This window comes from Hirundo rustica, chromosome 14, assembly GCF_015227805.2.
Source record: "Hirundo rustica isolate bHirRus1 chromosome 14, bHirRus1.pri.v3, whole genome shotgun sequence".
NCBI classification, from domain to species: Eukaryota; Metazoa; Chordata; class Aves; order Passeriformes; family Hirundinidae; genus Hirundo; species Hirundo rustica.
Genome location: NC_053463.1, coordinates 3,833,548 through 3,905,330, shown reverse-complemented (window position 1 = coordinate 3,905,330; position 71,783 = coordinate 3,833,548). Strand labels below are relative to the sequence as shown.

The following is a 71,783-nucleotide window of genomic DNA, read 5'->3' as shown; positions in this document are numbered from 1 at the left end:
GACCGCCTCGCAAACCGCGCCGCTCTGAAGCATTAATTCTACAATTAGCTTCAAAAAGGAAACAGGAACTGCTAAAGTTTCAGATCGTTAGAGCTGCCAGAAGTATTTTTACAGGAAGGGTCTACTACGTTACCGTTGTGAAAATGTTTAACGCTCGGATTTGAAAAGCTACTCTTTTTAACAAAAAAATACCTTGATTTTTTTTTAATAAAGTATGCGGGTTTTTAAGCTCAGGCTTTGAAACGGGGAGATTGCGTCGGGGTTCCCTGTCGCACTAACGTCGTCGTGATTTTGTCAAATAAGGATCACATTAATGAGAGACAAAGTGAAAGTTACAACGCATAAACTTAGACCACAGCAGAGCTAAAAATAAGCCTGCACACAGATACACATCAGAGTTGCACAACAAAACACCGGCAAAGGAAATGCAAAATTATAGACTTTGGGTTTTTTCTTTTTGTTTACTTCATGTCGTTTTGACTCGGTGGTGTTTCATAAGCACTTGAAAACAGCGTTTCTTCTCTTGAACAACTTAAACATTTCCCCACAAAATTTATCTTCCATTTTGCCAGCTGTTACTCACCCAAGCAACCTTCCCGCAAGAAGTCCCAGTGAGTAACAATCACTCATGCACAAACGGACTTTAAAATCAGGCCCCGAAAAATTGGTGTCAAAAATATAAGGCTTCCTCACTTCTATTTAAATAAATCTGCATAAAAAGTTAAATCAAATTCAATTCACTGCTTAACAGCCAATAAAAATTAGTACATTGAGCACATCACAGTCAAGTACGTCCAAAAATTCACCTAAACTTTTCAGCGACGGACTTCATTATTAAAAAAAAATAAGAATAAATAAAAAATAAAAAGGACGGGGCGCGATGTAAAAGTCAAGGCTACAATTCTCATTTGATATACTTTTCCCCCCCAGTAGACGCAGCAGGATAACACAATAAAAGAATTCACAAACAAGCTGGAAAAACACAGAGACAGATTTTGTCCTTAACCATTCCAGAATAAATCCAGATTTATGCTGGTACAAGTGAGGGCAGAATCGTCTCGTGGTGTCAGTTTGCCAGTCAAGCAATCCTGCTTTCAGAACTGGACGAAAAACAATCTTGAAGGAATGAGATCATGGTCATTATATTACTCAGTTATGTCATGGCCTTGATTTTAAAAGAGTAAGAGAAGGAGAGAAATCACCAGCGTGCATCTAAATCCACTTGCTTTCAGATTCCATCTGCCTCACAACACAAAGTATCTCCCTTACAGAAATGAAAGAGAAGGGAAAACTCATTAAAATTAGGGTCTTTTCCAAAACAGAACTAAAATTATTTGGAATGACGTTTACAGCCGTACACACAGGGAGAAAATAAAATCCTGGCCCCACCGAATTCAATAGGCGCTTTGCAATTGACTTCAGATGGGCCAGAATTTCACCCAGAGAGGATTAGGCTTGTATCCACTGTATATCTACAGAGAAAATACTGTGAATTACATTTATTTGGCTTTGAATCCTTAACCCTCAATTACCCGAGGTTTTACCCCTTCCCCAGGCAAAACCGCGACTCATCCCAGGGATGGGTTTATCCCGGACGAGCAGCGCGGAGCTGGTCCCGGGGCGAGGACAGGGAGTTCTTGCTCTGCCTCTCCTCAAACATTTCAGAAGCATCTAATTATTTTATCCAGTCTCCCTCTGCCTTTGATTCACAGCCTGCTTATCGACGTATTCACACAAATTAAATAAATTTATCTCTCCTAATATGTTCATTTTTAATGGTTTTCAAACATTCACATGGAAACAGCTCTAGCGTAAATATCCCAGAACAAATGGCTGTATATTATACAGGAGGGAGCAGTTGGGCTGCCAGACTGGGAATGCACCAGGCCATCTGGCTCAGGCAGTCTCTCCAAAATCCTCAGCTTTGTTTTCACCCTCAGACTCCAAACAACACATTTTCCACTGTGATGAGTTTACATTTTCCCAAACACAGGTCCTGATCATGCATGCAAATTCCAAACTTCTCCATTCCTCTCTGTACAAGAAAATTAAAATCACCTGCGCTTCTGACATCTCACCAAAGGCACAAGAAAGCTGCTAAAATCTGGCTCAATGTAAACTTTCCCCGTCACAGGGGTTAGGTTTTGTTTTATGTTTGTGTGAAATTTCTCTGAGTCTGCTGAGGCTCCTCTGAACTTATTGATAACATTTTTTTTTCCCATGCGTGTAGCTGCCAGAGAAGGGCCATGCCATGCACAGAATAGAGCTGATCAAATATCTGCAGACATCAGAGAATGACAGACAAGTCAACAGAAAAACCATTTGCATCCAGAGTTATAGCTCTGAAAAAAAAAATCCAAATATAAACAGGGTTTAAGTCTGAAGGAAGGATTTTTGACTCATGAGGGCTCTCAGCAATAGACAATAGCCATCGAGCAAAACTTATGATTGTTAAGATGCCTGAGCCATATTAGCATCCGTTATATCTTATGGATGAGAACGGCTGAAGGAAAAATGGGTGGGGAACAAGTATTTCAGATTTATTTCCTCCATCTCTCCTAATAGTGAAATATCTCAACTTTATGAAAATACAGCCAAAGAAATAGAAGGCATCTCTTCTCCATAAACACATTAAAATCCTTTGACTTGCCTAAAAACTCCAGTTTTATTAGAGCAGACATATTTCACGTTTTGCAGGCAATTTCAAAATGCATCATTGTTAGAGGCAGATCTTCTGCGGGAGGAGCTGCTGCTTTATGGAAAGCAACAGCCGTAAAGTTTGGGGTCCTACAGGGTTTTGAGCGCTTTAGGAACGTGATCCCAGCATAAAATGAGGTGCCAATATAACATAAAAGAAAATTTAATTAAGCCAGTATTGACACCGAATGTTGTTGCCTGAACCAGAAAGAACTCTGCCACAGGAATTATTTGAGTGTAGCAGCATTTACAATTTTTAAGTGACGGGGACACGCTTCAGAAGCTCAGCGAGACCCCCAAAAGCCACGTAACTCCCATTTCACCCAGCGCTTCTGCAGGGCCACCACCAAAGGCCAAGCACAATAACCCAAATACAACCCCAAATGATGCACTCTGAGACCAATCCTGACGGAGTTTCCCGTTCGGAAATCCCACAGTCCCCATTCCCAAGGAGCAGCCCGAGCTCCTGTCCGGGGCAGTGCATGCACAGCTCATCCCACAGCCCAGCTCTGCCCCGGGATGCAGCTCCCAACACAACTCTTGGCTCAGTAGTGCCACTCTCCAGCCCCAGTGCCCATCCTGCTCCACAGCTGACAGAGAAACACACACGCACCAGGACACGGAGATCCCTCTGTCCCACCCAGGATACGACCCTTGCTATGAGTTTCTTAGCTGGGCACAGCCACAAAAACAAATCCCTGAGTTAGGCGGAGCAGGAACACTCAGGAGCAGGAACATCTCCTCTTTGGAACATACACAGCCCCCAGCACAGCCAAGCCCTGCCTAGCTACTGCTATAACACGAGCTGCTAGTGGGACATTCGCATTAAACCTCTGAGCAGCAATCCTATGCACAGAAACCCAGGTCTGATTTGCGGAAGGGCTTTTATTTTATCTTACCTAACTCAGTAACCCGCAACCGTACAAAACCTCGCAATTTGTAACTGTGGCACAAAGAGAATATATTTAAATCTGATGTGTCCATATTAAAAAATAATAATAATAAATTAATATTTAAAAAAAAAAAAAAAGTCACAGATACTTTCCTGTATGATCTGGGGAAACCTAACTCACTCAAGCTTTGCTTCTGTGGGATTTTTAATTTGCCACCAGAAACCTCAGAGTAGCTGTAATTTCAGTCTGGGAATTCACAATTATCGAGTGTGTGAATGTGCGTGTGTGAGGACTGAGCAGATACTTGCCAGCTGAAACGTGTACACTTCTGCAACAGTTTCATTTAAAAGTAATCATTTCATTATCCAATTTGTTCTGAGCGTCATGCATTAAAATACTACACCTTCAAGTAGACTGACAATATATATTTAACTTTCATTAAAAATTAAAGAATTTTCAGACAGTCTTTGCAATATTTAATTACAGTTTGATGATTTGAAAGTTACTTGAGAATCTTCTATATAATTCACTGTCATAAAATATAAATGATATATTCAACATTTGGGTGAGCTTCTGTCATGTGTTGTACTTCACTTCCTAATAAGCATTCAGTAACGGACGCGATCCCAACTCTGAAATAATTTCACTTTTGAAAAGAAAGAATTAAAAATGGAGAAGGTGAATTTAGCGTCTGACCCCCCAAAAAATTTGGAGCAGCACATGCCACAGTTTTGACATGACAATGCCCTATTTTTCATAAGCAATTGCAGTCATGCCTAAAGAAACTACAGACATGAAACTAATATGTAAGCAAACATGTTTACGTTTAAAACAGCCTTTTGCTCCCCGTTTTCTAATCTAAGCTCAGAGGGATTTTGTTCTAAAATCCTCGCTTCTCAGCCGCACTGCACTTTTCCCAAAATCTGTAATTCGCACTAACTTTGTTTTTCTAAGATTTCCTGAAATCAGACAGGGTTGGTTTTTGGTTGTTTTGGGGTTTTTTTTCCCTCCTCCTTCTTCATTGTCAACGTGCTTTAAAGCTACACGGTAGGTTTTACAAATAAACTGTATCTGGGGTTTTTTTTTCCCTTTCTCTCCAAAGACCCTCTGATGACTTGATAATAATGAGAGACCAAGAGGTCAAACAGTGCCTTAGGATGAACTCTTCATATGCAAGATGCCTTTGTTAAGAAAATTATTTTGAATCCACTGCTCTCCATGAGTTCAGGGCTCTGTTTTCAACAGGATTATGACCAGAGGCTTCTGCATTTCCGTAAGGATAGGAAAGCTATTTAAAGATAATATTTATTGATAGTCTTTCTCACACGATCTACACTGAAATACACAAGCTTCAAAAGGACTAAAAAGAGTTCATGTATCAGGAAGATTTTGTTACTTCTAACACAAACTAACCAATTTGTGCCTGAAAACCAGGGAATGACATCAAACGCTTTCCAGGATTTTTTATGAAGAAGCACATATTGCTGCTGTTTTAATTCCTACAGGGAATGGGCTCTGTTTGGAAGTGTACACTCTAACAGAGTTCAGATGCACAGAGGATTGTCTAGTAAAATTCACCCAAGTTCCTTTTTTTTTTTTTTTTTTTTTTTTTTTTCTGTGCTGTTGAAAGACAGTCTTCAATAGCAGGAAAAGATGTTTAGGGACCATCAAAGAGAGTTTTGTAAAACAAACTCAGCCCTTAGAGCTTTATGTTTTGCTGTAGAAAAGAAATCCGAATACAAGCCAAGAGTTTTGTCCCTGTAGAAAACATATAAGGACTGACGTTTCCTAGCATACAAAAAAAAAAAAAAAAAAAAAAAAAAAACAAAACAAAACAAAAAAAAACCTTAATGTTTTTCTTAAATAAAATTTAAGAATTATCTTGAACAAGTAAAACAGATTAGGAGGGGAAGAAACATATTTTAAGGATGAAAAGGCTCAAAAGCGATCTCAACTATTTGAAAGAAACATATTCTAAGAGAAAAATATTCTGACAGGAGCAGAAAAAAAAAAAAAGACAGAGGAAAAATTAAAAAAAAAAAAAGAAAAGAGAAAGACTCGATTTGCTTAGACGGTCCCTTTGTAAAAACACCGGTTTTAAACAGAAAAATATTTTTTACAGGTAGGCACGCACGCTATTACTCTGTTCGGGCGGCTAAAGAACAGGCTTTAAATGAGGATTAATCCACTGACAAGCCCTGCTGCCCTCCCCGAGTCCGACACCGAGCCCGCCGCTGCCCGCGCCTCGATTCTGGGCTCTATTCCGACCCGCGAACGTGTCGCGATACAACCGCTCCTCCTTCAGCCAGCGCAGCCGGCGGCAGCGCCGGGAGCGGACGGACAGACGGAGCCCCGCGCCGGGGCAGCGCCTTGTGCCGGCGGCGCCCGGGGGCTGCCGGAGGCCGGAGGCTAATTCTTATTAATTAAGCGACAAAACCATCCGCGGCCCTGACTGGGACGGCCGGAGGGTCGGCCGTATTTCTGTCCCGCAGCCCCGCAGCGGGCAGGGTCCCGCAGCGCGGCCGGTGCCCGCGGGAGGCGGCGGCTCCGTCCCTGCCCCGCCGGGCAGAGCGGCCCCGCCGCGGGGGCGGGTTTGGCCTCCCGGGGCCGCCCCGACGGCTGCCACCCCCATCCCTGCCCGGCGGCCGCCCCGCGGCACCCACCTGCTTGGTCATGGAGTCGATGAGTCGGACGTAGAAATCCTGCTCCGTCCTGATCCCTGAAACAAGGCACAGGCGTGAGGAGCGGAGCGGGGCCGGCCGGCGGCGGAGAGCCGGGGCTCGCCCGAGGGTTCGGGCCTGCCGGGGCCGCCCGGGTCCGGCAGCGAGCGCGGGGAGCGGAGGGGAACCGGGGGAACCCGGGCGCTGCAGGGCTCCGCAGCCGCGGAGGCGGCGGGGCCGACCCCGGGGGCTCCCTGCCCTTACCATTGCTGTAGAGCAGCTGCAGGCGGTAGTGGATCCCGTTGTTGGTCTTTTCGCTGTTGGCTTCCTGAAGTCAAAGACGACACGGGAGGCCGGAGGGAAAAGGAAAACAGTATCAATGAAGCTGCTCCATCACTCGCACGCCGGGTGTCCCCGGGGTTGGATGGGGCAGCTGTCAGCCCTCTTTCCCTGCCCCGGGCTTAGCGAGAGATCAGGGGACACCCCCGCCCCGTCTGCCCTCCGGGACAGAGGAATTCTGAGGCGCCCGGGGGGCTGCCGTGGCTCCCGGGACGAGCCGGTGTCGCGGGGCCGGGGGAGAGGAGCGGGGAGGGGCCCGGAGAGGCGGCCGAGCCCCCACGGGGCTCCAGGGTACTCACCTTCTCCTTCTCCACGAAGCCCACGAAGGCGGTGCGCTCGATCTCCACGGGCTGCCCCTGCCGGTCGTACAGAGCCAGGACGAAGTGGAAAAAGTTGGACTTCCTCAGGTTGGAGGGCGGCTGCTTCTCGAAGTGAGCCCGGGCCAGACCCACTCCGCTGGGACCAGAGACACGCGGGTTAGCGGCAGCTCCGACGACGAGGCCTCACGTCCCCCCCGGCCGCCTCCCCGGCCCGTGCCTTCCCCCGCCGGGACCCGGCTGGGCCCCCCCGGGACAGAGCATCCCTCCCTCCCCCGAGCCGCTCCGGGGCTTTTCCCTCCGGGCACGGAGAAAGAAATACTCGAGCTCCGAACCTCGCGGAACCCCGACCCCAGAGCCCCCAGCAGCGCCCCCAGCCCGGCCCCGGTACCCACCAGCCCTCCCCAGGGACCGTGCCCGCTCGCAGCCGGCTCTGCATGGCGGGGCAGCCGCGCTCAGAGCCGCGTTGCCCCGCGGAGCAGCATCGGTCCTGTCACTTCTCAAACTCGGCTGGGAGCTGTCACAGCAGCGCCCATGTGCCTTATCTGGCGAGCCTTTCCTCCCGCGCCGGAGCGGTGGGTAAACACCGAGCCCAGGAGACAACTTCAAATATTTCAGGGTTGTCCCTGCAGAAACTTTCCCTTCCTTAGAGGGCTCCAAAGGGAGGGGTGCGGGGCGAGGAGGGAGACACCGGGAGATGTCAACGTTAAACTGATGCTGGCTCCCAGGGCTCAAGCTGCGAATCCAGCATCGGGGTTTGGTTCGTGTTTGGGTTTGTTTTTTGGTTTGTTTTGTTGTTGTTGGGGTTTTTTTTGGGTTTTTTTTTTCGCGAGGAAGAGGATGGGAAGAAGGAGGAATAAGAGAGAAAACGAGGCTGGGTGCAGCTTCACCCAACCCATCTTGTATTTGGAGGGATTTCTTTTAAAAAAATCTGAGATAAGTGGCAGTGGTTTTACGAAAGGAGTTCAAATTAAATTCCTCCTGGAGTACGCTTTGCAAACTCCCTACTTATCGGAGGAGAAAAAGGGGAGCTGCTGATTCTGACGAGAATAGGAAAGCGAGGTAGACAAATATATTTTGGATACATCCGTGCACAACTCGCTGCTTTCCGGAGCAGGAAAGTGTCATTTGAAGATCATAAGCCTAAATCAGCAGCAAACGTAGTTTTGAAAACTCCTTCCTCCGAGCGAACACAAGGAGCCAGAGAGATGAAACCTACCTACCCGTACCTAGCGAAACTCGCCACTTCCTTTATTGCTGTTATCATTATTTAATAAAAAGTCATTCCTACGGGACAATAGGGATAAATATTTAACTGGCGACATCTACGCGAAACTCACTGCCGGCAGCAGAGCTCCAGAGCCGGGTTTTTGTTGGCGCGGGGGAAAAGGCGCTGCCGGCGGGGAGCAGCGCTGCGGGCGGGGAGCGCCCCGGGGCGCGGAGCGGGGCGCGGGCGCGGAGCGGGCGCGGAGCCTGCCTACCTCTGAGCGGCCGTGCTGGCGTCCAGGACGCCGGCTCCCTGCATCCACGTCCGCACCGCGTTCATCCCCGCGCCGAGGGGCTCTTCCTTCATGCTGCTCCCACTCCGCTGGATGCTTTCCTGAATCCCAAACATGAATCAGAAACAACAGCGCAAATCTTCCTTCTTTATTCAAAATTTTTTTTAAAAAAAGTGATAAAATCGCCAGACGGACTGTTATATGTGGGGTTTTTTTCTTTCTTTCTTTCTCTTTTTCTCTCTCTCTGCAGCTGATCGCTGGAATCAAAGCAAGTCGGAGAAGGCAAACACAGGCACGCACATTAAAAAAAAAAAAAAAAAAAAAAAAAAAAAATCCAGAGGCAATCAGAGCCCGGTTTTGTTGCTGCTGTTTGCTGCGTGTGCAGTTTGTTTGGGTGCTTGGAGGGGCTGGCGGGGTGCTGGGGGCTGGTTGCAGCGCTCGCAAGCCGGAGGAGTACTTGAAGTCCCTTTTGTATGAAGACACCCCTCGGATGGCAGCAGGAAAAAAAAAAAAAAAAAAAAAAAAAAAAAAAATCTCAGATGGCAGTTTAAGAAACAATAGGACGAACGGGAGCTGCGGCAGGCTCTGCTACATCAAGTGTCATTTTCCAGTGACAAGAGAGGCAAGTCCCCCCCCCTTCTCCCCTCTCTCTTTTCTTTCTTTCTTTTCTCCCTCTTTCTTCTCTCCTCTCCCAGCCGAAGCGCTCTCCGCTGCTCTCCTCTCTCCTCCCTCCTCCAGCCGCGCAGGAAGCCGAGTTGCCGGAGCCGGGCGCACGCCGGGAAGGGAGCGAGAGGGGCGCACCCGCGGCGGCGGCGCGGACGGACGGCCGGAGGGAGACCCTGGGGCTCCCCGTGCCCCCTCCCTCTCCCGCAGCGCCGGGCGGACTCGCCGTCTCTCCCTATGGGAGCCACTTTGACTGTCCCCGCCGCCGAACACGAGCCCCGCAGCCCCGGCGGGCGGGGGGCGGCCCGGCCGCGGCCCCGCCCCCTCATTTGCATCGCGTCACCGCCCCGCCCCCGCGGCGCCGCCGCCAATGGGCGCAGGCAAAGCGCGGCCGAGGGGGCGGGGACGCGCCTCCCTCATTAGCATATCCCCGCCCCCGGCGCTGCCGGCCCGGGGGAAAGTTGCCCCGGAGCGCCCGGGGCGGGCCCGGCGCAGCGCGGCCGCGCCTTTGTTCGGAGCGCCGGCCCCGCACGGGCTGCCCCGATCCCCGCACCGACCGCCCGGAGCCCGGGGCCGGCCCTCGGCAGGAGGGCGCAGCGCTCCCGCGCAGCCCGCAGCCGGCACCGCTGCGTGCGGGGCTGGCCGAGCCCTCCCCGCTGCCCCCGGGATCCGCCGGCCGCGCCGGGCTGCCCACCCCGGCTGCCCAAAGCTGGGGGTGCCCGGTGCCCGAGGCCGGGATTGTCCCTCGCTGGAAACGCGTGTGGGGCAACTCCCCGGCCGCAAATCTCCGCTGCACCCCCGCCGCTCGCCCCGGCTCCTGCCCCGCTCCCCGGCAGCGTGCGCTGCTTTGCGGCACAAGCGAGTTCCGAACAGGACAGTTCGCCGTGAAAGTTTTTGGGTTTTTTCTTTTTTCTTTCTTTTTTTCCTAGAAGTCCGATTTTTGTTTTTCCAGGGAAAATAGGAATTGTAATAAAACTAGCTCCTGTCCTCGCTAGGGAAGAGCCCGGCCGGTTGCGCGGCGGCGGAGCGGGCTCAGTCCCGCATCTCTCCGCGGGCTCGCCGACCCGCCGCTGTCCCCGCATCACCCTCCATCCTTCCCCTGTCCAAATCTCTCCGCGGCCGAGCCGCTCCCGTCTCGTCTCTCGCACGGGCTCCTGCCGCGGAAGGAGCTCTCTGTGCCGGCGGCCTGGGTTATGCCTCCCCAAACACGGGCTTGCCCATCTTCGCACACATAATGAAACAAAACCCTGCGCATCGCTCGGGGCACGCCGGCTCCTCGCCCTCTCCACGGCCGTGTCACACCGCGGAGGCTCCGGCGAGGCAGGGTAACCTCTGAAGTGTCTGCGCTATCTCTGAATTGCTGCTGTGTCCTTCCATGCCCCGGCTCCCCGTTCAGAGGCGTGGGAGATGCCGCCCTGGGAGATGGAGAGACGGGCGGCTGCTGTCCGCTCCTTCCAGGGGTGCAGAGCCCCGCAAAGGGCAGCGGAGCCCACCGGGCTGCATCCCCCGAAGGGCCTGGAGAGCAGCCAGTCCAGTCTCTCAGCGCCACTCTACAGCTCGGGCTCCCACGGCAGCCCGGCAATCACACAGGACCCTCTCCCAACCACCTGTGCATCACTTTGTGTGGCACAGCCGCCTGAACCCACAGCTAAGCCTCGGGAAGAGAGCTCCGACTCCAAAGCAGGCACAGAGCCTCGCTGGCACTGAGAAACCGCCCCCGATGCTTGGCTTTAGGCGAGTCCACACACAAAACATCCACACCCCCAGCATCCTCACGGAGGAACTGTCACAGACAGCAAGTGTTCGCACTCCCTGAAGATGCCATTTGAATCTTGACACGGTGCTACTGTGTCACGTCTCAGGGAGATGTGGAAGAGCACGGACACACAGCCACACATGAATATTTACGCCGAAGGTATGGCACAGGAGCAGTTTGGCTTCTGCAGAGCTCCAGCTTATAGGGCTTCCTCCGGCTGCTGCTCTATCAGCTGTATCATATCCAGCCTAAATGCCTCCATGGTGAGATACATTCTGCAATTAAAAGCTATTTGCACCTGCACTGATTGCTCCTTTCCCAGGGCAGGGATCTGCCCAGGGAGGAATAATGCATTTGAATCAATATACTGAGCAGTTGGCAGATTTCGCCCTTCAAATCTGTTCAGGGGATCAGGGGACCGTTTCCCTGCCTTTTCCAAGATGCTGAAGGGAAAAGCATCCCAGCTGCAGTCTGAGGGCACCTCCACCGGGCAGGGACAGCCAGCCACGACAGTAATACTGACAAGTTTTCCACTGTTTTCTTCTTTATACAAGATTTGTGCCTCCGTGCCCAACACAGGGAGCCGTGGCTGAAGGCTGGGGGGGAGATGCCCCACCTGGGGCTTAGGGGTAGTCTCAAAGCCACTAAATAATTGCTGTAAGGACGAAAGAGTTAAACACTGGCTCGACCCCCACAGGAGGAGTGTGAAAGAAAAGCAGAAGGGAAACAGGGAGGGGGTGAGAAAGTCAGGACTTTGCAAAAAAAAAAAAAAAAAAAAAAAAAAAAAAAGAAAAGAAATGGGGGAAAAAAAAAAAAAAGGCAAGAGAGCTGGCAGCAGGCAAGGAGACTTCTGTGCTCCATCCACCCCACAGAGGCCAACTCTGGAGCACTTTGATTTTAAGGAATTCCCAGCAGCCTTTAGCATTCGCTTTCTGCCCCCTGCCTGGGTCTGCTCTCTGGACCAGCACCACCCGGACTGCAGCAGCACACAGATCACTGCCAGGCCCTCCATGAGGCTGGAGCTTATTCCTGTGGAAAGCTGTGCCCATCCTTCCTTCAGCGCGGCAAACAGAGCTGGAGGACGCTGCCCAGCCGGCCACGGGGGAACCCTCAGTGCTGGGACTCTGCACTTCACTCCTCTGCTGCAGAAGCAAACTGGGGCGTGCTGCAGTGAGGGTTCCCTGCAAGCCCAAGTTAAATGCTCTCCATGTTCTACACAGAATAAAACACACACCGAGAGGTGCAGGCTGTGATTTGCTCCCAGGGTTGAGCCGTGCATTTTGCCCAGCAGCACAAAGCCAGGAGCTGAGGCTTTGCAGCACAGGCAGCTCACAGACAGGACTGGGACGTGGTCACAGTGTCGCTGGTCATGACAGATAGCAGGGATGGAAAAAGCTGGCCCTGGCTTGCTCGTCCTGCATAGGGAAAAACAGGGTTCCTGGGGAATAAATGGTTTTGAGGCAGTTGAGCAAGGGGGCCGTGGAAGGAGACCTCGCTCTGGAGGATAAACATAGCTTCTGTGAGGCAGGAGACAGAGGTTCCAGAGCACAGGAGTTCTTACACAGCGAAAGGCCTCTCCCCTGCCTTGACAACGTTTCCAAGTGGGCACAAGGCCCCTCTTGCCTCTGCCCTGGAGTTTATCCAGGACAACTCCCTCCTCCTGCCTCCAGTCCCTCCTCTCCTGCCCTGGGGCTCCCAGCACAGCGGGGACGGTCAGACCTCGCTTCCCTCTGCCCACAACCCAAGGGAGGGAAGAAGTAGTTGGAAGTGAGAATTTCTGAGAGAAAAGCCTTCTGGTCCCTCGTCCCTGACCTTTGCAGCTGGATGAGCTCCCCCCCAAGGATCCACGCTCCTTCCTGCCCTTCTCGGGAGAAGGCAGAGGAACAACGGGGGGAAAGGGAAAAGCAGCCCCTCCTCTCAAGGAGGGACTGAAAGCAGAGCACTCAGGTGTTGAGCACGTGCCTGCACTTTTCCAAGGGTTTGGAAAGAGTTCACTCATGTCGTCCCCAATGAAAATGCTTTTTATAATTATTTTCCTTACGGGCTCCTGTGTTGATCCAAAGACTTTCCATCCACGGATAAATCCAATGTCTGCCTTGGCTACTTGGGGTGCTTTATTCTTCCTACCTGGCTAGCTCCCAGGGAGAAGGAGAAGAGGAGAAAAAGGCTCAGAGAACTGGGAATTGGGATAAAATACTCTGACTGAATAGAATAGTCCTGTTGAGGAGAGAGCCTGGGTGCCTCTGGGACCAGCAGAGGACCTGATGGTGATGGTGACAGCACCCCACTTTCACCCCTGTTACACAGAAGAAGCAGCAGCAGGTGACCCAGATGGAAAGGTTTCATCCAGGAGCTTTCCTCCTCCTGCCTCCCTTGAGGGACTCCCGGGTTACCCCTGGCTAGGATGGGGTGTCGGGGCTCCCACCCAGGTCGGGGTTCACTCCTGCGGGTGGGAAGCAGCGAGTGCTGAGCAGAGCAACTGCTTCAAGGGCCGAGGAAAGGGGGAACCCTCCTCGGGGTGCCTGAGGCAGTAGCGAGAGGCCGGCCGAGCGAACTGCTCAGAGGGAGGACGGGAGGATGCAGCCCCCCAAACTCAGCGCCCCCCATTGCCACCCAGCACGGGAGCCCCCCCCACGGGGCGAGGGGCGAGCAGAGCTGTGGAACTGCGTCGGGGCCATCACCCCGGGGGGGGAGGGACAGGGAGAGAAGCGCAGCTGCGCTCGCAGGGCCCGGGGAGGGGATCGGGGCGGGTCCGGGCCCCTCCCAGGTCCCTCCCGGGTCCCCCCGTGTCCCTCCCGGGTCCCCCCGGGTCCCTCCCGGGTCCCCCCGTGTCCCCCCGTGTCCCTCCCGTGTCCCCCCGTGTCCCGCCCGGGTCCCCCCGGGTCCCTCCTGGGCCCCTCCCGGGTCCCTCCCGGGTCCCCCCGTGTCCCTCCCGTGTCCCCCCGTGTCCCTCCCGTGTCCCTCCCGGGTCCCCCCGGCGGAACCGAGACCGGGGAGGGGGGCGCGACAGCGCCGCGTGCCCACAGCGCCACCTGGCGGCCGCGCCGGGAACCGCCCCCTCCGGCACAACGGGAACGGGAACGGGAACGGGAATGGGGGATCCCAGGGGACGAGATCCTTCGGGGGCGATTCCTGGGGAGGGGGATCCCAGGGGACGAGATCCTTCGGGGGCGATTCCTGGGGAGGGGGATCCCAGGGGAGGGGGATCCTTGTGGGGCTATCCCGGGAGAGGAGTATCCCATAGGGAGGGGATCCTCAGAGGGAGGATCCTTAGGGGACGGGGATCCGGGAGAAAGGGGATCCTTGGGGGCAGTCCCGGGAGACGGGGATCCCATGGGAAGGTTGGTCCCGATGGCGGGAGATGCCAGGGGAGGGGATCCCGGAGGACGTCGGTCCCGGGGCAAAGGTGATCCCGCGGGGCGATCCCCGAGGTGGGAAGGAGGCGAGATCCCGGGGGACCGACTATCCCGAGGTGAAAGATCCCGGGGACTGGTGGAACATCCCGGGAGGACAGCGATTGTCTGGAGGTGTCCCCAGCGGGGGCAATCCCGAGGAGATCATCCCCGGGGGGAAAAGCGGCTCTCACCACCCGCTCCCCCGGTATCCCGGCACCAGGAGATCGAGATCCCGATCCCGATCCCGTTCCCAGCTCTGACAGCAAACTCCCTTCTGAGCACGGAGGGTGCATCCCCCAGGTTACCCAGGGAAGTTGTGGATGCCAATCCCTGGGAGCGTTCAAGGCCGGGCTGGATGGGGCCCTGAGAAGGATTTTGGTTCCTTGCACTACTCACATAGGTTTGCCATCCATTTAAGTCTGCCCTGTATTTATTTGTTTATGCTGGCAGCCGCTGGACAGATTACGGGTATTTTATCACACAAAACCTCGCTATGATTTTTACACAGTGAGTTCAGCAAAGCATTAAACGTCCAATCAACTGCTATTGGCTTCAGGGAGAGGTAAGTACGTGTCTCCCATTGAAGAGTGAAGGGAGAAATCCAGAGGCAGGCACTCCCTCCCTCTGAGAGGATGAGTTTAAGCATATTACATGGAATGGATTTAAATACCTACTAAAGTTGTCACACGCTTTGCTGAATTAAGGCTGAATATTATCAGAAGCGTTTAAGTGGCTCTGGAATCTATATCTCCTTTTAAACACTTCCATAAACTCGGAGGACTTTGCATCTTGGGATTTCGACTTAAAGGTGCACAAGCTCTTTTGAAGGGTGCCCTCCAAAACCCCAGGAGATTTCCCAGTAGGGGAATTGGATATTCAATATTTGCTGGGTTACAAGCGTGAAGATTTCCATGTCTAGGACTGGATTGTTTGGTATTTGGCTGCTCTTTTTGTGCTGACTGTTTGGAAATCTGTTTCCACTGGCATTCCTGTAAACATCAGAAGGTCCTATGACTTCAGCAGAAGCAGAACTAAGTTCATCATCTGGCTCAGAATTCTCCCTGGAGCCACAGGCATACCTTTGAGCAGTGAGATTTTACCAGCATAGGAGTGCTTTTGGTTGCAATGAAGTTTAAGATACAGAGAGACATTCACATTTACATTGACCTTCCAGAGCTTTGGACAACTTGAACTTCAAGTCTTGGTTTTCTTGATCCAGATCAGGGGACTTCTTTGTTTTCCTCTTTGTCCAGGATCTCTGTCACTCGAGGCAGAAAAAAAACACCCACCTGGTTTTTCCTCATGTCCCTCCTTAGGGCCTTTTGTTAAAAATAACCAACCTGTGTGAAAAAGAAGGATTCTGGTAAAGGGACAGCACTGGTTACACAGGAAGGAAGGGAACTCATTGGGAACTCGGGGTTATTTTGTGTTAGTTAGAAAGTTTGTACCCGTTACCAAATCTGCATTTTAGCAGAGGTAAAGCCCATTTAAACATTCTTACACATGGAAATTTTTTGGAAGATGCGGTTCACTTACTAACCTTCATGTAGGGAGTGAGACATCGTGGTCCTTAGTGAAGCTCAGCTCCTGCTGACTCTGCCCAGGAAAGGGGCAGCCTCTGTGAGCATCTGTGTGCACGAGTGTTTGTTCCATATGCACACACATCCATTATGGATGACACACAAACGCTGCTCCTGCTTCCCGAGCAGGCTCCTGTGGCAGGGCTCACATCCCACCACTTTCACTGCAGGGTTTAGGAAGTGAAGCGTTCAGAAGCTTCCCAAAATGTGCTACAGACGATGCATGGAGAAACAACATCCCCCAGCACCGAAACAGAGCCATTGTCGTGGCATGGTGAAGGAACTGTTAAACAGACACAGCAGCAACACTGGAGCTGGATTCGGGCCAGGGTATTTCAAACAACTTGTAAAAAGTTCACTGATTCTTTAATGACTCCACCTGGCCAGAGCAGGACCTCTGGTTTATGTGCCTTCCAGAAGACACGCTGCAAGAGGAGCGTGTCTGAGCTGATATGAATCAAGCCGGTTCCTCCAACATCGCCTTGGTCTGGAATAGCTGTTGACCTGATGGAGTGTTAATGGGAACATTTATTTGTTTCTTTATCACTACAAAGATGTCATATATACTTACCCTGCTGCTGCCACTGCTCCCAAAGGGCTGTCAGCACCAGAGCCATTATAACACGACTGCCAGAGGTAATTTTTTTCCCCCCTCACACATTATTTCTTCAAATGATTCTGCGAAGAGAGGAAGAACTGGGATACAAAAATTGCTGGTAAAAGAACAGTACAGTGTGATATGTGAGGCAGAGCAGCTTTCCTAAATGCCTGTCAGTCTCTGCCTTTATTGCTTCGAGGGAGCAGCACAGGCACGGTCTCGGCACAGGAGCTGTGTGCTGTGCCTGGCGCTCTCAGGATGGGATTGAGCACTGGAGCTCTGCAGTTCATGGGGACAGGTGACAATTGCATGTGGGACCAGGCAGCTGCCCCCGTGCATCTTCGTATTTCCTCAGATTCCTCACCTGAGGGCACAAAGGCTCTGCCAGAGTGTTTTGGTGGCACAGTCACCGGTAAATAAAAATTTGGCAGAAGCCCACTGCCTTTACCTGTGGAAGAAAAACAATCCCATCGCATTTCATTTGTGTCACGCCGTGACTTGACAGTTTAAGGAAATTGCTAATGGGACCTTTTACTGCGGGGTCACGAGTTCAGACCTGGCTCTGTCGGTAATGACCAGCGGCATCTGATGAATGTTTGATGACGTGAGATGAAAATATGGGTCTCAGTCCATTTATCAGGAGGAAAACCCTTCAACAGCTCGAGCCCCTTAAAGCTAATCCCGATAGAAAAGCCAGCGAGGCTGGAGCAGGAACGAGCCCCTCCACAGCCCTACAGTAGATGAAGGTCAGGATGGGGCCATGCAGATGGAAAAGCTTAGAGCAGAGAGGGCTGGGCAGCACCTTTCTGCTGTGCATAAACAAATCCACTGCTTAAAGCACTGAAATACTCCCACAACAGCTCGGGATGAGAGAGCCAGGTCCGGGATTGCTCTCAGAAGGATGCTGATCCTGGCATGAGGGTGGAGGTGCAAACATCGGGAAATCCGGGATCAAGAGCTGGCTGAAACTAGTGCCAACACTCGGAAATTCACAATTCTGCAAGCTGAGAAGTTCTATTTGAATTTCTCGATATTATAACACCACCGTAAAGTTGAAACTCAAATAAAGGTAACGGGTGAGGGGTTAGTAAATGCCCTTTTAAAATGTCTTATTTTTTTCCTTCCTGAGATCAACAGAGAAAGAAATTACTGCCTGATTCAGTACTTCCCGAGCTGCCCCTTGCTCTCAAAAAGCGTAAAAGCATCGCTGGCAGAATTTGGCCACAGCTGCGAGGCGAAGGCTGACGTCTGAGCGAGGCACAGCCGGTGCCCTGCAGAGCGCAGCCCGCCTCGAGCAGAGCCCAGGTGCGGTTTTGGGACGAGTCTGCGGCACACGTGTGCAAGGTCCGGCTCTGCCCCGCTCCCAGCACCGGCTCTGCCCCTCCTGAAGTGCCGCAGCGCTTCTCCGCGAGGATTCAGCCCAGAGCCGCGGCAAAGGGGAGGCTCGGGAGCCCGGGATGAAGGCACGGGAAAGATTCGCATCCCTCGTGCTTGCAGAGCGTTTCCCAGCGCTTCGGAGGGAAATGAAAAAAGCGTGAGGGCCATCTGGTGGGAGCGGGGAGGGGATTCCGCTCTGCCTCATTGTTCTCCGCAGTTTTGCCGCGGGCTAATTCCAGCTGCGGGGGGACCACCGGCCGGATCCTGAGAAACCGGGGAGCGCCGGAGGGGCCGCGGTGGCGTCATTTGCACCAGCAACACGCCCCGCACCTAAAAATACCCTTTTTAAGGGAATGACGCGTCTGACGACTCAGTCAGCAGGAAACACGACCCGCTCTGCAGAGTGTAAGTGATGGAGGAGGCTGCTGGGGCCAGGGCGGGTGCGCAGGACCTGCAAAAACACGGGAGCAGCGGCTGCAGAGCAAACACCTCGCAGGGATGGGAATCTGGAACCACCGGGGGAAAAAAAGGCTCCTCGGGACCTTTACCAGTGGTTTTCTGCCCAGTAAAGCTCAGCACCGACTCACCGAAATCAGCAGCCTCCAAACCTTTGTAGCTGCAAGGGTAGAAAATAATTCTCTAATTTCAGCGTTTTCCCCCATCCGTATGATATTTCTACATGAGATCCTGGTCCTGTTCATCTTTACACTTCCTGGGGTTTGATCCATATTGATCCACACGTGCTTCCTTCCAGGATTTTTTTTAAGGCTGCAGAAATGACAATTTCCACACTAGTTACAAAATAATTACCCGTAATAATTTAATAATGAGCTTTCCCTTTAAATTATTAACCTAGGTAGCCAAGAAAATCGTCAATTTTAACAAGTTTAAATTCAAATGATAAATGCCAAATCTGTGTTAAATGAGACCAGCAAATTAGCAATTAAAATATTTATGCAAGAAGGCAAAAGGCATTGTATTCAAGGAGCTGCAGAGCAGGCTCCCATCGGAGTTTGTGACAGTGGCCTGTGTTTGTACATCCCAGTTTTAAAATCCTCTGCAAATGGAAGAGGGGGAAATCTCTGGCCCCATAATTGCAGCTGGACAGTGTTGACTGGCATCCAGTGGGATTTCACCAGAATCCAAGCAATTCTCAGAATACCCCTGGGTTATACTGAGCAGAAATCCTGACCCAAATGAAATTATTTCTATCATACGAATCGTTATCTGCGGGAATCTCCGAAGGAAGGAATTTCCTTCGTGGCCCCTCAAACCTTTGTCACTGAGAGCAGACTCAACTGCGCTGGTTTTTTAAGAGAGGGGAGAAAAAAAAAAAGCCTTTCAAGCTGAAAGAAAACTACCAGTGTCAAAGCATATTTCTGATGCCCTGTGAATGTAAATCCCAATTTTCCAGCAAACTCGGCAGTGGATCAGCACCGTGGAATGTGCCAGAGCAGCTCTGCTCACCACTTTGCTGGTGAAGAATAACTGTAATAGGTCTAAAAGTAATAATAGTAGTAATAGTAATAATAGTAGTAGTAGAAGTCGTGGTAATATTGCTATAATATATATAATATACATATTATATATATTATAGCAATATTATATATATTATGCATATATATAATATATATATAAGAGAGAGAGAGGGGGAGAGAGATAGGGAGATGGGGGATAGAGGGATGGATGGATGGATAGATAGATAGATGGATGGATAGATAGATAGATAGATAGATAGATAGATAGATAGATAGATAGATAGATAGATAGATAGATAGATAGATAGATAGATAGATAGATAATCTGTAAATGTGAATGGAATAGCAATGTGCTGTTTTTCACCCTGCCCAGGTCCCGGCGCTGCTGGCACTGGCGGAGCCGCAGCCGCAGCTCCCGGTGCCGGTCCCGCACGGTCCCGCAGTGCCCCGCCGTGGCAGCCGCCGGCACCGGCTCCCACCCACCGCCTCCTGCTCACCTCTGTCACCGGAGAGAGAGGATCCAGCCCTCTGGAGAGCGACCCGGGCTCCCGGGAAAGCGAGGGTCCCGCTGCCCGGGCCGTGACTCCGTCCAGGCGTTGGCACAAACATCTCCAGCGCCGGTGTTGGAGAGCCGGGTCCTGGGGAGCGATGTCCGGAGGAAAGTTTGAACTCACAGACCGAGAGAAAACATCAGAGCAGCAAGAACCCACCTCAGGCAGCGCTGCCCAATCCCCCAAAACGCAGCCGGGTGCGCTTGTGCCCAGAGCCAGAGGGAACAGCTCCAGAGCCACCAAGCAGATAAAGCAGATAACACATCCAAGCAGGTAAAATCCCAGCGGAATCGGAGATGTGTTTTCTGCTGAGAACAGGGCTTGGGGAGAAGAGGCCCCGTTTTTTGGTGAAAACATTTGTGACAGCATCAGTGAAGCCGCCCTGCCATGTGTGACAGCTAAACAGGGCCAGGCAGAGCCCAGAGCCCCCCGGCTGCACCCACCCAGCTCAACAGGGAGCTGGCACACTCACCTAGGATCAGTATTTAGGCACATCAAAGCATAATGAGGAACCCTAGCAGCACCATTGTGTCTGAGGCTCTCCCCCACAGATTGTTTCCTTCCACCTATGCCAGGGGAGATCACTTTGACCAGATCAGCTGTACCCCAAACTCATCCATGCAAAGACTTTTCTCTCGAAAACAAGATGTATTTTAGCAGGTTGCAATTTTTCATTTTTCTTTACTTATCAACACGTACTTTCTAGCACGGGGGGCCTTTGAGAAATTAATTTCCATCTGAAAACAAACAAGGGCTGAAACAGTTTACAAAGGAACTCATCTTTCAAGGACATTTCCTTTTAAATTGCACAATGTGGCTCTTAGCAAGGAAAATAAATAAAACTTAATCTCTCTGCATTCCAGCTGGCATTTTTTCCCCAAGCTAGAAGCGAACAATCAATTTAAAGAAAACCCAGACTATGGTCAATTAAGAAACTGTATGTCATTTCGTTTATAAATACCAGATACCTATTCAATTGATTATTTTAATCCAATTAAGTCAGTTTTACATTTTAAAGTTCCTAGGAATGAAGTAATTTATCGACATTGCAGGGCTGTGCTTTTCACATCTGTTGCTGCAGAATTCTGCAGCTCGTCTGGTCTTTGGCTGTGCTATTAGCTGAGAGTGTTGCAGCTACCAGATTTATTTAAGGATGTGGATTGTAAGCCTCCAGGAAATGGCAACTACTGGGGAAAATTTGTGTCTAATTACTTGTAAAACAAATAAATGTCTTTATTTTCTTTTATTTTTCTTTTTTTTTCTTTTTTTTTTTTTTTTGGTTGATTTTATATTTAAATTCTTTTCCTACTATGACTTCTCTCTCTAACCAGGATGGTCTCCTTTAGGTTTGTGCATCAGGATGTTTTCTGAGAGCTGTTTAATGAGCTGCCAGCACCCAGCCCCTGCTTCTCCCCTTCCCAACCTCCCCTTTTTCCTCCTGACTCTGCCATCTTCATCCTGCTCATCTCTGCCAGGGAAAAGGAGAAGGAAAAAACCTCTGGAAAACAACCTATGGGATTCTGGGCAAGTTGCAGAGAGCTCACCAAGTCTAGCAGGCTTTTTCACTAAAAGTGTTTGTTTTCAAGAGCATAACCAATACCTTAGAGGCACAGAATGCATTTGCTGCGTGGTTTATCTGCTGGATCATAACCTCCTTTACGAAAGGGGATGGAATTTCCCTGGCCAGGCTCTCCACACTGGCACTCAGCATTCCCAGGCACAGCAGAGCTGCACCAAGGAGAGAAGCTGCCACACCTGGGTCTCTAGCAGGATCCAGTGAGTAAAACAGCTGTAATTAAAATAAACAGGCACAGCCAAAACTGGTATCTTCGGGGTGTGGGGCTGTGAGCTGTGATCTTTAATGTGGCTGCACTCTCATATCACAGAAACTGGGATCAGCAGTGCTGCCACACTCAGCATTGTGACACTGAGAAAAATGGAGTTCGAGGCTGCATCTACTGACAACTTCATGCCAGAAAAGCCAAAGAGATTAGTGGGGGAAATGTATTTGGCAATCTTTCCCACAAATGTTTTTGTGGGGCGATGTCACAGGGGAGGTTTAGGATGAGCAGTCCACACAAAACAGCTCCAGGCACTGCAGAGACTGAAAAGCTGAAAAATTAAAGGTTTCTTCATGCAAATTGAACATGCAGGAGGATAAAAGCCAGCACCAACCCCTGGCCACCTCCAGAGCCCTCCTGGGAGCAGCACAGACCTGCAGAGGTCCATGGATTGTTCCTTCTTGAGACCTTCCAGCCCTGCACTCTGCACCATCCCGCTGGCTCCAAACCACGGAGGCCTCCTGCCCCGACCCAAAAAGTCCAGTGACATCAGATCCACCCCCAATTGGTTGCTTTCGTTCTGAATGCTGCCCAGAAAATGCTTCAAACGGGCAGCTCTCCCCAAAAGAGTGTGTGTGGGACGGGGAGGGCTTACACACTGATCATTATTCTTGTATTTATAGCTTATTTGCCAGAGAAAACCTGAATTTTGAAGCAAGGGAATTAAAACTCCATGCCTGTCCTTGCCAGTAAGGAAAAACATAAGAGTCTGCTCTCAAACATTTAGACAATTTAAGCCCAATTATTTTTGCCTATATTAGAAAATGATTGAGTCAACTTAGAAATTTAATTTAGCCAGGAAAAAGGGGACTCCAAAAGAAGAGATTTTCCCATGCTGGAAAATCCTGTGCATTTCAAGAACTCTCAGCCTTGGCATAAAATGAAGCGTTTCACTTAGGAACAAGGAAGGAAATGGATTCCTCTGCTGCAAAACTGCCAAAACCCAAAGGAGCTGAGAGCAATGCAGCTCAAAGAGAGGCTTTCAAATCAAACCCCTCACCACAGACTTGTTTCTCTCCTCATGGAGTCATCCCACCTTGTGTAAATCCATTTATTTCCCTGAGCTGGGACACCTGATAGGACTGACTAGACACACACCACCACACCATGTGATCAGCGCTCCTATTTCCAACAAAAAGCCAACCAGCCATAAAATTCCCAACTGTTCCCATTATATCACCTAGCTGGAAGCATCTTTTTGAGTCCAAACGTTCATCAATCACACCACCATCGTGAATCCACATGAAAATGATTCCAAGCCACAGCCTACAGTTACACCCTGGTCATAAACACTCCAAAGGCATTTTTTTCCCATTTGCTCATGCACAGCTGCAGAGAAATAGAAAATCGACTCAAAGCAGTGTCCAAGAGTGAGTTCTGCACCAGACAGAGCACAGAGGTCAGGAGCGCTCGTCCAGATGCTCTACAGAGCACTCAGACAGACAGTTCATTTCATTCCTAACCTCCCTGCTCCTCCAGAGCAGCCTTCCCTCTTTTCCTCCTGCTCAAGTTTATTTCTTCTGCCAGATCTAAGCTGGCCTCGGTTTTGGCAGTTCTCACTTCATCCCTGAACTTCCTGACCTGCAAGATACAGCCTGCTTGGCTTATCAGTATTTTTATTTCCCACCCACCCCCATTCTTTGCAGGCGTATTTTTAAGTTCCTCCCAGAGCTAGCTGTCCCTAGTTTTCAGAAAATGGTATCCTGCCAGCATTAAGTTGCCAAAAACCAAAAATGAAGCAAAAAAATGAACACAGCCACATCCCTGAAGTTTTCTAGTCCAGATTTTACCAACCAGTTTGCTGTGCCTCAGCCACCCTGCAGCACTGGGCACGCTCCAGCTCACTTTGCTCTTACAGCTCTTCATAAAAAGTGCTGGCACCTCATGGAGGTAACTTCCATCTTTCAAGCACTGTTCCTACAAACTCTGCTCCCCTTCCTCTCCTTTCCCTTTTTAAGGTATCATTTTTCCAGCAAGAAGTGCATCAGAGCTGTTTCCAGTCCATCACACCCCTCTGTGCAGGGCTCCTTGAGCCTCCACGTCTTGGAGCACCTTCTCCAGCACACAACAGTCACTTTTGGGTCATTCCAGTGGGAATAGCGCAGCATCATTTTGCCTAAAAGATCACAAACCTTCCTGGCCTCTCAGGCTCCCTTCCAGCGCCACATCCACGTTTCCATGCTGTAATCCTGGCAGGCAGTTGTTTGTTGAACCTGCTGCTGGCCTCTGGATTCCCAGGGAGCCTCCAGGTGCACTCACTCCACACTGCTGTAAATCCACAGTCCTTTCCTACAGCTTTGGCATTAGCAATTAGCTGTGAATAATTCAGGTTATAAATTAAAAGGTCCATGGCCAAGAGATCAGCCGGGCTGAGAAACGCCTCCTCAGCATCAGCAGTGAAAGCAAACCTCAGGGCGTTGCTGCTTTTTCAACACTTCCCACATTTATGAAAATGATGTGACAGTGTGGGATAGGAATGACCCCCGTGGTTCCCTCCTGTCCCCAGGTGATCCCACAGGTGAGTTCCTCTCCCTCCCTTCCCTGGGGTCACAGAGCCCTCCCTCCCCAAGGCTGAGCAAGCCTGGCTCTTCCCACCTTGCTCCCTACCATGGAAGTGAGGTGATCCCATCCCAAGCTTCCCATTACTCTTTCCACAAGTTTATGGGATTATTTCTCCACGTCCAGGGACAGCAAGCAGAGCTCAGGAGAGTGTCCTTCAAAGACATTCTGTGAATTGAGGGAAAGCCTTATTCCCACCGTACTAAGGAGCATCCTGTAACAGCCCTGTCCAGAAAATCCCCATTTCCTGACTCCACAGACTTTTAAAGCGTGGCAGGAATGGAAACAGCCTAAATTATGTAGATGGAAAGCATGGGCATGGACAAAACATCCTTTTGAGAAAGATCCAATTTCACAGAAATGGAAGCATGCAAGAGCAGGACCCAGACCATGGACTGACAGGAGAGAGGAGTTCAAGGAAATATTCTCAACTTTTTTTTCACCCCTCCCCAAAGATACCAAGCTGCTAATAAAAGTTTTGGGATCATCAGTGAAAGCACATGATAAATCCAAATTTCTGATTAACAGACAAGAGAACAAAATTGAGATACAGAATCAGAAGATGGGGTGACTGATGTTGCCATCCTGTCAGGGGGAAGAAAACAGATTTGGGGTTTGTTTGGGGCTCAGTAGCAGCAGGCACAGCCTCCAGAAGCAATCGTGCCTCTGAGTTCTGCATTGGCCAAGACCTGGTGACAAGAACAGGGGAGGGCAGGAGGTGCCACCAGGACATAGAGCACTGAAAGGGAAGCAGGGGAGAACACAAGCATAGGGAGTTTCACCCATCAGGGGGAAAGGAGGGCTATTGCTCGTGCCTCTCAAACTTGTGGGATTTCAGCACAAGAATCACATAACCAGGTGTAAAAATCTTCAAATGTAATTTATTAAGACATTCAGCTATGTCTGTCAGTCTACATCCAAATTTACTACTAAAAATAAAATAGTATCACATTTCACATTAGGAATACCGACTTTGAAAAACACTTGAGTCAAGCCTATCGTATAAATAAGTGACTAATTTCTCTTCATATCAAAATTCACATAAAAAAATTGCCTGCCCCCTACTCCCACCTATTTCCCCACCCCTGTCCCTTCTACTCGAAGCCATGATGAATGTAAAAATTTAAGTATGGACATGTCCTTGTCAAAGAAAAAAAGGTGCAAACCTATTAACAGCTTTTAAAAGTGGCATTTGCGGAGTCTGATCATACACAATAATGTACTCATTCCCAAAGTGCAAATATCGCCAGAGTTTAATACTGTTTTAATTCAGCTGCAAGGGTTAAACATTACACAGCACAGTCCTGCAAGGCCTCTATCCGTGCCCTAAAACTCATCCCACTTTCCTCCAGCAGAGGCAAAGTGTTCATGAGAGTTTTAGTTTACTTCATGCAGCCCACACTGTGCCCATTATGAGCAAAAGTTTCATATACATCAAAATATTGACGACTCTGTCATAAAAGTCAAGAGTCACTATAGATTACATGAATTCAAATGCAACTGCCCCAAGAACACCCAAAGCATACACACGACGTATTAAGAGTGCTTCCACCTCCTGGTACAATCACCGTTGTTACATCTTTGATTTTTGTTTACGTGCCACAAAAAAACGTCAGCAACCGAAGCCGCCCATCGGCCAGAGACCGGCAACTCGCGGCCCCTAACGCCCCTCAGGACCTGGGACTCTGTGCAACTCCTTCCCCTGACCAAAACCAAGCCAGCCTCCTGGCCCTCTGGCCACAACACCTCACAGACCTCTTGCTCCTCTCACCCCTCACCTACATCGTGAAAACACTCTCGCACTGCTATTTATTCCCAGACATCCTTCCTATGCCCACAGTTCAGAGAGCTTCTGGAGTCATTTCTACTACATCTCACTGGAGTTACCACTACCAAGCAGCCCATAAAAATCAGCATGGGAGATTACATTTGGACCAGCATCAATAGCTACGCTTCTTTCACAGCTGTGGAGGATCGGTTTTCTTCCGAGTCAAACGCGGATCTCTGAAATGTGTTTGTTCCTGCGTCATCCTCTGCAGCCTCAGAGCTGGACACAAACGCTCAGATCCCGAGAAGGGCAGCCCTCTGGGGCTGCAGCGAGTTCTGCAGCACAGGCTGCTCCCTGGCTGGCCTCACAGGGGCTCGTGGCACCGCCCACGGTGCGAGATCCCCCCGCGTGGGCCGCGGCCTCGGGGCTGTCGTGTCCGTCGCGGCCCCTGTTCGGGCTGTCCTCCACGCTCGGCCCGTGGTCACACGCAGCACCAGGCTCAGCTGCTCCAGGCCTGGTCTGCTCTGCACTGGGATTTGGCTGCTGCACTGGCTCTGGTCCCAGTCCCGGGAGCTGGGAAGGGCTCTTCAGTTGGCAGTGGCACAAAGGGCAGGTTTCTTGCACGTACAGCCATTTCTTAAGACAACCCGCGTGAAAAAAATGGCTACATGGTGTGATTACAGCAGTTTTCATATCCTGAAAGACACAAAAAAAAAAAAAAAGGAAAAAAAAAAAAAGAAATATATTATTTGTAATCCCATTCCTCTCCTCTCATCTCGCACACATCTGACAGGTTCACCAAGCACAGAAGAGAGAGAAGCAGTCCACACACAAGGAAAAGAAACGTTCCTTCCTTCACACCAAAAGTGTTTCATATGAGGAGCAGCTGAGGGAGCTGGGGGAGGCTCAGCCTGGAGAAAAGGAGGCTCAGGAGGACCTTGTGGCTCTGCACAACTCCCTGACATGAGGGGACAGCCAGGTGAGTCTCTTCTCTCAGTGATCAAGCCACAGGACAAGAGGAAATGGCCTCAAGCTGTGGCAGGGGAAGTTTGTTTTGGGCATCAGTAAGAATATTTCTTCACTGCAAGGGCTGTCAGGCATTGGAAGGGAGGCGGTGGAGTCACTGTCCCTGGAGGTGTCCAAGGAAGGCCTGGACGTGGCACTCAGTGCCATGGGGATCAGTCACAGGCTGGGCTCGATCTTGGAGTCTTTTCCAACCTTAACGATTCTCTGATACACACACAGTTCAAATACAGGCCAGGCCTTGCTTTATTACAGGCATTAAAAATGAGGCAAAAAACCTTTGTTTGCAAGATATTATTAAACAGGACCTTTTCAGGATGAGAATCACAGGATTGGTTGGCTCAAAAAACAATCGTGGAACTCCAAACAACACAATGACAGATACAACATGCAACACCACCAGAAATGAAGTGACACCACGAACTCTGCCAGCTGAGACCCACGTAATACTACTCTGGTGTTTTGAACACTGTCATTCAATCTGGCAGTTTTACTCTTCAAAAGAATTTCTATCAAGTTTGGAGCCAATCCAATCCCACTCTTAACTGCACACTACTAATGTTAGGGTGATTCTTTCACTGTCACATATAACTACAATTTCTATTCAAGAGTAAGAGACTTTGGAGCTAGGAGTGTGATAAAGATATTACTTTCAGCATTAATGTCTAAGGTCCTTACATCTGCTGGCTTATGTTAGCAAGACCCTTAACCTTTTGATAATTAGGATTCTGCCACAAAACTGGCACTACACGTGAAGCAGCAATGTCTGTAGAGATTGTGCTGCTTCTAGAGAACAGTAACAGATCAGCTACCAAGAATATGCTGTCTTTCACTAACAAAATCCTCCAGTAATGAGGAAAGGGCACATTTGCTGCTATTTCTGAGACCAGCTCAACCCAAACACAAGAGGCGTCGAAGCAGCTTAAGGATGGAGTTTGCTGTGTAACTGGAGAAAAAAAAATAAATGGCAGTTTAAGCACATTCAAGCTCTTCATTCCTAAGAATTATCTTGGAGACAGCACTCCAATTTGCACAAAGCAGAAAACTGGGAGATTCCAGTTACTTACTAAGTGCAGTATTATTCATTACACATAAATCAAGCCACTTATTTCTTTTAGCTGAAGACCGAACTTGGTCTGGGGGTATTTCAACTCAAGCCAATGCTCTGACACTCCCATTCCTACCTGGTAGCAGATGGCACAGATGTCGTTGTGCTGCTCCAGCTGCTCCTTCGTGGCCACGGGCAGAGATTTTATCTTATTCACAGCGTCTCTGCGAAGGAGGAAACTCTTCCAGCCCAGCTGTGCCCGCAGCCACACGTTGTAGTAGGAGTGGATGAAGATGATGACGGAGCCCATGACAGTCCACTCCCCAAAGATGGTTTCTGAGACGCCGTAGGCCACCACGCACAGAGCCACCAGGAACTCCAGCAGCCGGTAGGTGCCGTTCACGTAATAGATCACATCGTCCATGTTTTCCACGGGTTCTTTCCTGAACTCCTCCACCATGAACAGAACGTAAATGAAGAGTGTCCCAAGCACCTGTAATGCAGGGCAAGACCATGAACTCAGCTTTCAGCTCTGAACTGGAGCTGGAGTCAGTGCTGGCCACTGAGATGTGTCCACACAACGCTCCCAAGCTGGGCATGCCCCAAAGTAGTAAAATTGTTGCCGAACTTCAAGACAAATGAAAGTTGCTCTTTCTTGCAAAGCATTTAAGCTTGTTCCCAAGTACTTCCTCCTTACCTTCCTGAGTCCAGAACAGCTGAGCTGATTAAACAAGAGCGTTGAGCATTTCAAGGGCAACTTTAAAAAATTAATAATAAAAAGCCCAAGTAATAGCAAATACTTATAGTATAAAACATTTCCTCTATTGACACTACTGTGTTTCGAACATCAAATTGCTTTCAAAGAGTTATAGCTAAGTAATGATACATAAATGAGTACTCTGGGAAAAAACCCTTTTTACTATGATAGTTACACACCCTCAAAAGCCTTCTGGATTTACAGTTTGAAGCAGACTCCCATTCACCTCTGCTCTCAGCCCTCAGACACAGAAAGAGATTTTTCATCACCCTCTGTAATTCCGCCCTTCTCTCATCCCTGTTCTTTTCTCATCATGTGTTTTCTCCCTTAGAATAACACTTAGATCACAGTTAATGCAGGGCTGCACAGGGCTGTTGTTCTTACCTGAAGAGAGGTTAGAATACTGCTGGAGATAATGATCAACAGCCAGAAATCCATGTGGAAAAACTGACAAATCATGTAGGCCATATACGCGGGGAACACGAGTAAGAACAGACACAGGCTGACTGCTCGGAAGTGCTTCCACAGACTCCTGCAAAACAACACAATAGGTTTTGATTTTTCAATTCAGATTTGAGTGTCAGAGTAAGAACAGAATGACTGCTGGATGTAGGCACGTTAGATGTTTGCTCAAGGTTTTAGCTTGTTGAAAGGAGTTTTCTATTTTATTTGGGCACAGTCTCATTCCCAGCTTGCACACATGCCTACAGCTGTGGAAAGTTCCCTCTCATCTGACCTTTGCTGTTTTCAATAGAAAGACAAAAATTATGGGCAAAATAAGTACTTGAGATACTGAATGTTACAGATGGAATCCCATTAAAATAAATTATTAAACATGTAACTGTTTGGACACTTCTCTAAATAAACAAGAGATCTTCAAATTAAATAATTCTTACAACTCTTCTTCATGTTTTTGCTAATATGTGTGGGGCAAAGCTACTTCCTTTCATCAACAGATTTAACCCTACTGCCTTTAGAAGTATATTCCCCAATTCAGAGATCACAAAAGAAGAAATGTAGCAGGGCTTGAACATTTATCTCTGCCAGTCCTTACCCTGCTCCTATCATCTACTTCTTCCTAATCTCCTCCCCAACCTAAACACACCATCAATCCTTTTACAGCCACCCATTTGTGAAGGCTTTCAGAATATCTCCAGTAATTTACTATACTACCTTTACTTGTTCCTCAGCTTGTATTTCAACCTCAGTAAGCTCTGGACATGAGGTACAGAAAAAGTCAAAGCATCTGGGGGCACAGTGCAGCAGCACAACCTGACTCATTCAATACAGTCTGAAGAAACATCAGAGTGACTTTGAGATCTGAGTTCTGTGTCTGTGGGTGAGGGAGGAAGGGAGAGCTGAAGTGGAATTTATCCTGTTTCTTGCTGATTTAGAACTCCCTGGGAGATTTGGCAGAAGAGCTAAAACTCACTATCCCCACAGTCTGCTTGTTTAAGCTGGGCAGATGCTCCTATCCTGGCTCTACTCCCTTTCCCTCTGTTTCTATCCTGGAAGTTAATTTGCTGCACACAGAACATCTCAAAGCTAAACAAACTCTACACATAAACAAACCTTCTCTGTTCATTTCTTCACTCACAGGTTACAGAAAGGGAAAAGACAAACGCAATTGACAAAGATAAAAGCAGATTAACATGAGAACACCACCCAGCACCAATACAGCACTTAGACCACAAACGAAACTCAACAATCCCACACCATCCAAACACGTGGGACACTAAGGCAAACCTTCCACCTCTTATTCTGTGCCAGCAAACCTTATCATTTAAGGATCACCAAAAAAAATAGGTTGTACAATATGTAACACAAGGTCACTCCTAGAAACTTCCCACCCTCAATAGCTGTGTGAGATTACTCCTTTAGAGGGAAACCCACCCAGCTGCAGAGGAGGTTAAGAAAAACCTTTCTGCAAATCCACACAATGGAGCGTGGGTGGGGAGAGCACAGTCCTGGATTTGCTTAACTGGAACCACAAAACTAGAGAACTTGGACTGGAAAAGAAATCTGCACAACAGAAAAAAAAAACAAGGCGAATTTACAAGTACTAAAAGCCATCAATTACTAGTTTATCACCTCCTAAAAGAGCATTGAGTAACTCTCAGTTTAGGAAACCAGTCTCTTACTTGTCCCTTGAGGCTCCCAATGCCAAGACAATGGGATCGGCAATTTCCAGCATGGACTGAAGGATGGATGCCACCACAATGAAAAGAATAATACTGAGCAGGAACGCCCGATGCACAACTTGGAGCTCAATCAAACCTGTCTGCACAGCCAGGATCAGGAGCGTGACTCCTTCAGTCATCCCCCTGCAGATCAACACAGTCAAAAAAACAAAGTCACATCTCTGTGTCAGTGCTGGTTCAAAAGAACATCTAGAAACACCAGGAAATAAACTGTCTGCTTCTGTCACAACCTTTCATATGTCACTGGTTTTAGGTTTCACTGGTGTCCCTGGAAGGCTTTAACCAGGGAGGGATGTTTTCTGAAAGGCTGAAGTGCTGGGCTTAGGAACCAGCAGATTTTGCTCCTGACAAGCAGAGTTTGGGCTACATCCAGCTCAGACACCACCCAGCACAAAGCATTTTAAGGACTCAGTTTACACAAATTAACAATTTTGCCATTTTTCAGTTTATTCCCCTTGTACCTAAACCAAATACAGCTGTCCATTTCTTTCTGTCTTGGGATCTCAGAGTGACTTTAATCCTTCTGAGGATCACCACAACTATTTGATGCAATAAAGTACATACTTCACCAAAAGATGTTTTTATACAGACTGCTCTTACGCAGCCCCAATTTATACCTTTTTTCCTTCCACATCTTGGAATCCAAGATGTAAAACATTCTTTTGCAAATGATCTCAACTTATAGAATTATGAGCTGGAGTAACAGGAAAGACAGTGTCAGGATCTCAATTTTGTATTAGACAAGTTGAGACAAGCCTGAGAAAAGGCATTTTGGCTATTTCTCACAACAATTTACAAGCAATCCATACAATGCTGTGTTTTAAACCTCACAGATTAGTAATGTTTCATATATGATTAGAGGGGAGATGAGGAAAGGAAAATATCAAGTGTTTATATTATGCAAGCATGTGAAAATTTTTCAGTGACTCATGAAAATAAAAGCCATTTTAAATCCCAAGTACCAGCCCTGAATTTGTGCAGAAATGAACCATCTCCCAAGAAGTCTGTGACAAGTATTTTCACCTCAAATCTCTTCAATGCACAACCAAACTATGGCATATAAAAAACCTGTCAAAAGATCATGAGTCAAAAAACTGCAATGCCACCCCTGTGTTTTTATATAAAACCCCTTTCTGTTTCTTTTCAGGTCCTAGGCACAACGAGGCACTTACCTGTTCATAGCAGGATCGTTCATGAACGCTCGGTAACCCTGCAAGTAAAACTTGCAGAGAGTCAGAACTCCCAAAGCAACAAAAGAGACTGTGAAGACCAATCCCAGCAGTGAGTATGGAGTGCTACAGCATTCGGCAATACTGCCAGGACAGAGAGGAAAAGAAACAAAAAGAAAAGGTTGATCAGTTAAAAGCAACGTGACTGAGCTCCCCCCTTGTCCGGTTAACCGTGCAAGATGGTTTTAAAGCAGAATTGGACTGGTTTATTGAAAATGTTAAAAGTTCTGCACTGTCATTAAATCTTCCAATACAAGGAAAAGATGAGATGGATTTTATGACTTCTTTCCAAGATATCAGTTCACCGCAGCTGCCCCTGGGAGGCAGGGCTGTGCTGTGACATCCCCGCAGTCCCCTCGGCACAGGGCCACGTGGTGGCACTGTCCTGCTGCCGCTGGGGTTCGGAGCCACCGGCGAGCCCAGAGCCTCCACACACTCAAATGCACTCGCTGGAATTTCACCCAGCACCACAAAGATGGATTCACTTAAGTCATGCTCTCCTCCTATCCATGATAATGCACACCAACATCAAACTAATAAATCCTGGTGGGAGACTGGGGCTTTTTGTCAGCATCCCCATCAGGGTCAGGTGGGCAACACCTGTCTTTGGAACAGCTGAGCCTGAAGCAGCAGAAAAAGCTCTTCTTCAGCTGGTCTCTTCCTCTTTTGCTACAGCAAAGTGCCAGAGATCGTGACCCCAGACTTCACTTGACAGCTGCATCGCCCACTTTCAGGCTGCTCTGCTACTCTGGCCCTGGCACTGTGATGTTTGAAACAGCCCAAGCCCCAGAAGGTGCTTTGGGTTTGGGACACAGCACAGCCAATGCCAGGTAAAGATAAAGAACCAGCTGTCAGCCAGGGGTTACACATCTGGAAATACTCACATGCATAAACAAGGTAATACACTGATGCATTCATTAAAAAAAAAAAAAAAAAAAAATCTTCATTTGTTCCTCAGGACAGCAGTCTTGAGAGAGAAACTGCCATGGTCAAAACCATGTCCTGCTAATTAACTGAGTGACGAGTGAAGCAGTCCAGTGCTCTGAACAAAAGAGTTTTGAGGAAGCACATGCTTCAAAAATAAACAAAGCTCATCCAAGAGGCATTTACTTTGTCACTTTCAGTGACTACTTAAACGTGAAATAGCCTTTGAAAGCAATTCACTGCAGAAAATGTTGATGTGTTTACATATACTATTTACAGTCATCTGGTAAGCCTTCAAATTCTGCCTTTTACGAAGCCAAGGGGGGCTGAAAAAGCTTTTAGATGTTCCTGTTCATTAAGATAGTGAGAAACAGTATTTAAAGCAGTTATTTATGTAGGGTATTTGAGGAACTCTAAATTTTGCTTCAAAATAAATTATCAGTAATCGAGAATCCTGGTTTTCTGGTTTTTTGTCAGAGTAATGTTAGGATTCCTCTTAAACTTGATCTACTACGCAAGGGTCCCAGAGGAACTTACGGGATCAAGAGATGCCTGGGGAGCTTTACTATGTTTATGTGTCGAGCACAAGTTTATAAATTATCCCAAAGAGCTGAACTCCTCATGGATTCTCAAAAATCACAGCAGTTACAAATCCATGGAAAAGATTTTGAGAGGAAAAAGAACAATGAAAGGTACAAAATAGTTTTAAACAGTAAATACTGAACAAGAGCTTCCCAGTCCAGGAAAACTAGACTTAGGCTACTCTCAGTTTTCAAGAAAACAACTGATATCCATGTCTCCCCTCCCCAGTATATGAACTGAGGGGCACTGAATGACATTATATGGATTCAAGCAATCAAAATGGTAGAGACGAGGCTAAGCTGTGAAAACGCCTCATCTCAGGATCTTCCAAATGACACAAGTGCACATGGGCTCAAGGGCAGAAACCACAAACTGATAGAAGAGTTTTTTGAGGGCTACTGAAATACTTATTAGCCACATCCAGCTAATGCAGCTTGACAGAAGTTAGTGGATGCAGGACTGGATGAGCCCTAGGAAGCACCCTGTTTGTGTGTCCTTCCAGGAACTCATCTGCAGCCACTGCTGGGAACCGAATCCCACGTTCCATCGGATCTGGACTGATCCAGCACAGCCAGTCCAACACAGCAGCTGTGTCCACCCCAACTGCTCCCACCTCAATTCCAGCCACACTGCTTTAAGCAGTCATTCACTTAAAGAGCACAGATGCAGAATTCACATGTTTTCATGGAAGAGCACATCTTTTCTTCCACTTTGCTGAACAGCCAGCACTGCGTTATTACCTGACCTGACAAGGTACTTCAGCTCCCTCCTAGGGGTCAGAGGCTGTGAGTGGTACCATCAGAGTTTGTGTTTTTAAGATGAGTCAGTGTCCCTGTTTTGCCACAAATCAGAGAAGTATAACAATATGGTGTAGGAATAAACTCAACTTCGAGGAAAAGAACTGCTTCTCCTCTACTGTAACAAAACTAAAATTGCAGAAGAAATGAACAGGAAGAAAATTTTCAGACCCCAGTGGTTTAGTTAACAAGCAGGTAACATAGTCAGTGCTTCTGCATAATGCAGGGTGACACCATAAGCAATTTTAATACTATATGCAGAAAAAAATCCTTGGCATTTCTCCTTAATGATAATTAATTTTGACAGCTTACAGGATGGCACCACAGACAGATACACCAATGCAAGAAAAAGCCCAACAACTGGAAAGTCTGACTGGAAAACTGTAGTGATGAAGAAGTTACTAATCAAACAGCAGAACTAATGATGCATGATCCCTAAAGACTCTGTCTTGTCCTAGCTGGCTGTGTTTAGACAACTGTTACCCCTCTTTTCCCCATCCCACTATGGCGCTGTACCTAATCTGCCTAACCCAGCTTCTGCAGCACCCCCAGCTCCTCTCTGCCCTGCATTCCTGCTCCCTCTGTATGTACAAACAGCTGAAAAAGGCACACAGAAGCCAGGAGAATCTCTCAAATGCTGCTTTTCAGTAACAGCACCAACACGGACCACCCCCTTTATCTTACAATCTTTAGACTTTATAAAACTTTATGGCCTATAAAACTCTTTATGTTTTTAGAAAGCTTTTACAAATCTGGTATCTTTCTGATCTTTACACCTCTGCCACATTAACCACTGGGCTCAAAAACCGCTTTGGCTGCTTGGACGAACTCAAGAATGTGTCCCACACCAAAATGATGAAACAAGACATCCAAGGCTCAGAAAACAACACGATCATGAGTGAGATACCAGATGGACTGAACTTCAGCTGAAGTATCTCAGACTTAAAACCAATTTATACACTGAAAACAACTTCTGGACCAAAGCTCTAATTACATCTACTCCTTCTTCAAAGGAGTATTTTGCTTTCTTTGGGAGCTCTCCTGCAGTTCTATTAATGTCTGCTCTGAATGGGATCTTGCCTTTGCAGGACAAGCTTAACAGGGTTTATATGCATGGTCACTGCAATGAGGACAAATATTTGTTGGGTATCCAAGTGCAATAAAGCCAGTATCCATATCCCATCTTTAAAAGAGCACAGATACTCATTTCAGAAGACAGTTCAAACAGAAAACCACTTATCTGCAGGCTCCTGAATTACCTGGTCAAGAAGAGGAAGAGGAGCCTCTCTCTGGAGGCAGGCTGGTCCCGTGTACTGAAATAGGAATAGATCTGAAGAGCAAATAAGACGAGCCAGAACACCATGAAAAGCACTGGAACCACCAGCTGGTTCCACAGAGACATTCCCAGTGCCAGGAGCCCATACACCTCCACCACCTGGGAAGACACAAAAAGGCAATTTGTTATTGAGTCACAGCACTTGGGATTTGATAACAAAAGCAAAGTCAACAATACAGTCACAAGGCAGGCAAGGATAATCCACAGGACACCAGCCATCCCACAGGAAGAGAGGAGGTACATCAAAGTACGATTTGACAAAGGCAGAGCTCAGGTTCAGCAGTGACAGATTCCCAGTCTGCCTGGCAGGAGGCACAAGTACCTGACTCCAGCAGCAAACCCTCAGACCAGCTCAATGTCCCTTCCTCCAAACACCTGGCTCGGAGCTGCTCCCTGCAGCCCACTCACAGCTCGAGGGGTGAGGACACGTGGCTCTGGGTCATGCCAGCCCCTCAGATCCTCCTGCCCAGTTTAAGTCACAGCAGTGTTGTTTTCTCTGTAGCTACTGCCGAGTCACTGCACACATTAGACACTGAAATGAGTCATACCATTAAAAAAATGTAGTCAATCTACTTTGCTGACCTGTTTTTAAGGAAAAAGTTTTCCCCTCCACACATTTATGCTTAAGTATCTCAAAAGGATCACACACCTAATCCACCAAGCGTTTAAAGACTTACATTGGAAGACTCTGAAGCTCTAAGTATTTCCTTTGCATTTCAAAGATTAAGTTACAATCGTTTCCAAGAAGCTGGAATTTCATATAGCTGGACTCAGGTCAAAAGGAAACTGCTCATAACTACTAATTCCTCATCAACTGCTTCCCACAATGACACAAAAGCCATCATGGCAAGGAAATTTTTGGAAACACTAAAAAAGCTGACAAGCATGAGGGATATGACCCTCACAGGACCTGCTGCAGCACTGGGGCTGGTGGACAAGCAATATGCTGCTGGCAGGGACGCAGTGCCAAGCTCCTGCGTTGCTCACAGACTTGCCAAGGAAGTGCACCTGCCCTCAGGAGACTCCCCTAGCCTGGGAGGAAGGCAAGCAATCCTGTGCAGCTCCTGGCACAGTGCTCCACCACGTTGGAAAAGGGTTACACCACGCTCATAATGCAGATTCGTAATGCTGAGATATTTCTGGCATCTTCTGCTGCAAAAAGACAGCCAAGGTTCTGGGTCTGCTTTTAAATTATACCACTGGGCACAGCCTAATGTACACACAAAAGCACAAAAAGCTGCCTTGGTCCACCTGTTAGGGCCCTCAGGAAACACTCCTGGTGTTTAAAATCCCAGTATTCACCAAGTTTTGACACTGATATCACACCCACAATGAAATCCAGCCTAAAATAGCTGGATTTGTGTGTAAACTCTCCAACACCAGCACTGAAAAACAGTAATTGCTCAGAGTTACAGCAATGGAAATACAAGCACAAAAATATCCCAGCTGGAATGGCAGTATCCTCCTCTGGAATACCCATCTAGGCTGGATTTGTAGCAGAGTTGTAACCAGTTACATGAACACACCATCAGCTGATGTTTTTTCTGCTGTTTCAGGAACACAAGAAAAGAGCAGCAAGTTCTTAAAAAAAATCCTGGGGTTTGCCAGTACAATGTGAACACCACTCAGAGCTAATCACTGCAACTCTATTACATGTATTTAGAAAAGCAACATCCAACATTCTTATAAACCCAGTGCAGCATTACCAATTTTCTGCCATTTTTTCTGTATTCCCAAGGGAAAAACACTTTCTGTCCTCTGCATAAAAAGTCAGGAGAAAGAGTATGATCAGTGTCCAAAGGCCAGGAATACAAGGAATACTTCTTCATGATTACTGTAATACAGCCTGGCATGGAAAGACTTGAAATACTGTGACAAGTCAGCTTCCAAATGAATTTTTAAATCAGCAAATCTTCAAGCAGGAGAGGCTTTGATTGGATATCAGGAAAAAAATCCTCACTGAGAGGGTGGTCAGGCATTGGAAGAGGCTGCCCAGGACAGTGGTAGAGTCACCATCCCTCATTGGATTTAAAAAATGTATAAATGTGGCACTAAGGGACGTGTTTGAGTGGTTGGACTTTATGATCTCAGAGTTCTTTTCCAACCTAAACAAATCTGTGACTCCATGGATGAGGTCAGACCAATGCTAGGTGCTGTACAAACACAGAAGGATAATCCTGCTCTAAAGACCAACTACATACAAAATAAATAACCAGACACCAATGATCAACATGACAGGCTGAGACCTTGGCACAGCACACACCTCCTGCTGCCAAGTTTTTGTTTGTGTATGACAGATATGACAGCAAACAAGAGCTTTAAAGAAGATTTTGAAAGAGCTTAACAAGTTAAGTTTTCAGTCTGCTTCTGGACTGAAGAGCAGAAGGCAAAAAAACACAGTGGCTTGGTTTGAAAAAAATCCAGGCAGTGGAGAGAGCAGAAACAGTGGCTCAGTCAAAAGCCAAGCAAGCATCAATCTCTTTAGATTGAAATACACAGAAGGATGTATATTCATGTATAAATCTCATAATAAAAAAATAAAAAAAAAAAAAAATACAGGAAATGCAACGTTTCTGTACCACTGAGAAAGTGTCTTTTGAACTAAACATATATGTTTAAAGATGTCAGAGCATTAAGAAAATGGACACATCAGATCAGTCTTCTTGTTCGAGGTCTCTGTAATGTTGCTGCTCTAAAGAAAATACCAAAGACTTTTCAAATCACTGTGCAAGTTACAATTCACTAAGTTAGTGAATATTAGAGTCAAAACAGCTTCAGTGTCACTCCCAATTTAATACTTCTATAATTACAAACACTTTTTGTACAGAAAGTGTTTCTTGAAATGAAGAGCTACTACTACAATGAATGCCCAGGGATTACCTTTCTCACTTAATAAGGCTGCCAATAAATTCCAGTCTGACACAATCTTGTCTTTTAGCCTGGATTTGGGAGGGGATAAGCAAAGCCCAAGCAAAGTGGCCATGCTCAGCTGGCCAGCAGCATAATTCAGACTCATGTCTTAACTGCTCACCCATCCAAAGCTATCATAAATTAAAGAAAGAAGATGCTATGGATAAGAGCTTATTCGGTTGGCTAAGAAAGGATGAGTTAGCACACAAGCACAGAAGACAGCTAAAGTGTTTTGTTTTTCACATCTTTCCTGCATAAAAGGCTCAGAAAACAGAATGGTTGCATCCACCGTCTCACCTGGACAAGCTCTCTGTACGCGGACTTGGCCAAGTTATAGGGCACCAGAAGATTCGACGCCAGGAAGTAGAGAACTTCCAAGCCGGTGAAGATCATGGCGAATTTGTTGATGATGACGATGGTCTCGAGCGGGACGAGGCAGAGCCGAGCCAGAAGAGGGAGCATGTGTGCGGAGAAGAGCCAGATCTGCTTGGTCTTCATGACGCAGGAGCAGAGCGTGCACACCACCAGCTGCCCTGGAAACGCGACACAGCAGTTCAGAATCAAGCTGATTATCCCCTTCAGGAAAAAGCGTATTTTTAATACGTTATCTGTCCAGAACACCGTTATCAACGTCCAGCATATTATGACAGCTCTAACTAGGACATCTCTGTTACGAAACCGGGCTCCTCTCCGTGTCTTTTGCTGGGTCACTAAAGTTACCCTTTGCAAAGCGTGCACAGTGAACGCGTTCACTTCCCAGATTAGCGAGCTGTAAACCCAAAACACATGCAGAATCAGATTAATAAAGCCCCAGGAATAAATCATACGGAGGATAACCCAACAAGCCAGGCCTCTTTTTCCTTGCTACCTCCAGCTCAGCTGAAATCCCATCGGTATCTGTACACACAGCAGCTTCTCTGAAGCCCAGCTACACTATTTCATCCTGACCTACACGAAAAAGCAATCAGAGGTCCCAAACGGCTTTTAGAGCAACAATATTTACACTGTCAAGAGGAATTACTGACCAAGAACAGCAACAGGAGAACAGCCAGGTCAGCAGCTGAGATAATTTCATAACGCCCTGAGGCAGGTGCTCAGAATGATCACTGAAGCTTGCAAGTGACAGATAATTAACAACTAAATTCTCTTTAATAGCTGGTGGGGACACAAGCATGAACATCTCCCCCACACACCCCCAGATTTGGAGGGTGGTATTTCTAAAGCACTAAGACCACTTCAGTATAATTGCTCCCAACAGAGACACTGAAGTTGTACCTTTGATCCCAGGGGCAACTGAATGGGGCAAAATGCACATTGCCTGGATAAGAACAATCCTCACTCATCATTTTCCAGTAATGAAGAAATTTATGGCATATTATTTGAAAACAAACCCTTGTTCACCATCTATCTAAATTTATTTCCAAATGCCACAATATGTGGTACTAAATTCAAGTGCTAATGCCCCGGTTAGGAACCACCTCCATAATGTTTGCATTTTGTAACTCTCCCTGAAATCAGGAGCTGGCCTTAGGAAAAGAGAGGAACAGACCAAGGCCAGTAACATCTCTAGGTCAGCACGAACTCCATGTGCTCACATAAGCTCACTGACCTTGTAAGCCCTTCTGGATGGGCTGGGGAGGGAAGCTGTGAGAGGAGAAACAGCAATACCAGGATTTTGCTTTCATTCCGCCAAGCTTCCCTACCTCGGGCAGGACTTCTGCTTTCAAAATAACTGCAACTGAGCTGAAAGCAATCTCTAATCTCTACTACTTAAGCATATAAAGTTCTCCCTCCTTCACACTGTCCCCTTTCAAGTTCAATTCCTACTGTCAATTTGATAGATGTATTTCTGAATTAGCAGTGTCTCCGCAGAACAAGCACCCTTGCTCTCAGCAAGACACTATCAGCATACTGGGTCTTCTGAGCCTCAGAGAAAGTTACTCTACTCATCTCTTTAGACGTTCAGCAGACTCCAGCTCTGAAGCATTCTCCCTCTGCTTTGTTGTTCTCTGCCCACACACACGTTGCTACAACCCTATTTAAGACAGCACCAGCACACTGCTGTGCTGTCATATTCAGGAGCCTGGCAGGCAGCTCACGAGGATTTCTGCGACTCATGGTAACTAAGGCAACTCAGCTTCACACACAAAGGGACACAAACACCAGCATCCAATGTGTTCTTCAGCATTTAATAAGAGCATCATCATCTGAAATCAAATACTCCAACAGCATCACATTAAAGAATCCAGCGCTCTCTTAGATGACTCTGGAGCTCTCTGATCACAAATCAGAGCCTCTGAGTTCAGTCTCAGTAAACAGCGGAACCTGCTTTCCTCCAACACCCCCATGTGTGGAACGTGCTGCTCACCCCTGCTCAACTCTGGCCCTCCCACCCTTTTAATTTAAACACTGTACAAAAGTTGTCATGGAAAGGAGAATTGTACACACCATCAAAGGAAATACATGGAGCACTTTCTCTGGAGGCTCCGATCTCCTCCCTGATATGTGCACCTTGTCAATTCTCAACCCCTGCAGGAAAGGTGTGAATGTCTCCAGTGGAGCTTTGAGTGATGGTACTTCCCATTTTAAATGGGGGTAGCAGCACCTTAATTCAGGACAGCCAATCTCTCTCTGCAGTAAATCACACTTTATCTGCAGGTGGAGCTGCACAGCATCACTCATCAACATCACACAGCAGGATCAGCCAGAGAAAGTAGCCTCACGTGAAATCATCGATTTTAACACTCTAGGTATCTGCTACAACTATCAAATCCAGGTGAATGTTGGCATCCTGTAAACTGAAATGCTTTGGCCTGAAAACTGACAGACACAGCTAATGAAGCCAACAGCTGCAACACCCCTGGAAGACACCACCTGGGGTCCTTTGCTAGGCAATGAGGAAGAAATCCATTGTGTGAACTTCCTGCTCATCCTTTTCCCTTCCCCAAACCTCCACAGATACACAGGTAGCCAGAGCCTCTCAGCTCATAAGCTAATGGAAAATGTTCAAGAACACAGCTGACATGGTACAGCCACTGTACAATCCACTTGGAGTAGAGAAGCAACTTTATTTCATTCACAATTTTAGAAAGCTGATGTTACTCTCTGGATACATCAGTGACTTACTCAAAAACAAGGTATCCTAAAGTTAATATAAAACCCCACGACTGTGCCTAAGAAAAAGGAAGTCTTCATGGTAGCATCACTTGTAAAAGCACACAGCAGCTTTGAGAAGCTCACAGCTGATGTGCTCCCAAAGTGGCTCACTCATCCAAAGGTCCATCTCCAAAGACATTTATTTCCTCCATCCAGCCCTTAGGAACACAATATTATCCCTAGACAACAGTCATCAGGCTAAGTGAAATGCAGGGGAAGAAATGACTGTGAGATCTGATTCAGAAAGTATTAATGAATAAAAGCGTTAACAAAGGTTATGTCTGTGAACCAAGTGATACTGTACATCATTCCCTCAATTCTGACCAGAACTTCAGGAACCACAGCTGTACCAGTAGTAGCATTTTTCCATTCCCTCATGCACCTGCTTTGGTGCCTGTCAGCAGTGCTGCAGCACAACACCGTGTCAGAATGTGTGAGAAAAAGATGGAGCAAAGCACCTGTACATTCGTTTTGCTGTGAAGATGACACCACTCAGCGCTGTGCACTCCTCAGACTCCACCGAATAAACGCCCTTGTACACAACAAATCTGAGAAAACATTTCATATTTATACAAAACACTGTCAAGCCTCACAGACCACTTTTTCACAAGACTTCCCCGAAGATGACTGCTTGTCATCAAGACCAAAATTACATTTTCAAGTTGGCTTTGCAAGAATAAGGAAAATTAAGAATGGGGATATTAAATATGCTAACACATACACATTTGCTAGTACAGTCACAAGCACCTATTTCTGAAACACGATTACAATAAGGGGACACTTCAGTCTGATGCTCACTACAAACCAAAACTGTATTGAATAAAACAATTATCTTTTCCTCACTTGTTTTTCATCCCTATTAAAACCTAGATGCAGCATGCTGGTTTTGACTCTCGGTTTAGTTTTTAGGTGTTACTGAATGACACAACGCCTCCTGATCTCTTCCTGCCCAGGCCTGCATGATGCTTTATGAAGCTCTCAGGGATTCTGCTTTACCATGAAGCCCTGCATTGCACCTGGGAGAGATTCACAGGACTAATTACAAACATTTTCTCATAAAAAACATTCCAAAAGCTTTAGGTGTACTTTGGTGCCATTTGACAAGACAGGAAAATATATCTAGATATTGAGAAGAGAGAGGAAATAATATCTAAATAATCTTTCCTTGAAAATTACCAGTGTTACTTCTATTAAAAATATAAAAATCAAAGACAAATGCCACATTTGAAAGTAAGGATGCAGACAAACAGGAGATGGGTAAATTCTGTCAGAACTAACATACTGTAAAGTAGTAAACCCATTTTTATCTGCCAGTAGCAGCTGCAAGTAAACAGAAAGCAGCTGAGTTTTGTCAACAGTAGTACATGGATGACTAAATCTGTCAATAATCTGATGAAAACCATAGATCTTAGTGAAAGGAATTAAGGAAGATTTTTCTTCCAAGCTTGTCTCAGGCTTCATTTTAAAATACACATTGTGTGTGTGTGTGTATTCCAGTACTCTCTCAGGAGAACATATGGTTTGGTGCAGCAACCTTAACACTGAATTTATTCTCTTCCAGTCAAAGTTCAAAGGGTAAGGAAACACTCTGGCAAGTCCAATTCTTCATGATTTATTTCGGATTTTTAGGTAGGGAAGTCATCTATGCCATTAATCAAACAATTTAAATGTGTTTGACTTGTTATTCCTTTACTCTTTAATTAGAAATATCCTCAGGACTCTGTAAAAAAAACAGCAGCCTGCAGTCCCATCCTCACACCCACCAATGTATTTCACCAGATTTTGTAAGATAATGACAGTGTTTAGGTATAAAGGCAATAAAGAATTAAAGTGTACAACACCTGCATTGACAAAAACACTACAAATGCATATAACTATTGAAATTTCTACAGTACTTTCCACATAAAGGTTATTATAGACACTCTAGTTGCTCTGAATTAGACTGCACAGTCTGAGAATAACAGAGGCAGAGCATAACAAACAGACCTGGAAAATATTTCAGAGCTGCAATTATGGGGTACTGGTAAATCAGTGGCATAGGGAAAGCCAGGCAGGATACAGCTATCCTCCCATGCCTCGCGCATATTAGTAAGAATCACAACAAGTTAAAGTAATAAAAGAGATTTGAAACCAACAGGTAAAACATGCATAGGTTCCAATGAAGAGAATCAAAGCTCTCTCCTCTCGATTACTTAAAGCACTTACCGACTAAAGCAGTCATGAAACGGTTCATAGAGAGAGGCTCCAGGTACATTGGTCCTTCATAGCCTGATTCCAGTTCGCTCCTCACATAATCCCTTAAAAAAAAAACACAAACCCACAAACTATTAGGATCCATCTGATTCAGACAAGAAGCAATTTCTTCATTCCACAGATATGTAACTTCAGTGTACGCCGCAGCCAATTAACTAAATTGCAAAAAGCAATATTAACACCACTGTTCCAGCAGCCGTACTGATGGAGGGATCCAACTGAGGCATGACTTAAGCGAGAGCAGAATTATCTGTAATTAGACTCACTGGCAGAGCTGTAAAAATCCTTTGGGACACCTAAGCTGTTCTTCAGAGCGAGGCCTCAAAACTGCTTATTGACAAAGCCTCTTAAGCACCATTCCATTTTTAAGTATCCTTATTAAGTGTTTTTCTTCCTCACAATAATTTCTTTTCCCATCAGCAACGTGTGAAAAAAAAATGAATTGAGAGCTTGACAGAGAGACCTTCCAATTTAATACCTATAGTATTCTGCACTTAAGAAGTTCTTTACATTCAATTAAAAAATAAGCATGAAGGAAAAGCAACAGTCACGGACTAGAGTCAGGAACAGAGTTGCTACATCACCCCTTTGTCCAACGATTTAAAAATTTAGTTCTATCCTACCCAATACCCACAAACTGATAAAACACTACTGACAGATACAGTAATAGAGCCTGAAAATCTGTAATTCCCCTCAGACAAGGCGGGCTGGGAGGGTGGGCTCGGGCAACCACAGTGAAAGGTAAGAACCTGAGGACCCTGGGCAGTTTTCTGCAGTTGCTGGTCACCACTGGCTCTGCCCTCGAGTAGGTTACCACATCAACAGAACTCAAATATGAACCTCACACCAAGAGCAGGCACTTCACACCTTCAGAAGCTGATCCTGGACTGGCACAGCAGGAATTCTGCAGTGGCTCCTTAACCCCCTGCCATCACCTAAGGCAACACTCCTGACCCTCCACATCCAGATCACCAGCCCATTTTTTTGCCATCCCCTGTGACCCTTCCTGCTCCACTCCCCAGCACCTGCAGCTCCACCCTCACCCTCCTTAGGGCACCACCAGCACCGGCATCAGCAGCACAAAAAACCCTGTGCTTGCTTCTGGCTGATCCTGTCCAGGATTCACATCCACCTGCATCACATCCCGGGAATGCCAGACAGACACACTCGGTCTGACCCCGCATGGAGCTCGCAGAGTGTTTGCTCGAGGGGCAATTCAGTTATTCCGTGTTTATTTTTATCAGTGAGGCGAGCCACACTCGCTGGGAACAGATGCAGACAAAGCACAGCAAAACAGGACTGGAAACCACAGTCAATACAAGATTTGCTCTTTTTATTTCAGTGCAGAAATAGATGCAACTTAGTGCTACTGGGACCATTTACTTCTTCCCAGAAATGAGGGAATATACCCTGCTGCTAGAATTAGCCTGCTGCCCCAAGCAAAGGTATTCACATTTTCACTTGCAGAAAAAAATCTGGAATTCAAGATATAAATCTCAAAGTACTAAAACAAACACTTCAAAGCCTGCTCTTCATAGCTGACAACGCTGCCTACTCAGAGCAGCTTTTCAAGTGCCAGAGTTTATGTGAGGTATGTTGAAATGAGTTCTTTAGATGCAACCTACAATTAAAAACACATGAGGACTGAAAAGGCACCTAAAATGACAATTCTAAACAGAAATCCTCCCCCTGTTCTCCAGGTATAGCTAAGCACAAGTGCTTTTTTCCCTTCCAAAATCCATAAGGTTGTAATCCTTCGGGCAAAGGGGTTTTTTATTTATTTACATCATATGGACCAGCAGAAAGCACTTTCTGAAAGCAGCAGCAACACAAACAGGATAATCTATCACTCACAAAAGAGAGAAAAAAATAACAGCTCTTGCAAGATGCTGGAGATGGCTTTTTGTCTTAGCAAAATCATGCTCCATCCTCAAATTTTGGGTGGAAACACTGGCAATGTCTAAGCTGCTGGAAGGAAAGCAGTGAAGACATAAAGTTTTTTCTGTGTATGTTAGGAAACAGGTTATAAAATCATCCAGGATACCAAGTGCACCAAGATGACCTTACACAACATAGCCAAGAGACACGAACAAAGCTGCATTTACAGTTGCTTCTTCAACACCAGAACGTGCTTGGAGATGACCCAAATTTCTTCGAGCTACATTTCGTGCTGTCGTCTGATTCAGCCATCTGCACGGAGGTCTGCACTTGCCTGAATTCTCTAAGTAACTCTCAATTATAACTGACTTTTAGGCCCACCAGTTTGGAGAAGCGATGTTTTAAGATCTCCTAAATTTTTTAAACAGTATTTGTAGCTGATGTCTGAATGAGGAAAGTGAAAGCAATGATTCTCCTATTACCAGTACAAACACAAGGATCTTTTGGCACAGACACCAATCAGAAGATGCCTCGAACAGCTGCAGTGCCATACAAGATGCTGAAAAAAGCAAGTGCCTGCACTCAATTTTGATCAATTAAAGCTGTATTAATCTCCAGCTTTTACATTTGAGGATTGTTCACTTTACTGCAGCAGTGTAAGAAAACAAGAATGCCAAAATCATTATTTACTAGTTCATGAAATGACTGAAACTACGTTACTTTGGAAAATTAGGATTTAAGAATAAAGCCTAGATCAGACTGCCTGCTGTTCATTTTGTAGATTCACTCCCAGACTCATTTAATCCAACTGCTGGCCTGTTAACAGGTACCCATGGACAACCGTGACTAAACTGCTCCAATAGTGATCATTTTTCACACATGATCTTTTTTTTTTACTGAAGTACAAAAAGGTCTTCCATTACTAAGAATATGCTTTATAATTGACTGACATAAGGTACAGTGGTTATCTGACCTGACTCATATTGCTGACATTTTACTTTGGCTGATTAATCTCCACTGTCAACATCAAGCACATTCTCATAGGTTACTAACATCTACAGACAACCTTAAAATTAACTGTATTTTAACTTTATCCATAAGAAACAACTCAGTCTCTTGCTCCCTCCCTTCTCATTTTAAGCTCTGTGAGGCTCAACACACTTGGGATACAATCATAATAAAACTGCAAAACATGAAATAAGATAACGACGTGAACTCCAGTTTTTGCATCAGCTGCATCACTTCTATTCTGCATAACTGCATCACTTATTTTCCCAAGCTGCTTTTTGCTGGAAATGGGTAAAAGAAATGTGATTCTTTTAAGCAAGACACTTCTGCTGCTACATATAAAACCAGCATCCACCTTCCTTGTCAGGAGTGGCAGGACTGTGGCAAATTAACTTAGTTTGCTGAATTCTTTTAAATTGCATTCTTTTGTCTGAGTAGTTTTTCTTAGCATGAGCTGATAAGTTGTGCAGTCTCCAGCCACAAGCTCCAAGTTCCCACCTAGGAAAGCTGAACTTATCTTGAACTTCTGCTCAGTTCCATGAAGGGAGGCCCCGAGACCAGTGTGAACTCCTGTTCATAGAAGAAGCTGCAACCCAGATAAAAGCAGCCAACACCCATCTGGAGACAGAGAAAAAAATCCAACAGGGAACAAGAAGACCCCAGATCACCCACCACTGGAGCAAGGGGTGTGTGCAAAGCACACGAAGAGTGGATACAGGATGGGTGCACTGACTGTAAAGGTACAAAGGCTCAGTGATTTCTGTGCTCTGGGTCCTTGCCTGGAGGCACCCAAGATGCTCCTATTGCTGTGCCATTCCATTATTCAACTATTTTTTCTTGAAATTGAAAACTGCTGCAGGAAACCAGATGGGATCTCAGACCCACATCACAACTTCTTGTCTCCAAATACCCAAATACTGGCATTGGGTGAGTCCACCAGGTACCTCTGGAGCAGCAGGCATTCAAGGGTGAGTGTTTAAACTCCCTGGCAGATTTGGAGAAGGTCCTGCAGTGGGTTTGAGTCCCTCCCCTACTGCAGCTCACTCACAGCTGCACAGCCTGATCAGACAGTAATGTGCACAGAGAAAGGGGATTCAATTCCACATGTCAAAACAGGGTTCAAGTCCCTCATTGCAATGGGAAATATAATCCTTTAGATACAAGCCGTTGGCCAAATCTGAAACTAAGATTAGATCTAGCTGCACCTACACTCCTCTCTGAACCTTGTGAGTCCACTGGAGGGTCTACCTGACAATCTTTTTTGCTGCCTTTTTTTTTATTATTATTATTCTTTCTGGTAACAGAGAACAAACTCAGCATAGAAAAGGGGATGCCCTTGGCCAAGGTATTGCAAAATTGGGAAAAGATTTATGGTACAGCTCAATTATCTAAAGAGCACACAGTGGCCTTGTGCCAGGAGGAATGGCCATATATTACCAGGACAGCTGGTGGGGGCCCCAGGAAATTTGGCCACTACATGGAACTTTCAATCAATTAAGACTCACTTATTTATGACTCCGCTTAGAGGATAAAAGCCCTGGGCAAATGCATTACTGTTTTAGGGAAAGAAAATTGGATACACCAGTCTCGTGTCAAACGAGGGGTGAGTAACCAGCCAGCTAATGAATGATGGCACCATGATGAACTGATACTCTGAAGAGATGAAGTGGGACAGCTCATTCACCACTCTTGGTGCTGTTAACCCAGATGACCACAGCTGCATGGCTAAGTACATAATCAATGCGCAGTTCAGTGTGGTATAAAGTTAACAAGACTAAAGAGGAGCTAATTCACATAGATTGTTAGGGCCTGGGTGACCAAAGCTCTGTAAAATCCAAAGAAGCAGCTCTCATTTTTTGTTGTGAATCCAATACAGCTCATGGTCGAACCAGCAAGACCAAAGTTGATTGCCCCAGTGTTACTGTTGTTTAATATTCAATTCCAGCTGCTATGTGTGGTTGGACACTGGATTTCAAATAAGCAGAGTATTTATTAATGAGACCTGTGAAAAAGGCTGATACCAACCACTGCCCAGCACAATGAGCTTAACCACCAGCCCTCCACAGGTAAGGGAGGCATTGATCCCACAAATATCTGAAATCCAAGCACAACTGTAGATCTATATACAATCTATGGTAGTTACAGCCTAAGAGAAGGGGAAGGGTGTATCCTACACACTGAAATTAAAAAAGAGAAAATGCAACTGATTTTGAGAGAGAATTCCAACTGTGGAGGTATCCAGCCAATTTTCCATACAGCCCCAGAGTAATAATGGCACAGCTTTTGTCTCAACATTATGCACCACATCAGAATACACCAGACCCAATCCCTATACTGGGATTCAATCATGATGGAACTGCTCTCTACCGACTAGAGCTGAGTATGGGCCCAACAAAACAGTATCAAATCGCTGAGTGTCAATGGTGATGCGTGTGTTGCTGGAGAACAACAGGGATTTATTTGTGAAAGTAAAACCATCAAAGCTCAAGACATTTGTTTTGACACTGAACAAAACGTCTGTCACTTGAAATACATTCCAAAGAAACCCCTGAAACTATACTTGCCTATATTGGAAAAGGATGTGTTTGTGTAAGAACTCTTCATAACCTTATGTTTGTAAATAACATCACTGTAGGGATAAATAATCACTCAATTACTTCTAACTGTAGAAACACTGTGGGATGCAATTTTCATTATTCAGCTCCTATTATGTCCAGTCAATGGTTACAGCCCAATTATACTTAAACTAAAATTTACTACAACTGCCATCTGAATGAATCCTGCGCTGCTGAGGAAGCCACTAAAACCTGATGACCTGTATCAACTGCTGGAACGTGTCCAAAACACTGGACAAAAAGTTCTAGTCACCATTCAGTGCAGAAGAGATGCATCACGTCATGGAGAGAGCGAAGAAGGAGGCACAACACTGATGGTGGAAAACTCTCTTTGGATGGTCACCAATAGCAACGCAATCTTTATCAAGATGCTCCATCCAGTGGTGGCCCTGTTCACTCTGTTTATATTGTGCCTGTTGACTGTAATAACACTGTATAGGAGACCAAGGGTTGCATTTAAAGGCTTTGTGAGTTCCTTCTGACACATGAGCAGGAATGTTTAATTAAAAAGAGTAGGACTGTTGTAAATCAAGTTTAGTTAGCTGTGTTCTTTTAACTGTATTCTTTTGTCTGAGTGGCTTTGCTTAGCAAAAGTAGCTAAAGCTGGTGGAGTTTTAGGCCACAAGCTCCGAACTCTCACCAGCCCCAAGCTCCCACCTAGAAAAGCCAAACTTATCTTGAACTTCTGCTCAGTTACATGAAGGGAGGCCCTAAGCCCAGTGTGAACTGGAAGATAAAGAGGCCACAACTCAGCAGAAGCTGCAGCCCAGCCAGATAAAAGCAGCCAACACCCACCTGGAGACAGAGAAAGTGTCTAACAGGGGACAAGATCCCAGACCAAAACCCACCATTGGACCAAGGGGTGTGTGCAGAGCAGCTGAAGAAGGGATGAAGGATGGTTGCATTGACTGGAAGGATACAAAGACCCAGGGATTTGTGTGCTCTGGGTCCCTGGCTGGAGGCACCCAGCCCAAGCTGTTCCTATTCTGCTGTGCCATTCACTTATTAAACCAATTTCTCCTGAAACTGGAGACTGCTGCAGGAAACCTAAGGCAAAGAGATTTCATTAAATTGGATTTTGGGTTTTTAAAGCTGACTTCTCTTTTTTCCATAAACAGATGGTATGTTATTTCCACCCAAATTGCCAGGTTAGCAAGCTGCATACACACAAATGTAACATCTTCTGAGATGCTCCGTGTATTCACAAATATTACCTAAACCACCTTTACACATTAAGGTAATTCTCAGTTCAGCAGGCAAGGAAACAAAACATTTAAAAAATTAAGTGACTTGTCAAGGTCACATAAACCTGGAAGTCCAAAGTCAGAGCTTAACTATAAAATTCAGATGATCTTATTCCCAGACTTGCAGATGAACTGTAAGCTATTTCTGGGGTGGAAAAAAAGCACTGAAAGCTGAAGTCTTTCAACAGCTCAGAATTTCCAGGACACTGCAGAGTCACAAGTGCCAGATGATTCTGGTCTTGTTCTATAATTTGCACTAACCAAACTGGCCTCAATATAAGACCTCTTCATCGGTCTTAAATAGCATCCCAACTGGTAGGCACACAGGCAAGTCCGAGTAATTCAGCTCTGAGCAGAATTACGAACAAAAAACACTGAAAAACAGTTTGCACATGTGACTGCTGTATGTCTTGTTATGATCAGGCTGTTAAATAGAAACATAAGTTGGAACTGGATAGCTTTGGCAATAAGAGGAATAGCTCTGCCAACAGATTTGTCTGTCACGTTTTACTATTTTCAATATGAAAACCAATGGGATTCAAAAATCCTTCTGTAGGGCTAATTCGAGTGTCACTCCCCATATATGATTCCCTGATTGCACAAAGGCTTCAGCTGAGAGCCCCTTGCACTGTGCTTCCTTCCAAACCAAATCAGCTTTATGCCTAGGGAATGAATGGGTAAGCTCACTCCGAAGTGTCAGCAGCTACATTTGCCTTGCAAAATACCTTGGGAATAGCTCTGGACTATTTGAATCCATGACATCTTTTAATTAAATATATTTTTTGTGCTAGTTGCTGCAAGATTTAATTAAAGTCTTTATTAACTCGCTCCAGGAGCACCAAATAGAGAGAGCTTAGTAGGAACACAGAACAGTTCAAGCAATAGTTACTAAACACGTTACAATAAACCTATTAAGTCTCAAACCTCACAAAGCAACAGAAGTCAGAATTCCTATTACACAGAAATACAAACAAGGTATTAAAAGCAAACACAGCACGATCCCTTAATCTATCAACCAAACGCATAACATCTCCCTTCTAAAAAATTTAAAGACATGGAGCGGGATAAACACCTCCAGCTGTAAATGTTCTAGACCATGTTTGATGGGCATTTGTTACTAGCTTTATTATTCAACAGTTAAATAATGTTTAGGTTGCTTTTTCTAACAAATAAGCCTTTACACCCGATAGGAAACACCCACAAACTCCATCTATAACGACTCAGGATTCCCCTGAGGATGACAAATAAACCCTTTTTTCCTTCCTACCGAGGCAATAAGACCTGTAACTCCTCTCTTGTACACTCATCCTTTTCAGGAAATCACTAACTGCAACTCTGACAGCCACAACAGTGACATGTCAAATCATCACAAAACCTTCATTAACATTCCCCTGAACTGCAACATATCAAGAAAAGACATTCCACCAAATGCTCTGGAACAACAATTTTGATGTGGAAATAACAGAACTCTAACTTCCATTAAATCAATTGAAAGCACATTTTTAAATGTTTCCCATCAGCAGGCACCAAAATAAGTCAGGCTCAAATCCATATTTTCAAAACTTCCCAAGCACAGCCTTTAATGTGATGGCAGTGTCTTTGGTTCCAATTAAACATCTTGTCAGTATGGAAGTTTACACTGGCTTTCAACAGATTTAGCTGGGGCCAAAGAAAGATGGTTGATTTTGTCTTGTTTGACTCAGAGTTCTCCAGCCTCCCTCTCTGCGTTTTAGATCCAAAACACCTGCTTCCACTGTAAATTCAAATTTGTGTAATACATTTTAAGAATAAATTCCACTATTACTTTGCTTTTACTGGATTCCAGATCTCTATTTGCTCTCTCTCCCGACGTGCCAGGAAACTAAAAGTAACATCCTGTCGGCTGTGTAAAACACCCCAGTGCTGAAAGCATTTTAGCTGAGCCACTGAGTAACTTACATGATTGCATCAGAGGCCACATTTAGTCTTGTGGTAAGTGCCTTCTCTCCTTAAGATTGGTGGGCATTACACTCCCCAGACATATAGCTCAAAACTCCTGCTGTATGACTTCAAAGAACTACTTGACTGCATATTTAATTCTGTAAACTTCTCCAAAGATGAAGAACAGCAAGATATATTTATGTGTCTGACATAGAAAAAAGGCCTCCACAAAAACCATTTGTAGAAAACATTCACAAAATAACTTTTATTTTTCTAATTCCCAAACCAAGCTAAAAAAATTAATCTATTTATTCTTACCTGGAAATTTGGTGCCCAGCATAAAGCAGCAGTGCAGTCAAAAAGTACAGGTAAAGCTGAACCAGGTGTTGCCTTGGTAAAGTTAGGAGCACAACACTTAAGATGTAACCTGTAACAAAAAGCAGAAGTTGATATTTAAAAGATACTAACTAACACCAAATTAAAATAAGACTTAGCATGTTCACAGTTTAAGATGGGGACACCAGGGCTTTATTCCATATTAGTCATATTAAAGCCCACTCCAGCTATCAGGGTTGCATAAATCAAGGACAAGACCTGCCACAGCCTAGGATTTGTGGCTTTTTATCCCAGCAGTTCCTGCACTTCTCATTAGCATTTAATGAGGATGTTGAAAATGACCCAATGCAGATCCAGCTTTACTCCTTAGGACCACAGCTGCTCAGCAGCCTTTCCAAGAAGCAGAACCCTGATCCTTATTTTCGTAAGGATCTTTCTCAGAGACCCAAATAAAGCAGAACTTTGAAGTCCACTCCATAACTGGGTGGTGCATGTCCATACTCCTCCTTTCCAGACAGGTTGTGAGTCAAAAACCCAGCCCATGGTGCCCTTAGGAATATTTATTTCCAAGCTCTCTCCATCACTGCAGTGCACTTCTGCTCTTTCTGAAGGTCAGCTCAAGTGCCTGGCACTGAAATCCATTTAGAAAAACAACCCAGCAACAGCCAAAAACACCCCTGAAGCTAAGAACAAACGCTAGAGAAGAACACATCCTGACCCTCACAGCCACACCAGTCATGTCACATTTCAAGTTTCATATATTTATTCAGCAACATCAGGCACCGTCTTTTTAGCAGAGTAAATTTATATTTTGAGCTTTTAAAATATATTTAATAATGCAACTCTAGATTAAGCACTCATAGACAGTGGCACAACCAGGTATAATAAAACAGCTGGGGAACACAGCATGTTCCAATATGTGAAAAAGATACTATTTCGGAGTCAGTATTTATGAAGAAGTACTTCAAGGCTGCTTAGTATCTGCCACGTTCAATAAAATTCTACCAACAGTTTGGTCCTCAAAAAGATATCTTGCAAGATGCTCCTAGAAAAGGCAACAGAGCCACAGGATGCCAAGCAGAGAGAGATCAATTCAGATAAGACAAATGATGGGATCAGTGATAGACAGACAAAGACTATTTACTTACCTTTTTAAAATACCAGTATATCATTTATGTATTTTAACATTAAAGATAATTTGTCAATCATCTTCATGAAGTGGATGTGACAAGTTGCACATTTGTCTCAGGATATGCTTTTTATAAAGCTGAAATAATTGATAGTTTCTTTTACTAAAATCAAGTGTCATACCAGTCACTGATTCTGTACAGTATCACTTTGACCAGAGGGCTGGAGCACTGAGGACAGGCTGGGGGAGTTGGGGCTGTTGAGTCTGAAGAACAGAATCATTTCTATTTTGACCTTTTTTAAAGGGGCCTGAAACACAGCACTCCATCAGTTTCCTTCTAGTGACTGTTTTATACAGAGTAACTTGCTTCTACTTACAGCACATCAGATTTCTACACTATCAGTTTTCTTCATAAAAACCTGCATTTTCTGGAATTTCTGTTCTCTGCTCACCACCTTCCCTTTACCAAACACGCAAATGATGAGAGCAGAACTCCTCAGCAGTCTCCATGAAGACATGTAACTACCTTGCACCACACCATAGCCTCATGAGCCAGCTCCAGAGCTCTCAAACCATCTGCAGACATTCCTACACCTCATCCCCGCTGCATTCACCCCTTTCCCTGGATTCCTTTGTGAGGGATGATTCTCCCTGAGGAACAACCCACAACTATCTATCATTCCAGCACGTGAGTCAAATCTCTCTAAACCTTTCTTTCTCACCGCAGCCTGTGACTCAGCTCCAGGTGGAGAACTAAATGGAGTTTGTTATGCAGTTTTTTATTCCCTTATTACTCTGTAAGTAGTTATAGAATACCTCTTTACTGTATCTGTATTTAAGCTGTCATCTTTACCTTGTTCTATCACAAGAAAGTCTGCTCCTTCGCCATGTGATGATGTACCTGAGCAATGGGAGGATCATTTCTGTAAAAGTAACACGTTTTAGAGGGCAGTAACAAACACACGATACATGGAAGGATTTTAGATATCATTCTTCTCTACATGATCACAACTTTAATCAAAGTACTTAGGATCCTTCAGTATACAATGAAGGAGTGGAAAAAACCACAAAAGGCTAAACTAAAAGATGAAGAAAGTATTGTCACAGTGCCTTCTAACCAGCAGGCTTCCACACTGCACAGATGCTCAGATCTGCACAGGGAAGCAGCACGAGACAGCCAAGGTTACTGCAGAAGCTTCAGCAATGAACTGCACTGCTCAGGAGTTTGGGCTGGAATGTAAATGCTCACTTAGAAGCAGCCATTTGGTTTAATTGTTAGACTCTGAAGAGAGGGAGAGCAACAGACATTTAAAGTAGTTCCCATTCAATCTTATCTCCTCTTGTGACTTGGTAAGAGGGAGATTTCAGCACACTTCATACTGCAGTATTTGCATTTTTGCTGCAGAGGTCCTATTCCCAAAGTGGTACCAATCCCATTTTTATCAACAAAACTTCTGCCAAAAACAAAAAAAAAAAAAAAGACCAAATAATTCTTTACCAACCCATCTGATTGCAGAAGGAAGACAAGTTCAAATTCAGACATACTTGCAGTAATATTCTATTCCCTTTGTTCTCATTCAGACAAATGAAGTAATTAGTGCATGGTGTAACGAAGATTCCACTTAAAAAAAAAAGACCAGGAAATGAAATTTCTCACAGTAGCTTTCTTGTCTAAATCACTACATTCTGTTTTCATTTGCACCTCCTCTGCTAGAAGAAAACACGATGCTGAGAACATCTATCCTTTTGGAAAGAGTCCCCATACACAAGGACTTACAGTTTGAGAAATACCATCTTACTGGGTAACTCTGAGCAAGGGTTAACAATAACTAACACTAACTCCCATCCAAAGGGAGTTTTTGAGCTCTGTGTCAGCAGTGAGCACTCCCCTCCCTTGATTTAGGCTGTGCTATTTTTGCTCCTGGGACTTTCTGCATTGTCCCTTTTGACCCACCATGTATATTTCTCTATAAAGCAAGCAGCAAGCTCAGGGAAGCCCAATTCCTGCCCCAGTAAAAGAATGGTTCTAACACACATTAAAAAGAAATAAACAAACAAAAAAGATAAAGAAAAGACAGAATAATCTTCCCTGAATACAGTCAGAGTGCCCTAGTGCTACAACACCAAGAAAGAGTCTTGCACCTTTATGCTTCTAGCATTACAGAAGACACATTCTGCCAACCTTAAAAATACACAAATCCTATTCAGGAGCACAAGGAAGCAGAGAACTTGTACTGCCTCTCATGCAAGATGGTACAGATTTAGGCTCCACTGGAGAAAATAAACTCTGAAGATCATCCTGAGCAGAAAAGTGAAGTTAAACACTGCCAGTCAAGAACACACCTATTAACCAGTTCATGACCTCATTTACAACCTGTTGATTCAGCTGGATGAAAACCTCTGGCTGTGCAATGCCCATTGTTCAGTGAGCAGCAGCTCACAGACTGCCTTTCAGCAACCTCTCTCCATTTATGCACCACCAAGGTGTTCCCAGCTTCTCTCACCAGAATTACCTCCTTGCCGACTCAGGTGTCTGAGGTTTATTGACTGCACACAATGGAGGCTTCTGGAACATGATCAAAGTCACAACTCATCCTCTTTATGGAGCACTTTAGTGCTCATTTGCATGATTACACATCCCTTGTGTCCATTTCATATTATCACTCACAGTTCACTGCGCATTTAGTCTAAAAATGAGAACTCTGCACATCAAAGGGCTCATAACATTTCTTAAATAAGGCCACAGCAACTCTTGGAGCGCCAGAAAGAAGGAGCACAATTGCTTAGATTCTACCAAGAAATTAATTTAGGGGGCCCTACTTTTCCATTTTTCCCAATCTTGTGAGGGTAAAGGGTCCATGATTTGCAAAGCAACTTGCTAGGAAGCAGTAAGTCATGAGCCAGAGACTCCATCCCAAACCCAGCTCTCCAGCCTCCAAGAGGGATCAGTGCACTGAGATAGTCACTGCACTTCAGCCAATTCCTTCACTGTCCCCATTTCAGTTTATTCAGACAAATACCTGGCCACAGCATGGAAGTATCAACAAAACAGGACATACTTCTGAAAGCCTGCATTTGAGATGGCAGAAGTACTACAGAAACAACCGGCACCTTTATTTTCAGTGTGTCTGATTCTCAGAATAACCAAGCACCAGACTGGTTACACTGCAATTTAAACAGATTTAATAAATTCTCAATGTCTAAATCATCTATCTCAAGAGTGGAGGATTTTTAAAAGATATACTTTATATACCTGTCCTCTAGAAAATGCTGGAAACTTAGTTCAAAACCGAGAAAGCACACATCTAAACATACTTGCACACAAGGAAACTGGTACTTATTCATTCAAGGCACACAATACAACTGTAAACAGAGATCAGAAATCCTGTTATCAACATCTGCACACCTCAGTGAAAATAATGCCAATTTATTCATTACTGGGGTACTGCCATCAACAGCTGTTTCTTCAATTTTTAAATGCCTAACAGATTGGGTACTCTAAGTATAAATAATCCAAGAAACTGAGTTCTTTACAGAGATTTGCAGTATTGTCTGAACAAATAAAACGGACTTTTGATTCTAGTTCTGCCATATGATTCAGAGGCTCTTTATAAATCACTAAGACAAGCTGCAATGCTGTCATGAGACTGGTACTCAGAATCAAAAATTTTAAGCACCTCCTTTCAAAAAGGCTGCTAGTGGCTCTTTTTTTTTTTTTTTTTGAATAAAAAAAGCAGTGATGTGGCTTGCCAAAAAAAGAGACACCAGCTTTATACAGGAAAGTTACCTGAAGGTATCCATCCATATGCTGAGAAAGCTGCTTAGGAAAAGCCTACAACACTTGGGGAACAGTAGAGGAATCTTCAGTCTTGAGTTAGAAAATTAAAAAGGGTGTGCTGGATTTTGAACATGGCACATCTCTACCCCCCTCCTGTGTCCTACCAACTGCAGCATACACTGCATTTTGTCCAAAAAGAGAATGAGAAGACGTAACAAGTGATTATTTTAAGAAACAAAGACCAAGTCCATGTCATCAAATTGCACTTGATTAAAAATAGCTACAGTTTAAAATTAAATAGTAACGCTCAGAAAATAGTTCTATTCCCCATTTATCTAAGCGCTGCTGGCAGGAGAGAGACAGAAAACATGTGGCAGCAAAGCCAGAGATGCTGATTCTAAGCAGGACCTCATCTTTGTATGCATTAACTGTATGTACACATTTAAGTCATGCATCCTCTTCTTGCAATTTTAGGAAATTTGTTTCTGTAATGAACCAACTCACTTCTCACATTGAAGCTTCACTTGGCACTTCTTATAGTGTTTATACCAGAGTAGAGTATATTTCTCCTTAAAAGGCAACACAAAAAAAAGCAATCTAAATAAAAGATCTTCTACATAAAGTACAAGAGCTAAAAGAAAGTGGGCAGACCAAAGGGTGCAATCAGCACACCAGGGCAGGAAGTCCAGCAGGCTTCTTCTCCCTCAAGCCCCCCTCATAAAAGCAGCATGCAGAACAAGCAGCTCACACCTAGCAAGTGATGTGACCAAGAGATTAAAGCATTAACCACACAGTTCAAGAAACTGTCATTACAAACGGGGTTGTGCAAGATGACGCACCTTTCAGCTATTCCAAATATTTAAATCCTTTTTTTTTCCCCGTGAGAATTTTTTATTTTTTGTAATGACAAAGAATACAATTTAAGATAGAAAACTGCTCTATTTTTACTCTTGAGTAAGAAAACCCAGTATTTAGTGCAATTCTGTGCCTCACCCATGACAGTGACTGAAATTCCAAGCCTGACTCTGATTATAGGTTAAGCTCATGACTCTTTCCATCTAGCTCAGAGTATTTACCAGTTGGTAGAAACAGCATTGCTTTGCCCTTCTTCATGGGAGGAAATTACGTGGTTTCAACTGTTTTCCATCTTCTCCACCAAAAGAACATAAAAAGAACTGTCTGTTTTCTCACGGCTACTCCACAGCGCAGAAGAAAATGGAGAAGTCTGGCAGTAAGTGCTAATCTACACAACACAGAGGTTTTGCCAATTCTAACCAGAAATTTATCTCAGCTGTTTGCACTGCTCTGCGCATATTTAGTTAAATTTCATGCAGGTGAACTTGTGGTTGAGTGGTTATCAGGACTGAGTATTTTCCATTGCTCAAGCAGATAAGGGCTGTTTCACGGAAAGATATGAAGAGTTGTTTCAAAGAACAAAGTGCATTTTAGAAGCTTTTATTATACCCCCAGTACTGCTAACTGGAATGGGAATCACAATGGAACACACAACATTTCACTCGTTACATTTAAAGAGAGACACTCCTGGTAACCTCCAGTTCTGAGCAAATTTCCAATTCTGTCTCCTGAGTTCCAGGACAAGGTTCATTCTATAAAGATTGGTAGAGTTTAGGAGTTTTTAGGGCTCTCTAATCAAATTGTTCCTTGAGCATCTGCCCAAGATAGATGCACCCAATTTCCTCACCTGCTGGAAGAACTTACACAGCACTATATATAGCACTACAAGATACTGGCTTGTGGAAGAAATTCAGTGATTGTTTGATATTGCAAAGCTACCACTGCATTTGCTGATAGTGCTTCCTAACTGCAAATGTGAACAGAGTTGGTTTTTTTTCCTTAAATAAAGCAGATTAGCATGTCGAAACACATCCACAGTGAACTGTTGTTTAAATTATATGCTGGCAGTTAATTTCCCCCAATGTATCTTCAAAGAAGCTTAATTCTCCAAACTGGTGGAAAAGTATTTTGTTTTCCCTACAAATCCAATTTATATATTTTGATACATCATCTTAACTAATGTCAGACTCTGAAGTGATGCAACTAAATCTATATAAAATGTCATGGAAGCATGTAAATTGATTTACCCCAGCTTCATCCTGACACAACTTAAAAAAACCCCAACAACCAAGGAAATGAAACACAGCAACTTTATTTGAAAAGTCCTAGCAAAGTTTTATCACTAATTGTCTGAAAATCTTTTAAAATGAGCACACTGTTTGACAACTTAGCAGCTCTTCTTGCTCAGCATCCACCAGTTGGAGAAATAAAAGTGCATACATTCAATGTCATAAAAGCAAGAAGTAAAAGAACTGCTGAATGATTGCGCACCAGCACAAAAGCACCCCTTGTAAAAGCAGCACCAAGTCAGATTCCATTGGTTTAGTACCAAAATAGCCACTAGGTGGGAAATTCTTTGCTAACAATACCCGCTCCCTCTGTAGTGTTTTTTATTGGTGTATCTCAACATACTTTAACGAGGACAAGATTATCAAATGCCTATTAAGAGGGGCTTTGTCACAGCTGGAAATTACCCACAGCCATCCTGAAAACCTACTGCACAACTGTTAGTTCTGCATTAGAACCTGACCTGATAAAGTAATCTCTAAAAGCTTTGTGTGTGCAAATAAATGCAGGAGAAAGCCAGCTGTAGGTACAGGCCACCACGGTCCTGTGTCACATTCACCAGCTCCCAACACATCCTCTCCCACAAAGGAAAAGGGAACTGTGACACCAATGTTTTGTACTGCAAGTACGCTGACATCCCAGCGTGAGTATAGTGGAGCTGTAACAAAGAAAGCTGCACGCATTTTTAGTGCAGTAAATGATTTCCAGACAACAGACATTAAAAAAAAGGGAAGCCTCATGCCAACACTTATGCAGTCAGGATTAAAGTCAGGTCATGCTCTTTCAAAAGCCACAGTTTTCTAACTACCTAAGTAAAGTGTGTTTCCTTTAGCTGACTGCAGTGCCTCTTTATCTTCCAAAACCATCTACAAGGAAGAAACACTCCAGAGTGGTTAAATTATATGCTGGCCCTTTGTCTCCAAGCCAGGCAGTGCTCAGGCAGATGCTCAGCAGAGATCAACCCCAAGAGCCCGAATCCAATCCCTAATTCACCCCATGTGCAGATGAATCACATTCTCACCTGGAGAGCAGGTCCCAGAACAGCAATCCTTTCATCTCCTAAAGACAGACATCTGGCATTCCAGAGCCAGACTTGCAGGCCAAGGTTCACACCTCAGCTGCCTGAGCTGAGTTAGTAATTTTGTCCATTTATCTGCAACACAAGACTGGTTACCTGCTTGAATCTACTCACAGCACAGAGATGGTTCGTAAGGGTGCAAACTGAAGGGCCAAATCTGTGCAGCAGAGAAAACTGAACTTATAGTGCTGTGCTTAGTCCAAACCAAATCACCTTTTCCCAAGCCTCTTGTTTAATGTTCCATTTCTGTATTTCTTATCTGCACGTTTCACAGCAGCTTCCTCTGTGGACCAGTCAGACACAGGCTAAAGTCACTGTGCTCTTCTTCCAGGACATCAATTGTGTTTCCAAACACTAGGTTTACTTGCAAAGGCGAAATAACAACAATCACTAAAAACTCTGGGCAGGATTTCTTTGCTGCTAACATAAACTGACCCTTAGGCAGAACTGTAATGAACGTATGTCATGTTATTCTTTGTAATCAATATATTAACATGCTATTACTAAATTCTTCTAGCAAGGCAAAAGGTATTTAGTAGAGTACTATTTTCTCTTTAATAGATCTGTACTTACCCACATAATGCATATTAAGGGCCAAGTACTTGTACTGGAAGAGAGGGTTGTTGTGCAGGCTACTTCTTTGGATCTGCTGGAAGAATGAGCTGACATCCCATCTGTACAAGACATCCAACAGCATGATGCTGGGGACCCTTAGGGCCACGTTTAATACTGCCTCCAACTTCTCCTTTGCAGCCATTCTCTTCCCTTTCTGTGAACTGGCAGCAGACTGTAAATAGGAGGAGAGAGAGAAGAGTAATCAGATCAATCCCACTGTACAAACAGCCATTAGGCTTTGTGATCCTATGAATGGGGCTTCCTGTGTGGCCACAAACGGCTGAATGAATCAACTGAGTTAAACTCAAACCCAGACAGGACAGCTTCTATTTTGGCTATATAAAGGTCAATTTGCTAGCAGTTTTTTCCATGGTGACACTGTAAAATGGGGGGAGGGCAGGTTAATGGCATGAAAACGGTCCAAGGGTGTGCACCGTTCTTATTTACACTCCTTTAGGATCTGAGACCTCGGCAGAAGGACCCCAGTGCAGCAGGTACTACATAAACATTTACATGATCAGCCTTAGAATGCAATACTCTGTATGCTTTAGAAACCAAACACCAACAAAATTCAGACACTACATCTACCTAGCTTAGCGCTATTTCTAGGTCTCTCAAATCAAATAATCACCGATTAAGGCAGTTCTTTAAATATTTTGGATTCACTTCCTCAATGCAAATTGCAATAAATAATTTTCAGATATGTAAGCTTAAAAAACCCCAAACATTTACAGCCTTCATTAACTTCTACAAATCGATCTATTTATAGAATTTGAGGGCTGTGTTTTGAAGATTAGGACCAATGATGCAATTATTCTACTCATTTCTATTTAATTCACCACGAAGAACCATACAAACAAAAGACCATATCCTCACTTCTGAATACTAGAAGGCAATTTAAATTTGGAGTTTGCCATCAGGTAAAGCGTATGATGCATAACAATAAAGGGCACTTTAAAAAAAAAAAAAAAAAAAAAAAAAAGCAGCTGGTCCATGACATCATCTCAAAAGTGACCAACAGAATAATTTTAAAGAGCAAAAGGATCAATTTGACATCCTGTCAGCTAAGACTGACAGTTGCTCCTAAACGAAAGGTGATGGTTTTACCATTCACCACTTGCCCATCCCTTGAACATGATTCACTGCAGGCTGCACCAGAGAAGTGCAGTTGAAGATGGGGATGATCCAGCAAATTTTTGTCCACAAGAAGCCACTCAAAGTTAAATCACCTGCAGCACAATCAGCCCCCCGACGAGGTCAGACTCAAGAAAAAGCTCCCAATCCCAGTTATTAAGGGGACAATGGAAAAGAACTGAAACCTGAGCAAAGAAATGGAAAAACCTGCACTTGAATTACGCTTTTAAATAAAGTTTTATGGGACTTTATTCATATTGTCCTTGTGTAAGTTATAAGTTTTTGCAGCTGTGCAAGTTGTATACCTCAAGCCAATAAGGAAGTCCAGCATGAAGTGAAACCATGCAATATACATTAAGAAAAAAAAAAACAAAACAACCCAAATAACCAAAACGAACCAAGACCTCTCACTTATACACAAGCCTTGTGTGAGGTTTTATTTGTGTTGCCTTGACCTAAAGGACACTGCAAACTGTTCATGTCACACCTTCAGGCACATTCACACCCCTCAAACCATGATGATATAAAATTAATTCAGCTCCAGAAGTCAGGACAGATCAAAACTGAGATGTGGCTCAATAAACCACAGGTTGCAGGGCTGTTGCTTGCCATTGTCTAGCCCACAGTCTGATTTTTCAAGTTATGTAAATGCTGACACTTTACAGAGCCCTTGCAACACTCTATAAACCCCAAGAGGAGCACATCCTTCCCCTCGTACAGGAAGAGCCTTGCAACCACATCGGGCACCCCACACAACACCAGCGTTTCACAGAGCTGCCCAACACAAATTAAAAGATCAGCCAGAAGATTACAAATATTTAGAATGAACAACCAAAACTGCCACCCAAGCAGCTACTACAGAATCAGAGCATTCAACATCTTGTGTGAAGGAAAGGCTGAGTTTCAAGGGATGGTATTGTACAAACAGAAGTTGGGAGTTGCACGGATTGTGTGCGGAGTTACAAAATACAAGCTTAAATAATTCACATCAATATTTTGAATGCTCCTGAATTTTCAAAAATCGATGGGTTTGTCAAGTTCACAAATTTAATCAAAACTCTGAAATTAGGCTGCCTCCTGTTTTTTCACTAGGTTCCTTTGGAAGTAGATCAGGATGTAGGGATAGGGATGAGCAGGTACTGACAGGTTTTCATTCTGTCATAAAAATACCCACGTAAAGTGACAACAAGTGCCTGATATCAAACTACATTCTCAAAACTGTCAAACCTTTTTCAGTCATCAACAACAACCAAACATGTATGACAGGAATATAACTTTCACTTCAGCTTTCACTTTCCTTAATTACTCCAAAAAGAGAATTACATGGACAACTTCTCTTAATACTGAAAGTTAACTTGAAGGTCAGCTCTTCCAAATTCATCTCAAAAATTCCGCCTCCCAAACTCATGAACAGATACTTGAGACATAGCAAACTAAAAAGTGCAGCATTTCGGTTACCTAAAAGAATAATTAAATTTCAAATGCAGCTAAAGCAAAAGCAACGCAAACTTTGAAAACCACATCATGGCGCAACGGAAGCGCTGTGAGGAGCAGCCGCTGCAACTCCACAGCACCTTCTGTCCCTGACTGACAAAAACACCCAACACTAATAAGAAACCCTTTAAAATTAACTCCACTAGAAATGCGGATGTGTTAAATAAAGCCTCAGTTGTAATGGCTGCCAAGTTCTAACAGAACAAAATAGAAGCAAGCAAAGTCCATTGCTCTACACTCATTATACTGTAAAGAGCTCTCATAATACATTATTTTGATTGGTGTAAAAACAAACAAAAAAACAACCACAACGTTAAACCTCTAAAACCTTTAGATAAATGATGATGACAGGAGTTGTTGGATGCTCAGGCGTTAGAAAAAAAAATAGGTCACTTGTCTACAAAGCCAAAACATGGACTGGGGAACCACTTGTTTTGTGTTTCAAAATTCTTTTCCTGTGATTTCAAACATCTCCCCGCTCCCAATTGGAGAGAGAAAAGGAATGGCTTAACCCCTGCTGGGAAGTAATATCACACAGCCACTTGCTCACCATCACTCCTCCCAGTAGGATGGAGAGGAGAACTGAAAAAAAGGTAAAAACCTTGGTTTGAGATAAAAACACTTTAATAAATAAAATACTGATGATGAAAGGCAGGTAACAACAAAAAAAGAGAGAGGGGATTAAAACCCAAGAGAAACCAGTGCCACAACCCAGTTTCTTGCCCCCCACTCACCGATGCCCATCCAGTCCCTGAGCAGCAATCGCTGTCTCTCAGCCAATCCCCCCCTGTTTATACACTGGGCAGGGGGTGCTGTGGTGTGGAATATCCCTTTGCCCAGCTCCCCCTGCTCCTTGTGCACCTGCTCACTGTCAGAGCACAGGAAACTGAAAAGTCCTTGATTTAGAGTAAGCACTGCTTGGCACCAGCTAAACCATTGGTGTGCCATCAACATTATTCTTGTACTAAATCCAAAACACGGCACTGCACCGGCTACTAAAATTAACTCAATCCCAGCAAAAGCCAGGACCAAGAACTTCAGCTTTCAAATCCTAAGCTGTGCTACTTGGCCAAAATAGCCTTTTAAAAAAATCCCCGTTATAACGATTGTTCATGGAACATGAATTGTTCATTTTTGTTTTGTAACAATTATGATTCAAAAACCTCTCTCTTCCCTGACACACCCATTTTGTCAAAAGCATATTCCTGGTTTGCCTTAAAGAAAACAGCAGAGTTGGCAAAAATAAAAAAAAGAGAAAAAAACTCCTTCAATTTGTCCCAAGCTCATTCCATCAGCAGAACAGACCATCTTGAGTGTGATCACACAGCACATACCCTCTCAAAGATAACACACATTTTCCCTTTCACAGAATTTTCTTTCTGAAGTTTTGAAGTTTCACAACAAAAAATTTTGCCATTTCAGCTGAAGCTGTGAATTCTGCCACTTAAACGAGTGTAATTGTTGTTTCTGCATCAACATAAATATAAATCCGTCACATCACAGGCAGAAAATATGCCCTGGTAAAGCAGCACAAGGGGCAGCAAAAATCTGCACCCATTTATGCAAACAGGTACAAAATTACATTAACAGAGAAAAGATTGTACATTTAGGAAAGCATTAATCATAAAATTATCTAACAGTTAGAGAAATAAACTGGAATATCTGCAAATATAAGTTATTCCAAGACTATTGCCACCAAAAATCACCACAGTAAGTAATTCCAGTCAAGATCAGAACCTCAAAACCAGACTTGATCCTGCAACATTCAGCCTCACATCTGTGAGCAAGATGCTCATTCTGCTACAGTATCACAACCTAAAATACTTGGCAAGATTGACTAAAATCCAAAGGAGAGAATTTCCACTTCTGTTTCTCACATCTATGAAATTCTAGTTACTCTGGATACATCCGTTAACAAGTGGATTCTGGTCTGTTTAGTTTAGTTTCCACGTTAGATTACTTTTCAGTAACAGATTCTGAAACTAAAAATATCACCAGGAAAACCTTTTGTTTTACTTTGAGGTAAACTCTGCTACACAGACTTTGAAGAGGAAAAAGAAATTTAAAAATAAACAAAATACAAAATATACTCCTATCTGTAGAAGAGTTCAGTGGCACAGCTCAACAACTAAAATTAGACCCATCAGCTGGGTTGTACCCACTCACTCCCTTCTTTATACCTGTCCTGGTCTGGGAGCAAAAGGAATTTGAATTACAGAAGAATCCCATTCTTCAAAAACTCAGACCTTTTATCATCAGTTTGGGAGGGAGAGAACAAAGGCAAGCAAAGGGAAGGAACAAGATGAAAAGGTTTATCAAATACACACTTAGAAAAGAACGTCCTTATGTGATGCTGTAGAAAAAAAAAAAATCCGAAAACAAACCAAGAACTCAGAGTACATGAGTCACCAATCCATCAAAAGGGCTCTTTCCCTTGCAGACGGTGGCAAGGAAAGGAAAAGACTGCCTTGCTCCTGTACAATTTAAACTGGCTAACAAGGACAGCAATCAAAGATTTCTGCTGAGAAGGGCAGATCCATCAAGATACCAAGAGCAGGAATAAAGCCCTGGCACTGCAGACGTGCAGAGCAACACCGGCACTGGCACCCAGTCCCTGCTCCCAGTAATGCTCAGTGCCACACCACTGGAATAGTTCAAAAATTTCAAATAATAACCAGAGAGTATTTAGCCTTCCATTCAAAGGCTTAGAGAGAGTCACTCAGCAAACAGACAGCTCGATCTTGCTGTGTAAGCAGTTAACAAGAACAATCTTTTTTTTTTTTTCTCCTTATATTTTTCCTCCTTTTTTCCCCATCTGGTCTAACAATATGGATTGCTATACAGCTCCTGCAGTGGTGTGCCTGAAGAACTGGCATTTCTACCTAGAAAACACAGTAATTCCTACATTCCTACTCATCCAAGACCCGTTCAGTTGTGAACTGTGGCACAGCTAAGGTTAACCATTCCAAACACCTCACGTGTTTCGCAAAAGCAAATGTTACTGCAAAATAAATTAGGTCAAACTCTTTTCTGTTCACAGGGACTTCAGTGAACACGAATTCACATTAAAGGCATATTAAAAATGAACAAAAGCAACTACAGAAGGTTAATTGCAGAGAATAGAAAAAATAATCTACATTTCCAACTTTCATTAATTCTAGCAAATTTTATATGAGGGGAAAGAAAACCAACCCAGGAAATGAAGATATATATCACAGAGCTTGTGAAGATAAAGTTTTCTTGAAAGATTTATTTCTCGAGTTCATTTATACACTATGGACAGTTTCAGCCCACTCTCAATTATAAAGCAAGTGCATTATATTATTTATAGGTAGGCTGTAAAACATCCAGTGGCTTTTATTTTTCATAATGAGCAGGTAAGACAAAGGAACTGAACTGAGGGACTAACACATGTTAACAAAGGTTAACAAATCCACCAGGTATGCAGCAAAATCCTTCCTTCCGTGGATTCCTACGGGATCTTCGCTCTGCCTGCACACTATCAGTTCAAACCCAGTCACGCTAAGAGAGCCTGCTGTGTTTTGAGATCGCAGCTTAGATGGGAACCTGAAAGACAGCAAGCTAATTCATTAAAATTAAAATATAATTAATAATACCTTTAATTAAAATCTTCAGAAGAAAACCTAGGTTGACTCAACAAACTAAACTGCTCCGAGGTAATTTCTGGCTCGCCGGTTTCTCACCAATTCAAGGTTTGGTTTATTAACCAGTTATTCAGCACTTTTTCTTGCCATCACAGCCGTGTTTGCAAGCCCACACCTAACGAGCCTGCCTAACCACATTTGTATCAGCACATTCTGAGAAAATCTGGGCAGCAATCCCAAAGCGCCTCTGCAGAGGAGAGAATACCCAGAGGAGCTGCACACCGAGCATTAATGAGAGCCCGGGATGATGCAGTGACATCCCACCCCAGAGAGCTGGATCCCAGGAACACCAGACACACAGGCAAAGCTCACAAAAAACCCTGCAACCCAAATGTGTTACCAGGATGAAGCCACACGACAGGATGAAGTATATTTCATCTTCAGCAGTTGCTCAGTCAATTTTTAGCCATTTCAGACACAGTCTATGTTTAAAACCTGCAATAACAATAACTGGGTACCAGACTGGTAAGAAGTTAAAATGGAAAATAAGACTGTCAAAATTTCTCTAGGTCAGCAATAATAAAGTTTCCATCGATGCTGCTGCCTTATCTGTTTTCTGAATCATGCAAATAAAGCTTCAAGGCCTGTGAAATAGGCAGCTCAGCTTCCTGCAGCACCAGACTCGCCTGACAGAAATATCAAACGCCCGGTGGAAATACCCAGAAAAGTTCCCTTTAAAACATGCTCAAACTCAAGATACGCAACCAAGAATTCTTCCAGAAAAACTCCTCAAGATGAAGTACCCACTTCTGAGTGCTCCTCCCAAGTATGAGACTAATTACAGAGCAGCAGGGCCTCTCTGAAATGAGAGATGCTGGAAGGGCAGGGAAATAGGAATGGAATGAATCACATTGAAGGACTGGACTTGAATATACACTTTAAAAGCAAAATGATGGTGAACTGCCCACTCTAACCACATCAAACACTGCCAGGTGTATTTGGAGCTAAAAATGGATTCCGAAGAGTATCACCACATGGGTTCCAGGGGAGAGGAAGAGGAGCCATCTGCACTGTTTGAAGAGGAGGAAACTGACCCAAGTTTAGCAAACAGCTCAGAGAAGGTTTGTGTGAGCACAACACCAAACACCAAGCAGGCTCACAGAGTTTTCCAAGACACACCCATCGTTCAAAGCTCAGTGGCATGATGAACCTTTCTGCATCTGCAGCAAGGGCTCCAGCTGCTGAACAGGACTGAGATACCGATCTCTGCCCATCCTCTCCCAAAGGAAGGAATTCCCCGGTATTTCTTCCAAGGAATGTTGCTCAGTTCATGTCTCCATCACAATCAAGTGGCTCTAACATCAGTAGCTCCTCAAGACTGATGTAAACAAAGTGAATCCTCGTTTTGGATGAGCAGCAGTTTTATATTGCTCTGTAAGATTTCTGATGAGCCTTCTACATAATGGTGGTCACAAAGACAACCATTTCCTAATCCTAAAGAGTTTAACAATTCATTAAATCCTTTAGTGGTATTATTACTCAAAAAGTAGAGCTGATTACCAGTTATTAAAGCTAACTCGAAACAAAAAAGATAGTGTCTCATACATAGTTCCCCTTGCATCTAAGATAACCAGCAATAAAAAGCCAAGGTTACAGATAAAATAAAGTCACGGGGTGCAATAGCTTAGAGCACTCACCTAAACAAAGTATATTTTTCCGTATTTAAATCTATCCTCATTGGCCGTACAAGAAAGATCAAAAAGTAATTAATAATTTTTTACTTTTTCTCCTCCCAGGTTTTATCTCTACAGACATACTACAAATACAGACAAATCATAACTGAAATATATGTAAAAGTATCCAAGTCTGAAACACAATTCAACAGAAACTCTTGTACTAAAAACTGCATAAGAAATTAATACCGCAACACCTACAGATTTCAAAAACAGTATACTGAATGAGCTCACAAATGGCTAATATTTATGAGACAAACACATTACACAAATCTCACTTTCCTCTGGTATACTTTACCCATAGCTTCTAATATTCTCCTTCATTTGCTGATACTTGCGGCATTACACACGCAAAAAGAAAAATCCCTTTTTTTCACTTTATTCCCCCAATCACATTATTTATGCACCAGGTCCCACACACACACCCCCAAAAAGGCAGCACAACCAGAAGGTAAGAATCCCTCTAAGAGCTCCATCTGTCACGAGTATACTTGGAACGCAGAACTACTCCCGAGCACAGAAGAAAAATGAAAATTCCCATCACAAACCTTATTTTAAAAGGCTGCAGAAGGTCTCATAAAACCGACTGACATGACATAAAGCAGGGAAGATGGAAAGAGCCCTGTTCTCCACGCCACGGGCAGGCTGCTCCTTACATAAGCATGACCATATGCTCCAGGGCCCGGCTCCAGGAGAGGTGCCCGGCTCCGCTCCGCGTCTCAGCCGTGACGGCACCGGGCCGGGGGATGCTCAGCCGGCTGCGGGTAGCGGAGGGCAGAGCCCGACCCCAGGCAGGGCAGGCAGCACCGCAGCTCCCCGGCCAAGCCAGCGGCTGTGTCAGGGCTGTGTCAGGCAGCACGGGCAGGCGCGGGCGTGCGAACCGCGACCCTCCGCTACCGCGCTCCCCGACAGGACGCTTACTGCCGGCCCGGCGCAACTCCCGCGCTCAGCGCCGCGGGCAGCCCCGCGCATCCTGCCCGGCCCCGCTGAACTCCAGTAACCCCGGCGGCTGCCGGCGCCGGCGGAGGAGGGGAGCGGGGAGGGGAAGGGGGGCGGAGGGCGGGGAGGAGCGGGGATTGGGAGGGGGGGCTGCGCGTAGGCAAGGCCGGGGAGCCCCGGCACCGGCGCGGACACGCGCGGGAGCGGCGGGCGGGGGGGGCGCCGCGGGAACGTGCGCGCGCCTGAGGCGGCGCGTGCGGGAATCACCTGAACCCGCGGGGTCGCCGCCGCCGCCTCCTCTTCTTCCTCCTCCTCCTCCTCCTCTCGCTCCCGCTCCCCGGTGGCGCGGCGGTGGCTCCGCGCTTCTCACACCGACGGCGGCGGCGGCGGTTCGGTGCCCGGCGGCAGAGCGGCTCCTCGAGGCACCATGGCCGCGCCGCGCCGCCTCAGGGCGCCGCCGACACCCCGCGGCCCCGCGGACGGGCGGCCATGGCCCCGCTGCCTGCGCGCGCGCGCCGGCCCTTTCCGCGCATGCGCGGGCCCCGCCCGCGGAGCCGCTCCCCCGCCCCCGCCCCGAACCTGCCCGTGAGGGGCGAAGGGAGCGGAGCGGCGTTTTGGGTGGAAAGAGCCGGGATTTGGGTTGAAGAGTGCTCCCCGTCGGGAGCGGGTTCTGTCCATAACGCCGGGACCCTTTCGCCCGCCCACACACCTGAAAAGGCAGAGCTTGGGGTTTAAATTCCGATGGGAGCGCAGGGGTTTGGGTCCTCTCGGGACGTGCGGACTCGCCAGGGCAGCTGAGAGTCTGGAAGATGACTCAGAAACGTCGGTCAGCAAAATTTGAGGTAGTGTCTGAGCAGATGTTTAAAAGGCAGCCCTGCTATTTTAATAATACTCCTTACTGGCCTTGTGGGACACAAAGTGCTATATTACTTTCAAATACTGAGGCTG

At 45.4% G+C, this 71,783-nt stretch overlaps 2 protein-coding genes across 6 annotated transcripts in view; both read right to left on the bottom strand.

Moving 5' to 3' along the window:
* The window catches only part of EBF1 (EBF transcription factor 1), a 266,747-nt gene extending 258,041 nt beyond the window's left edge, over positions 1-8,706 (bottom strand). For 3 of the 4 annotated variants that reach the window (XM_040078260.2, XM_040078261.2, XM_040078262.2), the window contains exons 1-4: positions 8,388-8,636; positions 6,889-7,045; positions 6,515-6,578; positions 6,254-6,309 (exon numbers count right to left, since the gene is read on the bottom strand). In XM_040078260.2, the coding sequence (XP_039934194.1) occupies positions 6,254-6,309; positions 6,515-6,578; positions 6,889-7,045; positions 8,388-8,521 (411 nt within the window). In that variant the 5' untranslated portion in view covers positions 8,522-8,636. Of the gene's footprint in view, positions 1-6,253; positions 6,310-6,514; positions 6,579-6,888; positions 7,046-8,387 lie in introns of all 4 variants that reach the window. The other variant, XM_040078263.2, reaches the window with a different exon arrangement.
* Positions 8,707-25,064: 16,358 nt separating this feature from the next.
* RNF145 (ring finger protein 145) lies at positions 25,065-71,237 on the bottom strand. 2 transcript variants are annotated; one of them, XM_040078420.2, is made up of 11 exons: positions 71,103-71,237; positions 61,889-62,102; positions 53,171-53,279; positions 44,140-44,231; positions 39,076-39,311; positions 35,792-35,967; positions 32,173-32,313; positions 30,941-31,123; positions 29,184-29,331; positions 28,179-28,535; positions 25,065-26,667 (listed from the first exon to the last, which is right to left on the bottom strand). In XM_040078420.2, the coding sequence occupies exons 2-11, from the start codon at positions 62,070-62,072 to the stop codon at positions 26,245-26,247; spliced, it is 2,049 nt and encodes a 682-aa protein (XP_039934354.1). In that variant the 5' UTR covers positions 62,073-62,102; positions 71,103-71,237; the 3' UTR covers positions 25,065-26,244. The 2 variants fall into 2 exon arrangements, with proteins under 2 accessions (XP_039934354.1, XP_039934355.1); XM_040078421.2 differs by lacking the exon at positions 71,103-71,237 and adding an exon at positions 70,445-70,598.
* Positions 71,238-71,783: the final 546 nt, after the last annotated feature.

Coding starts and splice junctions, on each gene's coding strand:
- RNF145 (XM_040078420.2), bottom strand. CDS start 62,072: ATGGCTGCAAAGGAGAAGTTGGAGGCAGTATTAAACGTGGCCCTAAGG. Junction 44,232..53,170: donor GCTGGGCACCAAATTTCCAG/GTAAGAATAAAT, acceptor TTTTTTTTTAAG/GGATTATGTGAGGAGCGAAC. Junction 29,332..30,940: donor TTGGGAGCCTCAAGGGACAA/GTAAGAGACTGG, acceptor GTTGTTTTGCAG/GAGTCTGTGGAAGCACTTCC.